The sequence below is a fragment of the Salmo salar genome, chromosome ssa07, assembly GCF_905237065.1.
Source record: "Salmo salar chromosome ssa07, Ssal_v3.1, whole genome shotgun sequence".
Taxonomy (NCBI): domain Eukaryota; kingdom Metazoa; phylum Chordata; class Actinopteri; order Salmoniformes; family Salmonidae; genus Salmo; species Salmo salar.
Window position 1 is genome coordinate 3817725 of NC_059448.1, and position 71916 is coordinate 3889640.

A 71916-nucleotide genomic window follows, 5' to 3' on the forward strand; every position below is an offset into this window, starting at 1 on the left:
TACCAAAACCATCCTAACCTTAACCCTTACCTAAACCATCCTAACCTTAACCCTTACCTAAACCATCCTAACCTTAACCCTTACCTAAACCATCCTAACCTTAACCCTAACCTAAACCATCCTTACCTTACCCATCCTAACCTTAACCCTTACCTTAACCATCCTTACCTTAACCATCCTAACCTTAACCCTTACCTTAACCATCCTAACCTTAACCATCCTTACATAAACCATCCTAACCTTAACCCTAACCTTAACCATCCTAACCTTAACCCTAACCTAAACCATCCTAACCTTAACCCTTACCTTAACCATCCTAACCTTAACCCTTACCTTAACCATCCTAAACCATCCTAACCTTAACCCTTACCTAAACCATCCTAACCTTAACCCTTACCTTAACCATCCTAACCCATCCTAACCTTAACCCTTACCTAAACCATCCTAACCTTAACCCTTACCTAAACCATCCAAACCTTAACCCTTACCTTAACCATCCTAACCCATCCTAACCTTAACCCTTACCTAAACCATCCTAACCTTAACCCTTACCTAAACCATCCAAACCTTAACCCTTACCTTAACCATCCTAACCTTAACCTTTACCTAAACCATCATAACCTTAACCCTTACCTTAACCATCCTAACCCATCCTAACCTTAACCCTTACCTAAACCATCCTAACCTTAACCCTTACCTAAACCATCCTAACCTTAACCCTTACCTAAACCATCCTAACCTTAACCCTTACCTAAACCATCCTAACCTTAACCCTAACCTAAACCATCCTTACCTTACCCATCCTAACCTTAACCCTTACCTTAACCATCCTTACCTTAACCATCCTAACCTTAACCCTTACCTTAACCATCCTAACCTTAACCATCCTTACCTAAACCATCCTAACCTTAACCCTAACCTTAACCATCCTAACCTTAACCCTAACCTAAACCATCCTAACCTTAACCATCCTAACCTTAACTCTTACCTTAACCATACTAACCTTAACCATCCTTACCTTAACCCTTACCTTAACCATACTAACCTTAACCATCCTTACCTTAACCCTTACCTAAACCATCCTTACCTTAACCATCCTAACCTTAACCCTTACCTTAACCATCCTTACCTTAACCATCTTAACCTTAACCCTTACCTTAACCATCCTTACCTTAACCCTTACCTTAACCATCCTAACCTTAACCCTAACCTTAACCATCCTAAACTTAACCCTTACCTAAACCATCCTAACCTTAACCCTCACATTAACCATCCTAACCTTAACCCTTACCTTAACCATCCTAACCTTAACCCTTACCTAAACCATCCTAACCTTAACCCTTACCTAAACCATCCTAACCTTAACCCTAACCTTAACCCTTACCTAAACCATCCTAACCTTAACCCTCACATTAACCATCCTAACCTTAACCCTTACCTAAACCATCCTAACCTTAACCCTTACCTAAACCATCCTAACCTTAACCCTTACCTAAACCATCCTAACCTTAACCCTAACCTAAACCATCCTAACCTTAACCCTCACATTAACCATCCTAACCTTAACCCTTACCTAAACCATCCTAACCTTAACCCTTACCTAAACCATCCTAACCTTAACCCTTACCTAAACCATCCTAACCTTAACCCTAACCTAAACCATCCTAACCTTAACCCTCACATTAACCATCCTAACCTTAACCCTTACCTAAACCATCCTAACCTTAACCCTTACCTAAACCATCCTAACCTTAACCGTAACCTAAACCATCCTAACCTTAACCCTTACCTTAACCATCCTAACCTTAACCCTCACATTAACCATCCTAACCTTAACCCTTACCTAAACCATCCTAACCTTAACCCTTACCTAAACCATCCTAACCTTAACCCTTACCTTAACCATCCTAACCTTAACCCTCACCTTAACCATCCTAACCTTAACCCTCACATTAACCATCCTAACCTTAACCCTTACCTAAACCATCCTAACCTTAACCCTTACCTAAACCATCCTAACCTTAACCCTTACCTAAACCATCCTAACCTTAACCCTTACCTAAACCATCCTAACCTTAACCCTTACCTTAACCATCCTAACCTTAACCCTCACCTAAACCATCCTAACCTTAACCCTCACATTAACCATCCTAACCTTAACCCTTACCTAAACCATCCTAACCTTAACCCTTACCTAAACCATCCTAACCTTAACCCTAACCTAAACCATCCTAACCTTAACCCTTACCTAAACCATCCTAACCTTAACCCTTACCTAAACCATCCTAACCTTAACCCTAACCTAAACCATCCTAACCTTAACCCTTACCTTACCCATCCTAACCTTAACCCTTACCTAAACCATCCTAACCTTAACCCTTACCTAAACCATCCTAACCTTAACCCTAACCTAAACCATCCTAACCTTAACCCTTACCTTACCCATCCTAACCTTAACCCTTACCTTAACCATCCTTACCTTAACCATCTTAACCTTAACCCTTACCTTAACCATCCTAACCTTAACCATCCTTACCTAAACCATCCTAACCTTAACCCTTACCTAAACCATCCTAACCTTAACCCTTACCTTAACCATCCTAACCTTAACCCTCACATTAACCATCCTAACCTTAACCCTTACCTTAACCATCCTAACCTTAACCCTTACCTAAACCATCCTAACCTTAACCCTTACCTTAACCATCCTAACCTTAACCCTTACCTTAACCATCCTAACCTTAACCCTTACCTAAACCATCCTAACCTTAACCCTAACCTAAACCATCCTAACCGTAACCCTTACCTTAACCATCCTAACCTTAACCCTTACCTAAACCATCCTAACCTTAACCCTTACCTAAACCATCCTAACCTTAACCCTTACCTAAACCATCCTAACCTTAACCCTAACCTAAACCATCCTAACCTTAACCCTTACCTAAACCATCCTAACCTTAACCCTTACCTAAACCATCCTAACCTTAACCCTAACCTAAACCATCCTTACCTTACCCATCCTAACCTTAACCATCCTTACCTTAACCATCCTAACCAATCTGTTGGGGCTAGGGGGCAGTATTTGCACGGCTGGATAAAAAAATGTACCCGATTTAATCTGGTTACTAATCCTACCCAGTAACTAGAATATGCATATACTTATTATATATGGATAGAAAACACCCTAAAGTTTCTAAAACTGTTTGAATGGTGTCTGCGAGTATAACAGAACTCATTTGGCAGGCAAAACCCTGAGACATTTTCTGACAGGAAGTGGATACCTGATGTGTTGTATTACCTTTAAACCTATGCCATTGAAAAACACAGGGGCTGAGGAATATTTTGGCACTTCCTATTGCTTCCACTAGATGTCACCAGCCTTTACAAAGTGTTTTGAGTCTTCTGGAGGGAGATCTGACCGAACAAGAGCCATGGAACGATGATGGCCCATTAGACACCTGGCGCGCGAGTTCATGTTGGGTACCCTCGTTCCAATACGTTATAAAAGAGAATGCATTCGTCCACCTTGAATATTATTCATGTTCTGGTTAAAAAGGCCCTAATGATTTATGCTATACAACGTTTGACATGTTTGAACGAACGTAAATATATTTTTTCCCCTCGTTCATGAAGTGAAGTCCGGCGGGCTTAGATCATGTGCTAACAAGACGGAGATTTTTGGACATAAATGATGAGCTTTTTTGAACAAAACTACATTCGTTATGGACCTGTGATACCTGGAAGTGACATCTGATGAAGAGAATCAAAGGTAATGGATTATTTACATAGTATTTTCGATTTTAGATCTCCCCAACATGGCGGCTAGTCTGTATCGCAACGCGTATTTTTCTGGGCGCAGTGCTCAGATTATTGCAAAGTGTGATTTCCCAGTAAGGTTATTTTTAAATCTGGCAAGTTGATTGCGTTCAAGAGATGTAAATCTATAATTCTTTAAATGACAATATAATATTTTACCAATGTTTTCTAATTTTAATTATTTAATTTGTGGTGCTGACTTGAATGCCGGTTATTGGAGGGAAACGATTTCCTGAACATCAACGCCATAGTAAAACGCTGTTTTTGGATATAAATATGAACTTGATAGAACTAAAAATGCATGCATTGTCTAACATAATGTCCTAGGAGTGTCATCTGATGGAGATTGTAAAAGATTAGTGCATCATTTTAGCTGATTTATGGTTTTGGTGACGCCTGTCTTTGAATTGGCACAACATTACACACAACTCTTGTAAATGTACTGTCCTAACATACTCTAAATTTATGCTTTCGCCGTAAAACCTTTTTGAAATCGTAAAACGTGGTTAGATTAAGGAGATGTTTATCTTTCAAAGGGTGTAAAATAGTTGTATGTTTGAAAAATTTGAATTTTGACATTTATTTGGATTCAAATTTGCCGCTCTTGAAATGCACCTGCTGTTGATGGAGTGCACCACGGGTGGGACCTAGCCCATAGAGGTTAACCCTTACCTTAACCATCCTTACCTAAACCATCCTAACCTTAACCCTTACCTTAACCATCCTAACCTTAACCCTCACATTAACCATCCTAACCTTAACCCTTACCTAAACCATCCTAACCTTAACCCTAACCTTAACCATCCTAACCTTAACCCTAACCTAAACCATCCTAACCTCAACCCTTACCTTAACCATCCTAACCTTAACCCTCACATTAACCATCCTAACCTTAACCCTTACCTAACCCATCCTAACCTTAACCCTAACCTTAACCATCCTAACCTTAACCCTTACCTTAACCATCCTAACCTTAACCCTTACCTAAACCATCCTAACCTTAACCCTTACCTTAACCATCCTAACCTTAACCCTTACCTAAACCATCCTAACCTTAACCCTAACCTAAACCATCCTAACCTTAACCCTTACCTAAACCATCCTAACCTTAACCCTAACCTAAACCATCCTAACCTTAACCCTTACCTAAACCATCCTAACCTTAACCCTAACCTAAACCATCCTTACCTTACCCATCCTAACCTTAACCCTTACCTTAACCATCCTTACCTTAACCATCCTAACCTTAACCCTTACCTTAACCATCCTAACCTTAACCATCCTTACCTAAACCATCCTAACCTTAACCCTTACCTAACCCATCCTAACCTTAACCCTAACCTTAACCATCCTAACCTTAACCCTTACCTTAACCATCCTAACCTTAACCCTTACCTAAACCATCCTAACCTTAACCCTTACCTTAACCATCCTAACCTTAACCCTTACCTAAACCATCCTAACCTTAACCCTAACCTAAACCATCCTAACCTTAACCCTTACCTAAACCATCCTAACCTTAACCCTAACCTAAACCATCCTAACCTTAACCCTAACCTAAACCATCCTAACCTTAACCCTTACCTAAACCATCCTAACCTTAACCCTTACCTAAACCATCCTAACCTTAACCCTAACCTAAACCATCCTTACCTTACCCATCCTAACCTTAACCCTTACCTTAACCATCCTTACCTTAACCATCCTAACCTTAACCCTTACCTTAACCATCCTAACCTTAACCATCCTTACCTAAACCATCCTAACCTTAACCCTTACCTTAACCATCCTAACCTTAACCCTCACATTAACCATCCTAAACTTAACCCTTACCTAAACCATCCTAACCTTAACCCTAACCTTAACCCTTACCTAAACCATCCTAACTTTAACCCTTACCTAAACCATCCTAACCTTAACCCTAACCTAAACCATCCTAACCTTAACCCTTACGTAAACCATCCTAACCTTAACCCTTACCTAAACCATCCTAACCTTAACCCTAACCTAAACCATCCTTACCTTAACCATCCTAACCTTAACCCTTACCTTAACCATCCTAACCATAACCATCCTTACCTAAACCATCCTAACCTTAACCCTAACCTTAACCATCCTAACCTTAACCCTAACCTAAACCATCCTAACCTTAACCCTTACCTAATCCATCCTAACCTTAAGCATCCTAACCTTAACCCTTACCTTAACCATACTAATCTTAACCATCCTTACCTTAAGCCTTACCTAAACCATCCTTACCTTAACCATCCTAACCTTAACCCTTACCTTAACCATCCTCACATTAACCATCCTAACCTTAACCCTCACATTAACCATCCTAACCTTAACCCTTACCTAAACCATCCTAACCTTAACCCTTACCTAAACCATCCTAACCTTAACCCTAACCTTAACCATCCTAACCTTAACCCTTACCTTAACCATCCTAACCTCAACCCTCACCTTAACCATCCTAACCTCAACCCTCACATTAACCATCCTAACCTTAACCCTTACCTAAACCATCCTAACCTTAACCTTAACCATCCTAACCTTAACCCTTACCTTAACCATCCTAACCTTAACCCTTACCTAAACCATCCTAACCTTAACCCTTACCTAAACCATCCTAACCTTAACCCTTACCTTAACCATCCTAACCTTAACCCTTACCTAAACCATCCTAACCTTAACCCTTACCTAAACCATCCTAACCTTAACCCTTACCTAAACCATCCTAACCTTAACCCTTACCTTAACCATCCTAACCTTAACCCTTACCTAAACCATCCTAACCTTAACCCTTACCTAAACCATCCTAACCTTAACCCTAACCTAAACCATCCTAACCTTAACCCTTACCTTAACCATCCTAACCTTAACCCTTACCTAAACCATCCTAACCTTAAGATTTCAGAGTTAATGACTAAACTTAACCTTAAACACTTTGAAATTTGACGCTGAGAACAACTTCAAAATGTGACGTTTCAGAAAGATGGATGAACGTCTAATTCTGCCATGAGACTGAGACCTAGTTGAAGCAGGTGGGAAGGCAGTGTTCCTAATCAGAGAGTAATCTCATCTCTCTCTCGCTCTCGCTCTCTCCATCTCTCTCTCTCATCTCTCTCTCTCATCTCTCTCTCTCTCATCTCTCATCTCTCTCTCTTCTCATCTCTCTCTCTCTTCTCTCGCTAGTCTCTCTTCTCCCTCTCTTCTCTCTCGTCCCTCTCATCTCTCTGTCTCTCACTCTTCTCTCACTCTCTTCTCTCTCGTCCCTCTCCTCTCTCATCTCTCTGTCTCTCGCTCTTCAATCACTCGCTCCCTTCTCTCTCATCTCACTCTCATCTCTCCTCTCTCTTCTCTCGCTAGTCTCTCTCTCTCTCTCTCGTCCCTCTCTCCTCTCCCTCTTCTCTCTCTCGTCCCTCTCTTCTCTCTCTTGTCCCTCTCATCTCTCCCTCTTCTCTCTCTCTCTCCCTGCCTCCCTCTCCTCTCTCTCTCTCTCTCTCTCTCTCTCTCCTCTCCTCTCTCTCTCTCTCTCTCTCGTCCCTCTCTCTTCTCTCTCTCTGAACTGAGAGTTAATCTAAGTGTGTTCACCCCCACTGCAGTCCTGATCATACAGTCAGTGGCACAAGTTATAAAATAAATTACACACACACACTATTCCAAGGCTGGAGCCTGCGGCAATAAGAGAGATATTACAGAGAAATTCATGCATTGTGCCATAACCACCTAGTGTGTGTCCATCTTTGTCTCGGATAATTCCTATTAGTCAAAGTTCCATTTATCTGTTGAGAGAGAGAGAGAGAGAGAGAGAGAGAGAGAGAGAGAGAAAGGGAGAGAGAGTGAGAGAGGAGAGGGAGAGATGAGAACGAGATGAGAGAGAGAAGAGGGACGAGAGAGAGAAGAGAGAGAGAGAAGAGAGGGAGAGAAGAGAGAGGGACGAGAGAGAGGAGAGAGAGAAAGAGAGAGAGAGAGAGAGAGAGGCTATGTGCACACTACCCACAAAATTAGGTGGAAACTGTATGACCATATTAGTGACACATATTTCCCTCAGAATTCTACTGGGTGAAATACCACAGTGTGACATCACAGCAGCAAGATGTGTGACCTGTTGCCACAAGAAATGGTCAACCAGTGAAGAACAAACACCATTGTAAATACAACCCATATTTATGTTCATTTATTTTCCCTTTTGTACTTAAACTATTTGCACATCATATGACATTTGCAAGGTCTTTATTCTTTTGGAACTTTTGTGACTGTAGTGTTTAAATGTTAATTTGTTATTGTTTATTTAACTTTGTTTATTATTTACTTCACTTGCTTTGGCAATGTAAACATATGTTTCCCATGTCGATAAAGCCCCTTGAATTGAATTGAATTGAATTGAGAGGGGGGAGAGAGAGAGAGAGAGATGGTGGGAGGAGAGGAGTGAGGGGTGCTGGAAGGGAGAAAAATAGAAATGCCTCCATTGATTTTGTCGTTTGTTGAATCACACACACACACACACACACACACACACCTCTCCATGTGGCGAGGCGACAACATTTAGGGGTGAGTCATCAGTTTATCGACAGTACATGTCTTCAGTCTGAAGATGCTGACCCCTCGCTCTCTCCGTCGGTGGTTCTTTCATCTCACTGATTGAACGGTGTGTGTGTGTGTGTGTGTGTGTGTGTGTGTGTGCCACAGGAGACAGTTGAAGGGAAGAACAGCTCATTATAACGTCTGGAAGGAAGTTGAATAGAAACCATGTATTTGATATCATTCCCCATATTGCCCTCCAGCCATTACCATGAACCCGTCCTCCCTAATTAAGGTGTCACCAACCTCCTGTTGTGTGTGTGTGTGTGTGTGTGTGTGTGTGTGTGTGTGTGTGTGTGTGTGTGTGTGTGTGTGTCTGTGCATCCATGTGTGTATAGCAGCTTGCCTTCAGTCATTTTCTGTTACAAACACAGATCACCTGTAAAATAGAGGTTCTCATCAAATATCCCCAAATGTACAAGTGCAAATCAGTAAATCAGTGAATAAATCAATAACAGCCTTGTTTATATTCAAATGTCTTTGCTTTCCATTCACCCTGTCTAACTGGGCCATACACCCTGTCTAACTGGGCCATACACCCTGTCTAACTGGGCCATACACCCTGTCTAACTGGGCCATACACCCTGTCTAACTGGGCCATACACCCTGTCTAACTGGGCCATACACCCTGTCTAACTGGGACATATTTTCGTAGCAGGGCGTCTATCAAAGGAGTTTATTTCTGGGGTGGCGCAAGAAATGGAGGCAGAGGACGATATAACCGAAGACATCGATGGAGAGGTTGGTGCTCGTCGGCTGACCTGTATGGTGGACGGAGAAAATATGTTCACTTCATCCATACTACTGTTCTTTGAGGAATCTTCTTAATCCTAACTTCTTATATGAAATGCCCTGTTAGGGGCGAAGGAGAATGAAGTGGCAAAGGGTAAGGAGTGTCCAGCGTTTCTTCTAACTGGAGGCGATGAGAAAATTGGAAGGAACGAGTGGCGGGTGAAGAAGCAACGGTAGTAGAGCCACTTCGACCAGTGAAGGGTTCTCATCAGCCGAACGGATAGTGAAAGGTGGATTTTGTATTATTTATTGGTCTTCAACTGTACAACACAAGCGGAAAAGAAGTCTAAGAAAAATTGAAATGATTGTGAACGCCGCTGAATGTTTTTTTTGGGGGGGGTCTTTGTGACTTCACAGCCGAGGCCGTGCAAGAAATCCTGTCGGTGAATTTAGCCCCATCACTGGTTTCTGAGGCTGTGTAGGGATGTAAATTAGTAGTGGACTGTGATTTTTTTTATTTTATTTTAATTTAACCTTAATTTAACTAGGCAAGTCAGTTAAGAACAAATTCTTATTTATAATGACGGCCTACTCTGTCCAAACTCTAACAACACTGGGACAATTGTGCGCTCCCAATCACGGTTGGTTGGGGCCAGTTGTACTGTTAGAGGGGGCCAGTTACATTAGTCTATTGTTTTCTTCACTGCATTAGCAGGCAAAAGACCATGTTCATAATCATCATCGTTGCCGCTGTCTAATAACGGATGTAAAAAAAGAACGATAGCAAAAAATGTGTTATGTAAAAATTATTTTATACTCCACATTTAGGAGGGGGGGCCACAAGGGGTCCAAAATTGTTGTCAAAGGGGCACTGCCCCCCCCCGCTGCGCCACTCGGGAGCCCAGTTCTTATTCAATACCGCCTCCAGCTGGTGGCGGTAACGCACATAATAACATTGGACGGTAACCGCAGTTCACCCCATCGGAGAGAACATGGCGTTTTGCTTCTCCCCCCCCTGACGTCACCTCCCTCCTGACGTCACCGCCCTCCTGACGTCACCGCCCCCTGACGTCACCCGGAAGAGGGGGACGGACGGGGAACCAAGATGGCGTTTCTACGCTGTAGGCGAGACCCGTGTGGATTTATATGTCTCATACTCACTTATTTCAGCGTTTTTTACGCCGACTATGTGGTAATTCAGTATGTCCTCATCCCTGCCTACTCGGGAAGGTAAGTATTGCGTGCGTTTCTTCCTCTTAACTGCTTAAAAACGGCTTAGCGTCTGTACAGCTAACGTTAGCATACCTTGGCTGTTTGTATAGGTATTCTGTATCATTATCCAATCTTGACAACGGCTTCATTATATTACTTTTAGTTACCTGTAGCGGGGATGTACATTCACTATAACCAGGTAGTTAACTTGTTTTCTCAAATCAGTCTTTGAGCACAGTACACATGAACAAAGTGAATGGCTAGTTTGGTAGCATCAAAACAATGTTGTTGACAGTCGGAGCTCCACTACTGAGAGTTCGTTTTGCATGGCCCGCTGCCCCGGGTGGGTAGGGATGGCATTTTAGGACTAATGGAATGGTATAAAATGCGCAAATCCAGTGCACCGGGACATGTATAATGAACTCGCCCAATGTGTGGGTTTACGGTGAACCTACAAATTGTAATCTATCCTTGTCAAACCAGCCAAACCGGATAAACATTTCATCCCTTCACTACTTCAGTTAGCGAAAAGGGTAAAATAGTTTTGTTTGTTGCTACAAGCCAGTGTAGTTGGCTAGCTAGTTCACTGTCATTCATTCAATCGGTGCTGGCAGTCTCCACCCTTGACTCTCTCTTCTCTCTCTCTCTCTCTCTCTCTCTCTCTCTCTCTCTCTCTTTCTTCAGTGTGTGGTGTACACTACATGGGTCAGTATTTAACTTGATTCTACTACTGCTGCTGGCCTGTCACTCCAAAGCTGTCTTCTCAGACCCAGGTTTGTTCAGCCCGTGTGTGTGAGAGATAGAGACAATACTACCAACTAACGAGACTAACCCTGTTTGTAGCTGTCTGTCTGTCTGTAGCTGTGTGTGTTGTGTGTATCTGGTGCAGTGGTGTAAAGTACTTAAGTAAAACTACTTTAAAGTACTACTAGAGTTGTTTTTTTGGGAATCTGTATTTTACTTCACTACACTCCTTAAGAAAATATTGTACTTTTTACTCCGTACATTTTCCCTGACACCCAAAAGTACTCGTTACATGTTGAATGCTTAGCAGGACAGAAAACGGTCAAATTCACACACTAAACAAGAGAACATCCCTGGTCATCCCTACTGCCTCTGATCTGGAGGACTCACTAAACAGAGAACATCCCTGGTCATCCCTACTGCCTCTGATCTGGAGGACTCACTAAACAGAGAACATCCCTGGTCATCCCTACTGCCTCTGATCTGGTGGACTCACTAAACAGAGAACATCCCTGGTCATCCCTACTGCCTCTGATCTGGAGGACTCACTAAACAGAGAACATCCCTGGTCATCCCTACTGCCTCTGATCTGGAGGACTCACTAAACAGAGAACATCCCTGGTCATCCCTACTGCCTCTGATCTGGAGGACTCACTAAACACACATGCTTCGTTTGTAAATTATCTCTGAATGTTGGAGTGTGCTCTCGTCCCTCTTTCCCCTCTCTCGTCCCTCTCTCTCCTCTCTCTCTGAACTGAAAGTTAATCTAAGTGTGTTCACCCCCACTGCAGTCCTGATCATACAGTTAGTGGCACAAGTTATAAAATAAATTACACACACACACTATTCCAAGGCTGGAGCCTGCGGCTATAAGGGAGATATTACAGAGAAATCCGTCAATTAAAAAAAAACAAGGAAATGGTGCTGTCTGCTTTGTTTAATATAAAGAATTTGAAATGATTTATACTTTTACTTTTGGTACTTAAGTATATTTTTAAACTTTAGACTTTTACTCAAGTATGACAGTTGTGTATTTTTCCCACCGCTGGTTTGGTGTGGGTTTATAATATGTGTTGTGATTCAGGTTGTACCTGACTACCTGTGTGTCTTCCAGGTATGGTTCCTCTACCAGAGACGGCTATAGACTTCTCTGACCTGAGATCCCAGAATTCACACATGAATGAGAGGGTGAGTAAACACACTCACAGCACTAGTGTGATGGATGTCACTGTGCTCGATTAGACCCGCTGCTTCCTTCCCTATCTGGGTACACCGTCCTTACAAAGGCTTGATCCTCTGCTTCCTTCCCTATCTGGGTACACCGTCCTTACAAAGGCTTGATCCTCTGCTTCCTTCCCCTATCTGGGTACACCGTCCTTACAAAGGCTTGATCCTCTGCTTCCTTCCCTATCTGGGTACACCGTCCTTACAAAGGCTTGATCCTCTGCTTCCTTCCCTATCTGGGTACACCGTCCCTTACAAAGGCTTGATCCTCTGCTTCCTTCCCTATCTGGGTACACCGTCCTTACAAAGGCTTGATCCTGGGACCCTCTGCTTCGCAAACACACGTGACAACCGTCTTTTAGCCACCGAAAATCGAGCAATCCGGGAAACGAGGGGAGCGATTTATATTTTTTCAAGCTGTGGAGTGAACTTAACGGTGTAGTCTAATTGACTATGATGTGTGGGGGTCTAGTATGATATTGTGTGTCCCTACGTTTTTAGTTGTGAAATGTTTAGTTGCTGTCCAGAGGCTGATACAGACAGACACACAGTAGTGTAATATATTGTCGCTATGATATTGTGTGTTACAGGGTTGTGAAGGCTGGACTGTTTGTAGTCGTTGTGAGACATACCGCCCCCCCAGAGCTCACCACTGTAGAGTATGTCAACGATGCATACGACGCATGGACCACCACTGTCCCTGGTTAGTAACACTACTCTCCTCCTACTACCTCTCCATCTCTGTCCCTGGTTAGTAACACTACTCTCCTCCTACTACCTCTCTCTGTCCCTGGTTAGTAACACTACTCTCCTCCTACTACCACTCTGTCCCTGGTTAGTAACACTACTCTCCTCCTACTACCTCTCCATCTCTGTCCCTGGTTAGTAACACTACTCTCCTCCTACTACCTCTCTCTGTCCCTGGTTAGTAACGCTACTCTCCTCCTACTACCTCTCCATCTCTGTCCCTGGTTAGTAACACTACTCTCCTCCTACTACCTCTCCATCTCTGTTCCTGGTTAGTAACACTACTCTCCTCCTACTACCTCTCTCTGTCCCTGGTTAGTAACACTACTCTCCTCCTACTACCTCTCTGTCCCTGGTTAGTAACGCTACTCTCCTCCTACTACCTCTCCATCTCTGTCCCTGGTTAGTAACGCTACTCTCCTCCTACTACCTCTCCATCTCTGTCCCTGGTTAGTAACACTACTCTCCTCCTACTACCTCTCCATCTCTGTCCCTGGTTAGTAACACTACTCTCCTCCTACTACCTCTCTCTGTCCCTGGTTAGTAACACTACTCTCCTCCTACTACCTCTCCATCTCTGTCCCTGGTTAGTAACACTACTCTCCTCCTACTACCTCAACATCTCTTTCCCTGGTTAGTAACACTACTCTCCTCCTACTACCTCTCCATCTCTGTTCCTGGTTAGTAACGCTACTCTCCTCCTACTACCTCTCTCTGTCCCTGGTTAGTAACGCTACTCTCCTCCTACTACCTCTCTCTGTCCCTGGTTAGTAACATTCCTCCTCCTACTACTCAACATCTCTGTCCCTGTTGTAACACTACTCTCCTCCTACTACCTCTCCATCTCTGTCCCTGGTTAGTACTACTCTCCTCCTACTACCTCTCTCTGTCCCTGGTTAGTAACACTACTCTCCTCCTACTACCTCTCCATCTCTGTCCCTGGTTAGTAACACTACTCCTCCTACTACCTCTCTCTCTGTCCCTGGTTAGTAACACTACTCTCCTCCTACTACCTCTCTCTGTCCCTGGTTAGTAACACTACTCTCCTCCTACTACCTCTCTCTCTGTCCCTGGTTAGTAACACTACTCTCCTCCTACTACCTCTCCATCTCTGTCCCTGGTTAGTACACACTCTCCTCCTACTACCTCTCCATTCTGTCCCTGGTTAGTAACGCTACTCTCCTCCTACTACCTCTCTCTGTCCCTGGTTAGTAACACTACTCTCCTCCTACTACCTCTCCATCTCTGTCCCTGGTTAGTAACACTACTCTCCTCCTACTACCTCTCATCTGTCCTGGTTAGCAACACTACTCTCCTCCTACTACCTCTCTCTGTCCCTGGTTAGTAACGCTTACTCTCCTCCTACTACCTCTCTCTGTCCCTGGTTAGTAACACTACTCTCCTCCTACTACCTCTCTCTGTCCCTGGTTAGTAACACTACTCTCCTCCTACTACCTCTCCATCTCTGTCCCTGGTTAGTAACACTACTCTCCTCCTACTACCTCTCTCTCTGTCCCTGGTTAGTAACACTACTCTCCTCCTACTACCTCTCCATCTCTGTCCCTGGTTAGTAACACTACTCTCCTCCTACTACCTCTCCTCTGTCCCTGGTTAGTAACACTACTCTCCTCCTACTACCTCTCTCTCTGTCCCTGGTTAGTAACGCTACTCTCCTCCTACTACCTCTCTCTCTGTCCCTGGTTAGTAACACTACTCTCCTCCTACTACCTCTCCATCTCTGTCCCTGGTTAGTAACACTACTCTCCTCCTACTACCTCTCCATCTCTGTCCCTGGTTAGTAACGCTACTCTCCTCCTACTACCTCTCCTCTGTCCCTGGTTAGTAACACTACTCTCCTCCTACTACCTCTCCATCTCTGTCCCTGGTTAGTAACACTACTCTCCTCCTACTACCTCTCTCTGTCCCTGGTTAGTAACACTACTCTCCTCCTACTACCTCTCTCTGTCCCTGGTTAGTAACGCTACTCTCCTCCTACTACCTCTCCATCTCTGTCCCTGGTTAGTAACACTACTCTCCTCCTACTACCTCTCTCTGTCCCTGGTTAGTAACACTACTCTCCTCCTACTACCTCTCCATCTCTGTCCCTGGTTAGTAACACTACTCTCCTCCTACTACCTCTCTCTCTGTCCCTGGTTAGTAACGCTACTCTCCTCCTACTACCTCTCCTCTCTGTCCCTGGTTAGTAACGCTACTCTCCTCCTACTACCTCTCTCTGTCCCTGGTTAGTAACACTACTCTCCTCCTACTACCTCTCTCTGTCCCTGGTTAGTAACACTACTCTCCTCCTACTACCTCTCTCTGTCCCTGGTTAGTAACGCTACTCTCCTCCTACTACCTCTCTCTGTCCCTGGTTAGTAACACTACTCTCCTCCTACTACCTCTCCATCTCTGTCCCTGGTTAGTAACACTTACTCTCCTCCTACTACCTCTCCATCTCTGTCCCTGGTTAGTAACACTTACTCTCCTCCTACTACCTCTCTGTCCCTGGTTAGTAACGCTACTCTCCTCCTACTACCTCTCCATCTCTGTCCCTGGTTAGTAACACTTCTCTCCTCCTACTACCTCTCTCTGTCCCTGGTTAGTACGCACTACTCTCCTCCTACTACCTCTCCTCTGTCCCTGGTTAGTAACACTACTCTCCTCCTACTACCTCTCTCTGTCCCTGGTTAGTAACACTACTCTCCTCCTACTACCTCTCATCTCTGTCCCTGGTTAGTAACGCTACTCTCCTCCTACTACCTCTCCATCTCTGTCCCTGGTTAGTAACGCTACTCTCCTCCTACTACCTCCCCATCTCTGTCCCTGGTTAGTAACACTACTCTCCTCCTACTACCTCCCCATCTCTGTCCCTGGTTAGTAACACTACTCTCCTCCTACTACCTCTCTCTGTCCCTGGTTAGTAACGCTACTCTCCTCCTACTACCTCTCCATCTCTGTCCCTGGTTAGTAAAGCTACTCTCCTCCTACTACCTCTCCTCTCTGTCCCTGGTTAGTAACACTACTCTCCTCCTACTACCTCTCTCTGTCCCTGGTTAGTAACACTACTCTCCTCCTACTACCTCTCTCTGTCCCTGGTTAGTAACACTACTCTCCTCCTACTACCTCTCCATCTCTGTCCCTGGTTAGTACGCTACTCTCCTCCTACTACCTCTCTGTCCCTGGTTAGTAACACTACTCTCCTCCTACTACCTCTCATCTCTGTCCCTGGTTAGTAACACTACTCTCCTCCTACTACCTCTCTCTGTCCCTGGTTAGTAACACTACTCTCCTCCTACTACCTCTCTCTTCTGTCCCTGGTTAGTAACACTACTCTCCTCCTACTACCTCTCTCTGTCCTGGTTAGTACGCATTACTCTCCTCCTACTACCTCTCCTCTCTGTCCCTGGTTAGTAACACTACTCTCCTCCTACTACCTCTCATTCTGTCCCTGGTTAGTAACACTACTCTCCTCCTACTACCTCTCCATCTCTGTCCCTGGTTAGTAACACTACTCTCCTCCTACTACCTCTCCATCTCTGTCCCTGGTTAGTAACACTACTCTCCTCCTACTACCTCTCCATCTCTGTCCCTGGTTAGTAACGCTACTCTCCTCCTACTACCTCTCCATCTCTGTCCCTGGTTAGTAACACTCTTACTCCCTCCTACTACTCTCTCTCTGTCCCTGGTTAGTAACGCTTACTCTCCTCCTACTACCTCTCTCTCTGTCCCTGGTTAGTAACACTACTCTCCTCCTACTACCTCTCTCTGTCCTGGTTAGTAACACTACTCTCCTCCTACTACCTCTCATCTCTGTCCCTGGTTAGTAACGCTACTCTCCTCCTACTACCTCTCTCTGTCCCTGGTTAGTAACACTACTCTCCTCCTACTACCTCTCCATCTCTGTCCCTGGTTAGTAACACTACTCTCCTCCTACTACCTCTCCATCTCTGTCCCTGGTTAGTAACACTACTCTCCTCCTACTACCTCTCTCTGTCCCTGGTTAGTAACGCTACTCTCCTCCTACTACCTCTCTCTGTCCCTGGTTAGTAACGCTACTCTCCTCCTACTACCTCTCCATCTCTGTCCCTGGTTAGTAACACTACTCTCCTCCTACTACCTCTCTCTGTCCCTGGTTAGTAACGCTACTCTCCTCCTACTACCTCTCTTGTCCCTGGTTAGTAACACTACTCTCCTCCTACTACCTCTCCATCTCTGTCCCTGGTTAGTAACACTACTCTCCTCCTACTACCTCTCCATCTCTGTCCCTGGTTAGTAACACTACTCTCCTCCTACTACCTCTCCATCTCTGTCCCTGGTTAGTAACGCTACTCTCCTCCTACTACCTCTCCATCTCTGTCCCTGGTTAGTAACACTACTCTCCTCCTACTACCTCTCTCTGTCCCTGGTTAGTAACACTACTCTCCTCCTACTACCTCTCTCTGTCCCTGGTTAGTAACACTACTCTCCTCCTACTACCTCTCCATCTCTGTCCCTGGTTAGTAACACTTCTCTCCTCCTACTACCTCTCTCTGTCCCTGGTTAGTAAACACTACTCTCCTCCTACTACCTCTTCTGTCCTTGGTTAGTACACTGCTCCTCCTACTACCTCTCCATCTCTGTCCCTGGTTAGTAACACTACTCTCCTCCTACTACCTCTCCATCTCTGTCCCTGGTTAGTAACACTACTCTCCTCCTACTACCTCTCCTCTCTGTCCCTGGTTAGTAACACTACTCTCCTCCTACTACCTCTCCATCTCTGTCCCTGGTTAGTAACACTACTCTCCTCCTACTACCTCTCTCTGTCCCTGGTTAGTAACGCTACTCTCCTCCTACTACCTCTCTCTGTCCCTGGTTAGTAACACTACTCTCCTCCTACTACCTCCATCTCTGTCCCTGGTTAGTAACACTACTCTCCTCCTACTACCTCTCTCTGTCCCTGGTTAGTAACGCTACTCTCCTCCTACTACCTCTCTCTGTCCCTGGTTAGTAACACTACTCTCCTCCTACTACCTCTCCATCTCTGTCCCTGGTTAGTAACACTACTCTCCTCCTACTACCTCTCTCTGTCCCTGGTTAGTAACGCTACTCTCCTCCTACTACCTCTCTCTGTCCCTGGTTAGTAACACTACTCTCCTCCTACTACCTCTCTCTGTCCCTGGTTAGTAACACTACTCTCCTCCTACTACCTCTCTCGTCCCTGGTTAGTAACGCTACTCTCCTCCTACTACCTCTCTCTCTGTCCCTGGTTAGTAACACTACTCTCCTCCAACTACCTCTCCATCTCTGTCCCTGGTTAGTAACACTACTCTCCTCCTACTACCTCTCTCTGTCCCTGGTTAGTAACACTACTCTCCTCCTACTACCTCTCTCTCTGTCCCTGGTTAGTAACGCTACTCTCCTCCTACTACCTCTCCATCTCTGTCCCTGGTTAGTAACGCTACTCTCCTCCTACTACCTCTCTGTCCCTGGTTAGTAACACTACTCTCCTCCTACTACCTCTCATCTCTGTCCCTGGTTAGTAACACTACTCTCCTCCTACTACCTCTCTCTGTCCCTGGTTAGTAACACTACTCTCCTCCTACTACCTCTCCATCTCTGTTCCTGGTTAGTAGCACTACTCTCCTCCTACTACCTCTCTCTGTCCCTGGTTAGTAACACTACTCTCCTCCTACTACCTCTCTCTGTCCCTGGTTAGTAACGCTACTCTCCTCCTACTACCTCTCTCTGTCCCTGGTTAGTAACACTACTCTCCTCCTACTACCTCTCCATCTCTGTCCCTGGTTAGTAACGCTACTCTCCTCCTACTACCTCTCCCTCTCTGTCCCTGGTTAGTACGCACTACTCTCCTCCTACTACCTCTCTCTGTCCCTGGTTAGTAACACTACTCTCCTCCTACTACCTCTCCATCTCTGTCCCTGGTTAGTAACACTACTCTCCTCCTACTACCTCTCTCTGTCCCTGGTTAGTAACGCTACTCTCCTCCTACTACCTCTCCATCTCTGTCCCTGGTTAGTAACACTACTCTCCTCCTACTACCTCTCTCTGTCCCTGGTTAGTAACGCTACTCTCCTCCTACTACCTCTCTCTGTCCCTGGTTAGTAACACTACTCTCCTCCTACTACCTCTCCATCTCTGTCCCTGGTTAGTAACACTACTCTCCTCCTACTACCTCTCTCTGTCCCTGGTTAGTAACGCTACTCTCCTCCTACTACCTCTCCATCTCTGTCCCTGGTTAGTAGCACTTCTCTCCTCCTACTACCTCTCTCTGTCCCTGGTTAGTAACACTACTCTCCTCCTACTACCTCTCTCTGTCCCTGGTTAGTAACACTACTCTCCTCCTACTACCTCTCCATCTCTGTCCCTGGTTAGTAACGCACTCTCCTCCTACTACCTCTCCATCTCTGTCCCTGGTTAGTAACACTACTCTCCTCCTACTACCTCTCCATCTCTGTCCCTGGTTAGTAACACTACTCTCCTCCTACTACCTCTCCATCTCTGTCCCTGGTTAGTAACACACTCTCCTCCTACTACCTCTCCATCTCTGTCCCTGGTTAGTAACACTACTCTCCTCCTACTACCTCTCCGTCTCTGTCCCTGGTTAGTAACGCTACTCTCCTCCTACTACCTCTCTGTCCCTGGTTAGTAACGCTTCTCTCTCCTCCTACTACCTCTCCATCTCTGTCCCTGGTTAGTAACACTACTCTCCTCCTACTACCTCTCCATCTCTGTCCCTGGTTAGTAACACTACTCTCCTCCTACTACCTCTCTCTGTCCCTGGTTAGTAAACGCTCTCCTCCTACTACCTCTCCATCTCTGTCCCTGGTTAGTAACACTACTCTCCTCCTACTACCTCTCCATCTCTGTCCCTGGTTAGTAACGCTACTCTCCTCCTACTACCTCTCCATCTCTGTCCCTGGTTAGTAACGCTACTCTCCTCCTACTACCTCTCCATCTCTGTCCCTGGTTAGTAACACTACTCTCCTCCTACTACCTCTCTCTGTCCCTGGTTAGTAACACTACTCTCCTCCTACTACCTCTCCATCTCTGTCCCTGGTTAGTAACGCTACTCTCCTCCTACTACCTCTCTCTGTCCCTGGTTAGTAACACTACTCTCCTCCTACTACCTCTCCATCTCTTGTCCCTGGTTAGTAACGCTACTCTCCTCCTACTACCTCTCTCTGTCCCTGGTTAGTAACACTACTCTCCTCCTACTACCTCTCCCATCTCTGTCCCTGGTTAGTAACACTTTCTCTCCTCCTACTACCTCATCTCTGTCCCTGGTTAGTAACACTACTCTCCTCCTACTACCTCTCTCTGTCCCTGGTTAGTACTTCTCTCCTCCTACTACCTCTCTCTGTCCCTGGTTAGTAACACTACTCTCCTCCTACTACCTCTCTCTGTCCCTGGTTAGTAACCTACTCTCCTCCTACTACTCCTCTCTGTCCCTGGTTAGTAACTGCTACTCTCCTCCTACTACCTCTCCATTCTGTCCCTGGTTAGTAACACTACTCTCCTCCTACTACCTCTCTCTGTCCCTGGTTGGTAACACTACTCTCCTCCTACTACCTCTCCATCTCTGTCCCTGGTTAGTAACACTACTCTCCTCCTACTACCTCTCTCTGTCCCTGGTTAGTAACACTACTCTCCTCCTACTACCTCTCTCTGTCCCTGGTTAGTAACACTTCTCTCCTCCTACCTCTCTCTGTCCCTGGTTATAGCCTACTCTCCTCCTACTACCTCTCCCTCTCTGTCCCTGGTTGGTAACACTATTCTCTCCTCCTACTACCTCTCCATCTCTGTCCCTGGTTAGTAACGCTACTCTCCTCCTACTACCTCTCTCTCTGTCCCTGGTTAGTAACACTACTCTCCTCCTACTACCTCTCCATCTCTGTCCCTGGTTAGTAACACTACTCTCCTCCTACTACCTCTCTCTGTCCCTGGTTAGTAACACTACTCTCCTCCTACTACCTCTCTCTGTCCCTGGTTAGTAACGCTACTCTCCTCCTACTACCTCTCCATCTCTGTCCCTGGTTAGTAACACTACTCTCCTCCTACTACCTCTCCTCTGTCCCTGGTTAGTAACACTACTCTCCTCCTACTACCTCTCCATCTCTGTCCCTGGTTAGTAACACTACTCTCCTCCTACTACCTCTCTCTGTCCCTGGTTAGTAACACTACTCTCCTCCTACTACCTCTCCTCTCTGTCCCTGGTTAGCTACTCTCCTCCTACTACCTCTCCTCCCTGTCCCTGGTTAGTAACTGCTACTCTCCTACTACCTCTCCATCTCTGTCCCTGGTTAGTAACGTCTCTCCTCCTACTACCTCTCCATCTCTGTCCCTGGTTAGTAACACTACTCTCCTCCTACTACCTCTCTCTGTCCCTGGTTAGTAACGCTACTCTCCTCCTACTACCTCTCTCTGTCCCTGGTTAGTACGCTCTACTCTCCTCCTACTACCTCTCTCTGTCCCTGGTTAGTAGCTGCTCTCCTCCTACTACCTCTCTCTGTCCCTGGTTAGTAACGCTACTCTCCTCCTACTACCTCTCTCTGTCCCTGGTTAGTAACGCTACTCTCCTCCTACTACCTCCATCTCTGTCCCTGGTTAGTAACGCTACTCTCCTCCTACTACCTCTCCTCTGTCCCTGGTTAGTAACACTACTCTCCTCCTACTACCTCTCTCTGTCCCTGGTTAGTAACGCTACTCTCCTCCTACTACCTCTCCATCTCTGTCCCTGGTTAGTAACGCTACTCTCCTCCTACTACCTCTCCTCTCTGTCCCTGGTTAGTAACGCTTCTCTCCTCCTACTACCTCTCCATCTCTGTCCCTGGTTAGTAACACTACTCTCCTCCTACTACCTCTCTCTGTCCCTGGTTAGTAACACTACTCTCCTCCTACTACCTCTCCTGTCCCTGGTTAGTAACACTACTCTCCTCCTACTACCTCTCTCTGTCCCTGGTTAGTAACGCTACTCTCCTCCTACTACCTCTCCATCTCTGTCCCTGGTTAGTAACGCTTACTCTCCTCCTACTACCTCTCCATCTCTGTCCCTGGTTAGTAACACTACTCTCCTCCTACTACCTCTCTGTCCTGGTTAGTAGCAGCTACTCTCCTCCTACTACCTCTCTCTGTCCCTGGTTAGTAACGCTACTCTCCTCCTACTACCTCTCTCTGTCCCTGGTTAGTAACACTTTCTCTCCTCCTACTACCTCTCCATCTCTGTCCCTGGTTAGTAACGCTACTCTCCTCCTACTACCTCTCTCTGTCCCTGGTTAGTTACACTACTCTCCTCCTACTACCTGTCCCTGGTTAGTAACACTACTCTCCTCCTACTACCTCTCTCTGTCCCTGGTTAGTAACACACTCTCCTCCTACTACCTCTCCATCTCTGTCCTGGTTAGTAACACTCTCTCCTCCTACTACCTCTCTCTGTCCCTGGTTAGTAACACTCTCCTCCTCTCTCTGTCCTGGTTGTGGCACTTCTCTCCTCCTACTACCTCTCATCTGTCCCTGGTTAGTAACACTACTCTCCTCCTGCTGCCTCTCCATCTCTGTCCCTGGTTAGTAAACTTTTCCTCCTCCTGCTACCTCTCTCTCTGTCCCTGGTTAGTACGCTTACTCTCCTCCTACTACCTCTCTTCTGTCCCTGGTTAGTAACACTACTCTCCTCCTACTACCTCTCCATCTCTGTCCCTGGTTAGTAACACTACTCTCCTCCTACTACCTCTCTCTGTCCTGGTTAGTAGCACTACTCTCCTCCCTACTACCTCTCTCTGTCCTGGTTAGTAACACTACTCTCCTCCTACCTCTCTCTGTCCCTGGTTAGTAACTACTCTCCTCCTACTACCTCTCTCTGTCCTGGTTAGTACACTACTCTCCTCCTACTACCTCTCAATCTCTGTCCCTGGTTAGTAACTTTACTCTCCTCCTACTACCTCTCCATCTCTGTCCCTGGTTAGTAACACTACTCTCCTCCTACTACCTCTCTCTGTCCCTGGTTAGTAACACTACTCTCCTCCTACTACCTCTCCATCTCTGTCCCTGGTTAGTAACACTTCTCTCCTCCTACTACCTCTCCTCTCTGTCCCTGGTTAGTAACACTACTCTCCTCCTACTACCTCTCTTCTGTCCCTGGTTAGTAACGCTACTCTCCTCCTACTACCTCTCTCTGTCCCTGGTTAGTAACACTACTCTCCTCCTACTACCTCTCTCTGTCCCTGGTTAGTAACACTACTCTCCTCCTACTACCTCTCCATCTCTGTCCCTGGTTAGTAACACTACTCTCCTCCTACTACCTCTCCCCTCTCTGTCCCTGGTTAGTAACACTTATCTCCTCCTACTACCTCTCCATCTCTGTCCCTGGTTAGTAACACTACTCTCCTCCTACTACCTCTCTCTCTGTCCCTGGTTAGTAACGCTACTCTCCTCCTACTACCTCTCCATCTCTGTCCCTGGTTAGTAACACTACTCTCCTCCTACTACCTCTCCATCTCTGTCCCTGGTTAGTAACACTACTCTCCTCCTACTACCTCTCCATCTCTGTCCCTGGTTAGTAGCGCTTCTCTCCTCCTACACTCTCCATCTCTGTCCCTGGTTAGTAACGCTTCTCTCCTCCTACTACCTCTCCATCTCTGTCCCTGGTTAGTAACACTTCTCTCCTCCTACTACCTCTCCATCTCTGTCCCTGGTTAGTAACACTACTCTCCTCCTACCTACCTCTCTCTGTCCTGGTTAGTGCTACTCTCCTCCTACTACCTCTCTGTCCCTGGTTAGTAACGCTACTCTCCTCCTACTACCTCTCCCATCTCTGTCCCTGGTTAGTAACACTACTCTCCTCCTACTACCTCTCCATCTCTGTCCCTGGTTAGTAACAACTCTCCTCCTACTACCCTCTCTGTCCCTGGTTAGTAACACTACTCTCCTCCTACTACCTCTCCTCTGTCCCTGGTTAGTAACACTACTCTCCTCCTACTACCTCTCCTCTCTGTCCCTGGTTAGTAACACTACTCTCCTCCTACTACCTCTCCATCTCTGTCCCTGGTTAGTAACACTACTCTCCTCCTACTACCTCTCTCTGTCCCTGGTTAGTAACACTACTCTCCTCCTACTACCTCTCCATCTCTGTCCCTGGTTAGTAACACTACTCTCCTCCTACTACCTCTCCGTCTCTGTCCCTGGTTAGTAACGCTACTCTCCTCCTACTACCTCTCTCTGTCCCTGGTTAGTAACACTACTCTCCTCCTACTACCTCTCCATCTCTGTCCCTGGTTAGTAACTGCTACTCTCCTCCTACTACCTCTCTCTGTCCCTGGTTAGTAACGCTACTCTCCTCCTACTACCTCTCCATCTCTGTCCCTGGTTAGTAACACTACTCTCCTCCTACTACCTCTCCATCTCTGTCCTGGTTAGTAACACTACTCTCCTCCTACTACCTCTCTCTGTCCCTGGTTAGTAACACTTACTCTCCTCCTACTGCCTCTCCATCTCTGTCCCTGGTTAGTAGCGCTACTCTCCTCCTACTACCTCTCTCTGTCCCTGGTTAGTAACTCTTACTCTCCTCCTACTACCTCTCCTCTCTGTCCCTGGTTAGTAATGCTACTCTCCTCCTACTACCTCTCTCTGTCCCTGGTTAGTAACGCTACTCTCCTCCTACTACCTCTCCTCTCTGTCCCTGGTTAGTAACGCTACTCTCCTCCTACTACCTCTCTCGTCCTGGTTAGTAACACTACTCTCCTCCTACCTCTCTCTGTCCCTGGTTAGTAACACTACTCTCTTCCTACTACCTCTCTCTGTCCCTGGTTAGTAACACTACTCTCCTCCTACTACCTCTCCATCTCTGTCCCTGGTTAGTAACACTTCTCTCCTCCTACTACCTCTCTCTGTCCCTGGTTAGTAACACTACTCTCCTCCTACTACCTCTCCATCTCTGTCCCTGGTTGGTAACACTACTCTCCTCCTACTACCTCTCTCTGTCCCTGGTTAGTAACACTACTCTCCTCCTACTACCTCTCCATCTCTGTCCCTGGTTAGTAACGCTACTCTCCTCCTACTACCTCTCTCTGTCCCTGGTTAGTAACACTACTCTCCTCCTACACCCTCTCCATCTCTGTCCCTGGTTAGTAACACTACTCTCCTCCTACTACCTCTCCATCTCTGTCCCTGGTTAGTAACACTTCTCTCCTCCTACTACCTCTCCATCTCTGTCCCTGGTTAGCGACGCTACTCTCCTCCTACTACCTCTCCTCTCTGTCCCTGGTTAGTAACGCTACTCTCCTCCTACTACCTCTCCATCTCTGTCCCTGGTTAGTAACTACTCTCCTCCTACTACCTCCCATCTCTGTCCCTGGTTAGTAACGCTACTCTCCTCCTACTACCTCTCCTCTCTGTCCCTGGTTAGTAGCGCTACTCTCCTCCTACTACCTCTCCATCTCTGTCCCTGGTTAGTACGCTACTCTCCTCCTACTACCTCTCTCTCTGTCCCTGGTTAGTAGCACTTCTCCTCCTACTACCTCTCTCTGTCCTGGTTGGTAACTCTACTCTCCTCCTACTACCTCTCTCTGTCCCTGGTTAGTAGCACTTCTCTCCTCCTACTACCTCTCTCTGTCCCTGGTTGGTAACCTACTCTCCTCCTACTACCTCTCTGTCCCTGGTTAGTAACTTTCTCTCCTCCTACTACCTCTCTCTGTCCTGGTTTGCGCTACTCTCCTCCTACTACCTCTCCATCTCTGTCCCTGGTTAGTAACACTACTCTCCTCCTACTACCTCTCCATCTCTGTCCCTGGTTAGTAACGCTACTCTCCTCCTACTACCTCTCTCTGTCCCTGGTTAGTAACGCTACTCTCCTCCTACTACCTCTCTCTGTCCCTGGTTAGTAACACTACTCTCCTCCTACTACCTCTCCATCTCTGTCCCTGGTTAGTAACACTACTCTCCTCCTACTACCTCTCTCTGTCCCTGGTTAGTAACGCTTTCTCTCCTCCTACTACCTCTCTCTGTCCCTGGTTAGTAACGCTACTCTCCTCCTACTACCTCTCCATCTCTGTCCCTGGTTAGTAACACTACTCTCCTCCTACTACCTCTCCATCTCTGTCCCTGGTTAGTAGCGCTACTCTCCTCCTACTACCTCTCTCTGTCCCTGGTTAGTAACACTACTCTCCTCCTACTACCTCCTCTGTCCCTGGTTAGTCACTTCTCTCCTCCTACTCCCTCTCTCTGTCCTGGTTGGTAACACTTCTCTCCTCCTACTACCTCTCTCTGTCCCTGGTTAGTAACACTACTCTCCTCCTACTACCTCTCCATCTCTGTCCCTGGTTAGTAACACTTCTCTCCTCCTACTACCTCTCTTGTCCCTGGTTAGTAACACTACTCTCCTCCTACTACCTCTCCATCTCTGTCCCTGGTTAGTGACGCTACTCTCCTCCTACTACCTCTCCATCTCTGTCCCTGGTTAGTAACACTACTCTCCTCCTACTATCTCTCTCTGTCCCTGGTTAGTAACGCTACTCTCCTCCTACTACCTCTCCATCTCTGTCCCTGGTTAGTAACACTACTCTCCTCCTACTACCTCTCCGTCTCTGTCCCTGGTTAGTAACACTACTCTCCTCCTACTACCTCTCTCTGTCCCTGGTTAGTAACGCTACTCTCCTCCTACTACCTCTCATCTCTGTCCCTGGTTAGTAACACTACTCTCCTCCTACTACCTCTCCATCTCTGTCCCTGGTTAGTAACTACTCTCCTCCTACTACCTCTCTCTGTCCCTGGTTAGTAACACTACTCTCCTCCTACTACCTCTCCATCTCTGTCCCTGGTTGGTAACACTACTCTCCTCCTACTACCTCTCCATCTCTGTCCCTGGTTAGTAACACTCGCTCTCCTACTACCTCTCCATCTCTGTCCCTGGTTAGTAACGCTACTCTCCTCCTACTACCTCTCCATCTCTGTCCCTGGTTAGTAACACTACTCTCCTCCTACTACCTCTCCTCTCTGTCCCTGGTTAGTAACACTACTCTCCTCCTACTACCTCTCTCTGTCCCTGGTTAGTAACACTACTCTCCTCCTACTACCTCTCCATCTCTGTCCCTGGTTAGTAACACTACTCTCCTCCTACTACCTCTCCATCTCTGTCCCTGGTTGGTAACGCTACTCTCCTCCTACTACCTCTCCATCTCTGTCCCTGGTTAGTAACGCTTCTCTCCTCCTACTACCTCTCTCTGTCCCTGGTTAGTAACGCTACTCTCCTCCTACTACCTCTCTCTGTCCCTGGTTAGTAACACTACTCTCCTCCTACTACCTCTCCATCTCTGTCCCTGGTTAGTAACACTACTCTCCTCCTACTACCTCTCCATCTCTGTCCCTGGTTAGTAACGCTACTCTCCTCCTACTACCTCTCTCTCTGTCCCTGGTTAGTACGCTACTCTCCTCCTACTACCTCTCCATCTCTGTCCCTGGTTAGTAACCTACTCTCCTCCTACTACCTCTCTCTGTCCCTGGTTAGTAACGCGTACTCTCCTCCTACTACCTCTCCATCTCTGTCCCTGGTTAGTAACACTACTCTCCTCCTACTACCTCTCCATCTCTGTTCCTGGTTGGTAACGCTTCTCTCCTCCTACTACCTCTCTCTGTCCCTGGTTAGTAACACTACTCTCCTCCTACTACCTCTCTCTCTGTCCCTGGTTAGTAACACTACTCTCCTCCTACTACCTCTCTCTGTCCTGGTTAGTAACGCTTACTCTCCTCCTACTACCTCTCCATCTCTGTCCCTGGTTAGTAACACTACTCTCCTCCTACTACCTCTCTGTCCCTGGTTAGTAACACTACTCTCCTCCTACTACCTCTCCATCTCTGTCCCTGGTTAGTAACGCTACTCTCCTCCTACTACCTCTCCATCTCTGTCCCTGGTTAGTAACACTACTCTCCTCCTACTACCTCTCCATCTCTGTCCCTGGTTAGTAACACTACTCTCCTCCTACTACCTCTCCATCTCTGTCCCTGGTTAGTAACACTACTCTCCTCCAACTACCTCTCTCTGTCCCTGGTTAGTAGCGCTACTCTCCTCCTACTACCTCTCCATCTCTGTCCCTGGTTAGTAACGCTACTCTCCTCCTACTCCCTCTCTCTGTCCCTGGTTAGTAACGCTACTCTCCTCCTACTACCTCTCTCTGTCCCTGGTTAGTAACGCTACTCTCCTCCTACTACCTCTCCATCTCTGTCCCTGGTTAGTAACGCTACTCTCCTCCTACTCCCTCTCTCTGTCCCTGGTTAGTAACGCTACTCTCCTCCTACTACCTCTCTCTGTCCCTGGTTAGTAACGCTACTCTCCTCCTACTACCTCTCCATCTCTGTCCCTGGTTAGTAACGCTACTCTCCTCCTACTACCTCTCCATCTCTGTCCCTGGTTAGTAACACTACTCTCCTCCTACTACCTCTCCATCTCTGTTCCTGGTTAGTAACACTACTCTCCTCCTACTACCTCTCCATCTCTGTCCCTGGTTAGTAACACTACTCTCCTCCTACTACCTCTCTCTGTCCCTGGTTAGTAACACTACTCTCCTCCTACTACCTCTCCATCTCTGTCCCTGGTTAGTAACACTACTCTCCTCCTACTAACTCTCTCTGTCCCTGGTTAGTAACACTACTCTCCTCCTACTACCTCTCCATCTCTGTCCCTGGTTAGTAACGCTACTCTCCTCCTACTACCTCTCTCTGTCCCTGGTTAGTAACACTACTCTCCTCCTACTACCTCTCCATCTCTGTCCCTGGTTAGTAACGCTACTCTCCTCCTACTACCTCTCTCTGTCCCTGGTTAGTAACACTACTCTCCTCCTACTACCTCTCCATCTCTGTCCCTGGTTAGTAACACTACTCTCCTCCTACTACCTCTCCATCTCTGTCCCTGGTTAGTAACGCTACTCTCCTCCTACTACCTCTCCATCTCTGTCCCTGGTTAGTAACGCTACTCTCCTCCTACTACCTCTCCATCTCTGTCCCTGGTTAGTAACGCTACTCTCCTCCTACTACCTCTCCATCTCTGTCCCTGGTTAGTAACGCTACTCTCCTCCTACTACCTCCATCTCTGTCCCTGGTTAGTAGCGCTACTCTCCTCCTACTACCTCTCCATCTCTGTCCCTGGTTAGTAACGCTACTCTCCTCCTACTACCTCTCCATCTCTGTCCCTGGTTGGTAACACTTCTCTCCTCCTACTACCTCTCCATCTCTGTCCCTGGTTAGTAACACTACTCTCCTCCTACTACCTCTCTCTGTCCCTGGTTAGTAACACTTCTCTCCTCCTACTCCCCTCTCTCTGTCCCTGGTTAGTAACACTACTCTCCTCCTACTACCTCTCTCTGTCCCTGGTTAGTAACGCTACTCTCCTCCTACTACCTCTCCATCTCTGTCCCTGGTTAGTAACACTACTCTCCTCCTACTACCTCTCCATCTCTGTCCCTGGTTAGTAACGCTACTCTCCTCCTACTACCTCTCTCTGTCCCTGGTTAGTAACACTACTCTCCTCCTACTACCTCTCTCTGTCCCTGGTTAGTAACACTACTCTCCTCCTACTACCTCTCCATCTCTGTCCCTGGTTAGTAACACTACTCTCCTCCTACTACCTCTCTCTGTCCCTGGTTAGTAACGCTACTCTCCTCCTACTACCTCTCTCTGTCCCTGGTTAGTAACGCTACTCTCCTCCTACTACCTCTCCATCTCTGTCCCTGGTTAGTAACACTACTCTCCTCCTACTACCTCTCATCTCTGTCCCTGGTTAGTAACACTACTCTCCTCCTACTACCTCTCTCTGTCCCTGGTTAGTAACGCTACTCTCCTCCTACTACCACTCTCTGTCCCTGGTTAGTAACACTACTCTCCTCCTACTACCTCTCCATTCTGTCCCTGGTTAGTAACACTACTCTCCTCCTACTACCTCTCCATCTCTGTCCCTGGTTAGTAACACTACTCTCCTCCTACTACCTCTCTCTGTCCCTGGTTAGTAACACTACTCTCCTCCTACTACCTCTCCATCTCTGTCCCTGGTTAGTAACGCTACTCTCCTCCTACTACCTCTCCATCTCTGTCCCTGGTTAGTAACACTACTCTCCTCCTACTACTCTCTCTCTGTCCCTGGTTAGTAACACTACTCTCCTCCTACTACCTCTCCATCTCTGTCCCTGGTTAGTAACACTACTCTCCTCCTACTACCTCTCCATCTCTGTCCCTGGTTAGTAACGCTACTCTCCTCCTACTACCTCTCCATCTCTGTCCCTGGTTAGTAACACTACTCTCCTCCTACTACCTCTCTCTGTCCCTGGTTAGTAACGCTACTCTCCTCCTACTACCTCTCCATCTCTGTCCCTGGTTAGTAACACTACTCTCCTCCTACTACCTCTCCATCTCTGTCCCTGGTTAGTAACGCTACTCTCCTCCTACTACCTCTCTCTGTCCCTGGTTAGTAACACTACTCTCCTCCTACTACCTCTCCATCTCTGTCCCTGGTTAGTAACACTACTCTCCTCCTACTACCTCTCCATCTCTGTCCCTGGTTAGTAACACTACTCTCCTCCTACTACCTCTCCATCTCTGTCCCTGGTTAGTAACACTACTCTCCTCCTACTACCTCTCCATCTCTGTCCCTGGTTAGTAACACTACTCTCTCTCCTACTACCTCTCCATCTCTGTCCCTGGTTAGTAACACTACTCTCCTCCTACTACCTCTCCATCTCTGTCCCTGGTTAGTAACACTACTCTCCTCCTACTACCTCTCCATCTCTGTTCCTGGTTAGTAACACTACTCTCCTCCTACTACCTCTCCATCTCTGTCCCTGGTTAGTAACGCTACTCTCCTCCTACTACCTCTCCATCTCTGTCCCTGGTTAGTAACACTACTCTCCTCCTACTACCTCTCTCTGTCCCTGGTTAGTAACGCTACTCTCCTCCTACTACCTCTCTCTGTCCCTGGTTAGTAACGCTACTCTCCTCCTACTACCACTCTGTCCCTGGTTAGTAACACTACTCTCCTCCTACTACCTCTCTCTGTCCCTGGTTAGTAACACTACTCTCCTCCTACTACCTCTCTCTGTCCCTGGTTAGTAACACTACTCTCCTCCTACTACCTCTCCATCTCTGTCCCTGGTTAGTAACACTACTCTCCTCCTACTACCTCTCTCTGTCCCTGGTTAGTAACACTACTCTCCTCCTACTACCTCTCCATCTCTGTCCCTGGTTAGTAACACTACTCTCCTCCTACTACCTCTCCATCTCTGTCCCTGGTTAGTAACACTACTCTCCTCCTACTACCTCTCCATCTCTGTCCCTGGTTAGTAACACTACTCTCCTCCTACTACCTCTCTCTGTCCCTGGTTAGTAACACTACTCTCCTCCTACTACCTCTCCATCTCTGTCCCTGGTTAGTAACACTACTCTCCTCCTACTACCTCTCCATCTCTGTTCCTGGTTAGTAACACTACTCTCCTCCTACTACCTCTCCATCTCTGTCCCTGGTTAGTGCGGCTACTCTCCTCCTACTACCTCTCCATCTCTGTCCCTGGTTAGTAACACTACTCTCCTCCTACTACCTCTCTCTGTCCCTGGTTAGTAACGCTACTCTCCTCCTACTACCTCTCTCTGTCCCTGGTTAGTAACGCTACTCTCCTCCTACTACCTCTCCATCTCTGTCCCTGGTTAGTAACACTACTCTCCTCCTACTACCTCTCTCTGTCCCTGGTTAGTGCGCTTCTCTCCTCCTACTACCTCTCCATCTCTGTCCCTGGTTAGTAACACTACTCTCCTCCTACTACCTCTCCATCTCTGTTCCTGGTTAGTAACGCTACTCTCCTCCTACTACCTCTCTCTGTCCCTGGTTAGTAACACTACTCTCCTCCTACTACCTCTCTCTGTCCCTGGTTAGTAACACTACTCTCCTCCTACTACCTCTCTCTGTCCCTGGTTAGTAACGCTACTCTCCTCCTACTACCTCTCCATCTCTGTCCCTGGTTAGTAACACTACTCTCCTCCTACTACCTCTCTGTCCCTGGTTAGTAACACTACTCTCCTCCTACTACCTCTCCATCTCTGTACCTGGTTAGTAACGCTACTCTCCTCCTACTACCTCTCCATCTCTGTCCCTGGTTAGTAACACTACTCTCCTCCTACTACCTCTCCATCTCTGTCCCTGGTTAGTAACACTACTCTCCTCCTACTACCTCTCCATCTCTGTCCCTGGTTAGTAACACTACTCTCCTCCAACTACCTCTCTCTGTCCCTGGTTAGTAACGCTACTCTCCTCCTACTACCTCTCCATCTCTGTCCCTGGTTAGTAACGCTACTCTCCTCCTACTCCCTCTCTCTGTCCCTGGTTAGTAACGCTACTCTCCTCCTACTACCTCTCTCTGTCCCTGGTTAGTAACGCTACTCTCCTCCTACTACCTCTCCATCTCTGTCCCTGGTTAGTAACACTACTCTCCTCCTACTCCCTCTCTCTGTCCCTGGTTAGTAACGCTACTCTCCTCCTACTACCTCTCTCTGTCCCTGGTTAGTAACGCTACTCTCCTCCTACTACCTCTCCATCTCTGTCCCTGGTTAGTAACGCTGCTCTCCTCCTACTACCTCTCCATCTCTGTCCCTGGTTGGTAACACTACTCTCCTCCTACTACCTCTCCATCTCTGTCCCTGGTTAGTAACACTACTCTCCTCCTACTACCTCTCCATCTCTGTCCCTGGTTGGTAACACTACTCTCCTCCTACTACCTCTCCATCTCTGTCCCTGGTTAGTAACACTACTCTCCTCCTACTACCTCTCCATCTCTGTCCCTGGTTAGTAACACTACTCTCCTCCTACTACCTCTCTCTGTCCCTGGTTAGTAACACTACTCTCCTCCTACTACCTCTCCATCTCTGTCCCTGGTTAGTAACACTACTCTCCTCCTACTACCTCTCTCTGTCCCTGGTTAGTAACACTACTCTCCTCCTACTACCTCTCCATCTCTGTCCCTGGTTAGTAACGCTACTCTCCTCCTACTACCTCTCCATCTCTGTCCCTGGTTAGTAACACTACTCTCCTCCTACTACCTCTCTCTGTCCCTGGTTAGTAGCTACTCTCCTCCTACTACCTCTCTCTGTCCCTGGTTAGTAACACTACTCTCCTCCTACTACCTCTCCATCTCTGTCCCTGGTTAGTAACGCTACTCTCCTCCTACTACCTCTCTCTGTCCCTGGTTAGTAACACTACTCTCCTCCTACTACCTCTCCATCTCTGTCCCTGGTTAGTAACGCTACTCTCCTCCTACTACCTCTCCATCTCTGTCCCTGGTTAGTAACGCTACTCTCCTCCTACTACCTCTCCATCTCTGTCCCTGGTTAGTAACACTACTCTCCTCCTACTACCTCTCCATCTCTGTCCCTGGTTAGTAACGCTACTCTCCTCCTACTACCTCTCCATCTCTGTCCCTGGTTAGTAACGCTACTCTCCTCCTACTACCTCTCCATCTCTGTCCCTGGTTAGTAACACTACTCTCCTCCTACTACCTCTCTCTGTCCCTGGTTAGTAACGCTACTCTCCTCCTACTACCTCTCTCTGTCCCTGGTTAGTAACACTACTCTCCTCCTACTACCTCTCCATCTCTGTCCCTGGTTAGTAACGCTACTCTCCTCCTACTACCTCTCCATCTCTGTCCCTGGTTGGTAACACTACTCTCCTCCTACTACCTCTCTCTGTCCCTGGTTAGTAACACTACTCTCCTCCTACTACCTCTCCATCTCTGTCCCTGGTTAGTAACACTACTCTCCTCCTACTACCTCTCCATCTCTGTCCCTGGTTAGTAACACTACTCTCCTCCTACTACCTCTCTCTGTCCCTGGTTAGTAACGCTACTCTCCTCCTACTACCTCTCCATCTCTGTCCCTGGTTAGTAACACTACTCTCCTCCTACTACCTCTCTCTGTCCCTGGTTAGTAACGCTACTCTCCTCCTACTACCTCTCCATCTCTGTCCCTGGTTAGTAACGCTACTCTCCTCCTACTACCTCTCCATCTCTGTCCCTGGTTAGTAACGCTACTCTCCTCCTACTACCTCTCTCTGTCCCTGGTTAGTAACACTACTCTCCTCCTACTACCTCTCTCTGTCCCTGGTTAGTAACGCTACTCTCCTCCTACTACCTCTCTGTCCCTGGTTAGTAACACTACTCTCCTCTTACTACCTCTCTCTGTCCCTGGTTAGTAACACTACTCTCCTCCTACTACCTCTCCATCTCTGTCCCTGGTTAGTAACGCTACTCTCCTCCTACTACCTCTCCATCTCTGTCCCTGGTTAGTAACACTACTCTCCTCCTACTACCTCTCCATCTCTGTCCCTGGTTAGTAACACTACTCTCCTCCTACTACCTCTCTCTGTCCCTGGTTAGTAACACTACTCTCCTCCTACTACCTCTCCATCTCTGTCCCTGGTTAGTAACGCTACTCTCCTCCTACTACCTCTCTCTGTCCCTGGTTAGTAACACTACTCTCCTCCTACTACCTCTCTCTGTCCCTGGTTAGTAACACTACTCTCCTCCTACTACCTCTCTCTGTCCCTGGTTAGTAACACTACTCTCCTCCTACTACCTCTCCATCTCTGTCCCTGGTTAGTAACACTACTCTCCTCCTACTACCTCTCCATCTCTGTCCCTGGTTAGTAACACTACTCTCCTCCTACTACCTCTCCATCTCTGTCCCTGGTTAGTAACACTACTCTCCTCCTACTACCTCTCCATCTCTGTCCCTGGTTAGTAACACTACTCTCCTCCTACTACCTCTCCATCTCTGTCCCTGGTTAGTAACACTACTCTCCTCCTACTACCTCTCTCTGTCCCTGGTTAGTAACACTACTCTCCTCCTACTACCTCTCCATCTCTGTCCCTGGTTAGTAACACTACTCTCCTCCTACTACCTCTCTCTGTCCCTGGTTAGTAACACTACTCTCCTCCTACTACCTCTCCATCTCTGTCCCTGGTTAGTAACACTACTCTCCTCCTACTACCTCTCTCTGTCCCTGGTTAGTAACACTACTCTCCTCCTACTACCTCTCTCTGTCCCTGGTTAGTAACACTACTCTCCTCCTACTAACTCTCTCTGTCCCTGGTTAGTAACACTACTCTCCTCCTACTACCTCTCCATCTCTGTCCCTGGTTAGTAACGCTACTCTCCTCCTACTACCTCTCCATCTCTGTCCCTGGTTAGTAACACTACTCTCCTCCTACTACCTCTCCATCTCTGTCCCTGGTTAGTAACACTACTCTCCTCCTACTACCTCTCCATCTCTGTCCCTGGTTAGTAACACTACTCTCCTCCTACTACCTCTCTCTGTCCCTGGTTAGTAACACTACTCTCCTCCTACTAACTCTCTCTGTCCCTGGTTAGTAACACTACTCTCCTCCTACTACCTCTCCATCTCTGTCCCTGGTTAGTAACACTACTCTCCTCCTACTACCTCTCCATCTCTGTCCCTGGTTAGTAACACTACTCTCCTCCTACTACCTCTCCATCTCTGTCCCTGGTTAGTAACACTACTCTCCTCCTACTACCTCTCTCTGTCCCTGGTTAGTAACACTACTCTCCTCCTACTACCTCTCCATCTCTGTTCCTGGTTAGTAACACTACTCTCCTCCTACTAACTCTCTCTGTCCCTGGTTAGTAACACTACTCTCCTCCTACTACCTCTCCATCTCTGTCCCTGGTTAGTAACGCTACTCTCCTCCTACTACCTCTCCATCTCTGTCCCTGGTTAGTAACGCTACTCTCCTCCTACTACCTCTCCATCTCTGTCCCTGGTTAGTAACACTACTCTCCTCCTACTACCTCTCTCTGTCCCTGGTTAGTAACGCTACTCTCCTCCTACTACCTCTCCATCTCTGTCCCTGGTTAGTAACGCTACTCTCCTCCTACTACCTCTCTCTGTCCCTGGTTAGTAACGCTACTCTCCTCCTACTACCTCTCCATCTCTGTCCCTGGTTAGTAACACTACTCTCCTCCTACTACCTCTCTCTGTCCCTGGTTAGTAACACTACTCTCCTCCTACTACCTCTCTCTGTCCCTGGTTAGTAACGCTACTCTCCTCCTACTACCTCTCTCTGTCCCTGGTTAGTAACGCTACTCTCCTCCTACTACCTCTCCATCTCTGTCCCTGGTTAGTAACACTACTCTCCTCCTACTACCTCTCCATCTCTGTCCCTGGTTAGTAACACTACTCTCCTCCTACTACCTCTCTCTGTCCCTGGTTAGTAACGCTACTCTCCTCCTACTACCTCTCCATCTCTGTCCCTGGTTAGTAACACTACTCTCCTCCTACTACCTCTCCATCTCTTTCCCTGGTTAGTAACACTACTCTCCTCCTACTACCTCTCCATCTCTGTCCCTGGTTAGTAACACTACTCTCCTCCTACTACCTCTCTCTGTCCCTGGTTAGTAACGCTACTCTCCTCCTACTACCTCTCTCTGTCCCTGGTTAGTAACGCTACTCTCCTCCTACTACCTCTCCATCTCTGTCCCTGGTTAGTAACACTACTCTCCTCCTACTACCTCTCTCTGTCCCTGGTTAGTAACACTACTCTCCTCCTACTACCTCTCTCTGTCCCTGGTTAGTAACGCTACTCTCCTCCTACTACCTCTCCATCTCTGTCCCTGGTTAGTAACGCTACTCTCCTCCTACTACCTCTCCATCTCTGTCCCTTGTTAGTAACGCTACTCTCCTCCTACTACCTCTCCATCTCTGTCCCTGGTTAGTAACGCTACTCTCCTCCTACTACCTCTCCATCTCTGTCCCTGGTTAGTAACGCTACTCTCCTCCTACTACCTCTCTCTGTCCCTGGTTAGTAACACTACTCTCCTCCTACTACCTCTCCATCTCTGTCCCTGGTTAGTAACACTACTCTCCTCCTACTACCTCTCCATCTCTGTCCCTGGTTAGTAACGCTACTCTCCTCCTACTACCTCTCTCTGTCCCTGGTTAGTAACACTACTCTCCTCCTACTACCTCTCCATCTCTGTCCCTGGTTAGTAACACTACTCTCCTCCTACTACCTCTCTCTGTCCCTGGTTAGTAACACTACTCTCCTCCTACTACCTCTCCATCTCTGTCCCTGGTTAGTAACACTACTCTCCTCCTACTACCTCTCTCTGTCCCTGGTTAGTAACACTACTCTCCTCCTACTACCTCTCCATCTCTGTCCCTGGTTAGTAACGCTACTCTCCTCCTACTACCTCTCCATCTCTGTCCCTGGTTAGTAACGCTACTCTCCTCCTACTACCTCTCTCTCGTCCCTGGTTAGTAACACTACTCTCCTCCTACTACCTCTCCATCTCTGTCCCTGGTTAGTAACACTACTCTCCTCCTACTACCTCTCCATCTCTGTCCCTGGTTAGTAACACTACTCTCCTCCTACTACCTCTCTCTGTCCCTGGTTAGTAACACTACTCTGCTCCTACTACCTCTCTCTGTCCCTGGTTAGTAACACTACTCTCCTCCTACTACCTCTCCATCTCTGTCCCTGGTTAGTAACGCTACTCTCCTCCTACTACCTCTCTCTGTCCCTGGTTAGTAACACTACTCTCCTCCTACTACCTCTCCATCTCTGTCCCTGGTTAGTAACGCTACTCTCCTCCTACTACCTCTCCATCTCTGTCCCTGGTTAGTAACGCTACTCTCCTCCTACTACCTCTCTCTGTCCCTGGTTAGTAACACTACTCTCCTCCTACTACCTCTCCATCTCTGTCCCTGGTTAGTAACACTACTCTCCTCCTACTACCTCTCCATCTCTGTCCCTGGTTAGTAACACTACTCTCCTCCTACCTCTCTCTGTCCCTGGTTAGTAACGCTACTCTCCTCCTACTACCTCTCCATCTCTGTCCCTGGTTAGTAACACTACTCTCCTCCTACTACCTCTCTCTGTCCCTGGTTAGTAACACTACTCTCCTCCTACTACCTCTCCATCTCTGTCCCTGGTTAGTAACGCTACTCTCCTCCTACTACCTCTCCATCTCTGTCCCTGGTTAGTAACACTACTCTCCTCCTACTACCTCTCCATCTCTGTTCCTGGTTAGTAACACTACTCTCCTCCTACTACCTCTCTCTGTCCCTGGTTAGTAACGCTACTCTCCTCCTACTACCTCTCTCTGTCCCTGGTTAGTAACACTACTCTCCTCCTACTACCTCTCTCTGTCCCTGGTTAGTAACACTACTCTCCTCCTACTATCTCTCTCTGTCCCTGGTTAGTAACGCTACTCTCCTCCTACTACCTCTCCATCTCTGTCCCTGGTTAGTAACACTACTCTCCTCCTACTACCTCTCTCTGTCCCTGGTTAGTAACACTACTCTCCTCCTACTACCTCTCTGTCCCTGGTTAGTAACACTACTCTCCTCCTACTACCTCTCTCTGTCCCTGGTTAGTAACACTACTCTCCTCCTACTACCTCTCCATCTCTGTCCCTGGTTAGTAACACTACTCTCCTCCTACTACCTCTCCATCTCTGTCCCTGGTTAGTAACACTACTCTCCTCCTACTACCTCTCCATCTCTGTCCCTGGTTAGTAACACTACTCTCCTCCTACTACCTCTCTCTGTCCCTGGTTAGTAACACTACTCTCCTCCTACTACCTCTCCATCTCTGTCCCTGGTTAGTAACACTACTCTCCTCCTACTACCTCTCCATCTCTGTCCCTGGTTAGTAACACTACTCTCCTCCTACTACCTCTCCATCTCTGTCCCTGGTTAGTAACACTACTCTCCTCCTACTACCTCTCCATCTCTGTCCCTGGTTAGTAACGCTACTCTCCTCCTACTACCACTCTGTCCCTGGTTAGTAACGCTACTCTCCTCCTACTACCTCTCTCTGTCCCTGGTTAGTAACACTACTCTCCTCCTACTACCTCTCCATCTCTGTCCCTGGTTAGTAACGCTACTCTCCTCCTACTACCTCTCTCTGTCCCTGGTTAGTAACACTACTCTCCTCCTACTACCTCTCCATCTCTGTCCCTGGTTAGTAACACTACTCTCCTCCTACTACCTCTCCATCTCTGTCCCTGGTTAGAAACACTACTCTCCTCCTACCTCTCTCTGTCCCTGTTAAACTTCCTCATCCCTCCTTCTGTCCTCATCCCTCCTTCTGTCCTCATCCCTCCCTTCTCCTATCCTTCTATCTCTCAGTCTGTCATTATAATATAGTGTGTGGTTGTGTTGTAGGATCAATAACTGTGTTGGAGAGTTGAACCAGAAGTACTTCATCCAGTTTCTCTTCTATACAGGTGAGTCCTTTATTACTTACCCAGGAGGTTGGTGGCACCTTCATTTAGGAGGACGGGCTTGTGGTAATGGCTGGAGTGGAATTCTATCTAATACCTCTAACACGTGATTCCATTAGCTCCAATCCAGTCATTCCTTTTCCTGTTTTTACTTTGTTTTTTTCTTCATGTTGTCGATCAGCTTTAATTTTGCAGATTGTAGCTTCCGTTAATGTAATTGTCTGCATCATTTCTAATCTCCCAAATATATTTTTTTGGGGTCAAATATATACAGTACCAGTCAAAAGTTTGGATACGGCTCCTCATTCCAGGGGATTTTCTTTATTTTGACTTTTTTTCTACATTGTGGAAAAATAGTGAAGACATCAAAACTATGTGAAATAACACACATGGAATCATACGCTCTAACCGCTAGGCTACCTGCCGCCCCTACACTCTAACCGCTAGGCTACCTGCCGCCCCTACACTCTAACCGCTAGGCTACCTGCCGCCCCTACACTCTAACCACTAGGCTACCTGCCGCCCCTACACTCTAACCACTAGGCTACCTGCCGGTCCCTACACTCTAACCACTAGGCTACCTGCCGCCCCTACGCTCTAACCACTAGGCTACCTGCCGCCCCTACACTCTAACCACTAGGCTGCCTGCCGCCCCTACACTCTAACCACTGAGGCTACCTGCCCCCTACACTCTAACCACTAGGCTACCTGCCGCCCCTACACTCTAACCACTAGGCTACCTGCCGCCCCTACACTCTAACCACTAGGCTACCTGCCGCCCTACACTCTAACCACTAGGCTACCTGCCGCCCCTACACTCTAACCACTAGGCTACCTGCCGCCCCTACACTCTAACCACTGGGCTACCTGCCGCCCCTACGCTCTAACCACTAGGCTACCTGCCACCCCTACGCTCTAACCACTAGACTACCTGCCGCCCCTACACTCTAACCACTAGGATACCTGCCGCCCTACACTCTAACCACTAGGCTACCTGCCGCCCCTACACTCTAACCACTGGCTACCTGCCGCCCCTACACTCTAACCACTAGGCTACCTGCGCCCCTACACTCTAACCACTATGCTACCTGCCGCCCCTACACTCTAACCACTAGAATACCTGCCGCCCCTACACTCTAACCACTAGGCTACCTGCCGCCCCTACACTCTAACCACTAGGCTACCTGCCCCCCCTACCCTCTAACCACTAGGCTACCTGCCGCCCCTACACTCTAACCACTAGGCTACCTGCCGCCCCTACACTCTAACCACTAGGCTACCTGCCGCCCCTACACTCTAACCACTAGGATACCTGCCGCCCCTACACTCTAACCACTAGGCTACCTGCCCCCCCTACCCTCTAACCACTAGGCTACCTGCCGCCCTACACTCTAACCACTAGGGCTACCTGCCGCCCCTACACTCTAACCACTAGGCTACCTGCCGCCCCTACACTCTAACCACTAGGGCTACCTGCCGCCCCTACACTCTAACCACTAGGCTACCTGCCGCCCTACGCTCTAACCACTAGGCTACCTGCCGCCCCTACACTCTAACCACTAGGCTACCTGCCTCCCCTACGCTCTAACCACTAGTCTACCTGCCGTCCCTACACTCTAACCACTAGGCTACCTGCCGCCCCTACACTCTAAGCACTAGGCTACCTGCCGCCCCTACACTCTAACCACTAGTCTACCTGCCGCCCCTACGCTCTAACCACTAGTCTACCTGCCGTCCCTACACTCTAACCACTAGGCTACCTAACGTTCTATTAAAATGTATATGAGTGAGGTCATTTCTGTCTTTGGGGTGTATACAGAGTATGTCCACATCAGACCATTTTATTGATAAACAACACTAAACGTTGTATTTTATTTAGTGATGTAATACTGATCATAATTTGGTTTCGATCCATAGAGGTTATAAAAATTATCTAGATCCTCTATGAGGCCGTGGAAGGATTCAGATTGTGGTTTTAAAAGAAAACATGAATCATCAGAGTATAATATTAATATTATCATATATATATATATATATAGTGGCAAACCTCTTCAAAGTTAGGAGCGTTTGTCACAAATTAAGTGCTAAACTGTCACCAAAGTCAGCCCAGAATGAAAGTTCTTTCGAACATGACAGTACCTGTGTGTTTGTTTCGCTGTCCTGGTCCACCCAGGCCGCAGGTAAGGTCAAGGATAGCAGGGTTCGGTACACAAATCTGGTTCTCGGTAGGTCCAGGTCTAAACGCCAACAGGTAAGTCCAAAACAGTCCAGCTCGTACACGGTAAATCCAGCCAATGTAGATTGTCTCTTTCTCTATGGTTCATAGATCCTTCCCGCCCTCTCTCTCTCTTCCTGGTTTTTCTTGACCTTTTATCTGTGGGTCGGCTCCACCTTCTGAGGGTTCCCCTTGCTTCTGGGAATTGTAGTTTTGGCAGTCGGCCATTTTGTGATCTGTAGTTCTGATCGGGGTGGCCATTTTAGTGATCGGGCAGAGCCCGTTTATTAGTTCTCTTGACGGTTTAATACTTTCTGAGAAGTAGCCATTATTTACTATTTTACACCTCGGGTTGCTATACATGATTTTAACTCATTTTATAAGAGATTCTCCTAAATTGAAATGTTCCAGGCATTTATATATATATATATATATATAAGTCCAGTTGTACTTTATCAAAAGCCTTTTCAAAGCCAGCTATGACTAGCAGGCCTGGTTTCACAGATTTTTCATAGTGTTCTGTGAGGCGACTCCGGGATGCCGGCCTTCTAGGCAGAGTTCCTCTGTCCAGTCTCAACGTCAACAGTGAAGAGGCGACTCCGGGATGCCGGCCTTCTAGGCAGAGTTCCTCTGTCCAGTCTCAACGTCAACAGTGAAGAGGCGACTCCGGGATGCCGGCCTTCTAGGCAGAGTTCCTCTGTCCAGTCTCAACGTCAACAGTGAAGAGGCGACTCCGGGATGCTGGCCTTCTAGGCAGAGTTCCTCTGTCCAGTCTCAACGTCAACAGTGAAGAGGCGACTCCTGGATGCTGCCCTTCTAGGCAGAGTTCCTCTGTCCAGTCTCAACGTCAACAGTGAAGAGGCGACTCTGGGATGCTGGCCTTCTAGGCAGAGTTCCTCTGTCCAGTGTCTGTGTTCTTTTGCCCATCTTAATCTTTTCTTTTTATTGGCCAGTCTGAGATATGGCTTTTTCTTCGCAACTCTGCCTAGAAGGCCAGGATCCCGGAGTCGCCTCTTCACTGTTGACGTTGAGACTGGTGTATTGTGGGTAATATTTAATGAAGCTGCCAGTTGAGGACTTGTGAGGCGTTTGTTTCTCCAACTAGACACTCTAATGTACTTGTCCTCTTGCTCAGTTGTGCACCGGGGCCTCCCACTCCTCTTTCTATTCTGGTTAGAGCCAGTTTGCGCTGTTCTGTGAAGGGAGTAGTACACAGCGTTGTATGAGATCTTCAGTTTCTTGGCTATTTCTCTCATGGAATAGTCTTCATTTCTCAGAACAAGAATAGACTGATGAGTTTCAGAAGAAAGTTCATTGTTTCTGGCCATTTTGAGCCTGTAATCGAACCCATAAATGCTGATGCTCCAGATACTCAACTAGTCTAAAGAAGGTCAGTTTTATTGCTTCTTTAATCAGAACAACAGTTTTCAGCTGTGCTAACATAATTGCAAAAGGGTTTTCTAATGTTCAATTAGCCTTTTAAAATGATAAACTTGGATTAGCTAACACAACGTGCCATTGGAACACAGGAGTGATGGTTGCTGATAATGGGCCTCTGTACGCCTATGTAGATATTCCATTAAAAATCAGCCGTTTCCAGCTACAATAGTCATTTACAACATTAACAATGTCTACACTGTATTTCTGATCAATTTGATGTTATTTTAATGGACAGAAAATGTGCTTTTCTTTCAAAAACAAGGACATTTCTAAGTGGCCCCAAACTTTTGAACGGTAGTGTGTATATACATATATTCAAACAAATCTTGCATATCTTAATTAGTTTAATTCTTAATTTCCATGATAATATTAATATTATATAATAAATATTATATTAATATGAATTAATATGCGTAATAATGTTGACAGTTTGTGTTGTGTATAACCAGGACGACCGTTTGTGTTACGTTTTTGTCAAGCAATTATTATTTTAGCAAACAATTATTGTGATTCATCCTGTATTGTCCCTAACATCTTTACCCCCTAGCAACAGCTGTGGCACACACACACACACACACACACACACTCAACTCTTTTCCTCCACAATGAACCATCGGCTCAGATGCTCAACAGTTGTTACTGAGCCAAACTCAAGAAAGGACTTGATTTACATGTACAGTCACAGAAGGCAAGATTGAGTAAAATTGGCAAAAATGGGGAGATTTGATAAACCATTGTCGAGTCCTATGTGATGGAGGTCAGATACACACCGTTCCTCTGAAACACACACTGGTCCCCTGTCATGAGCGTCTCTGTGCAGTCAGACATTTCCATCCATTATTATGAGCCGTCCTCCCTTCAACAGCCTCCTCTGATTTATTTATTATTTCATATCCCTCTCTCTCATCCCCCTCTCTCTCATCCCCCTCTCTCTCATCCCCCCCCTCTCTCTCACCCCCCTCTTTCTCATCCCCCCTCTTTCTCATCCCCCTCTTTCTCATCCCCCCTCTTTCTCATCCCCCTCTTTCTCATCCCCCCTCTCTCATCTCTCCCCCTCTCTCATCTCTCATCTCTCTCTCTTTCTCATCCCTCTCTTTCTCATCCCCCTCTCTTTCTCATCCCTCTCTTTCTCATCCCCCTCTCTCTGTCTCTCTCATCCCTCCCTCCGTCTCTCTCATCCCTCTCTGTCTCTCTCATCCCTCTCTCTCTGTCTCTCTCATCCCTCTCTTGTCTCTCATCCCTCTCTCTCATCTCTCTCTGTCTCTCTCATCCCTCTCTGTCTCTCTCATCCCTCTCTGTCTCTCTCATCCCTCTCTCTCTGTCTCTCATCCGTCTCTCTCATCCCTCTCTCTCATCCCTCTCTGTCTCTCTCATCCCTCTCTCTCATCTCTCTCTGTCTCTCTCATCCCTCTCTGTCTCTCTCATCCGTCTCTCTCATCCCTCTCTGTCTCTCTCATCCCTCTCTGTCTCTCTCATCCCTCTCTCTCTCTCCAGGTATGGCCAGTCTCTACTCCATGGCTCTGGTGGTGGCAGCCTGGGTGTGGAGAATACGGAGCGAGAGAGACGGGGAAGGAGAGAAAGAAGGAGAGGAGTCTCCCAGCAAACACCTTGTTGTGTGAGTAGAGAGAGAGAGAGAGAGAGAGAGAGAGAGAGAGAGAGAGAGAGAGAGAGAGAGAGAGAGAGAGAGAGAGAGAGAGAGAGAGAGAGAGAGAGAGAGAGAGAGAGAGAGAGAGAGAGAGAGAGAGAGAGAGAGAGAGAGAGAGAGAGAGAGAGAGAGAGAGAGAGAGAGAGAGAGAGAGAGATGTATAATTTATATTGTGTGTTTCGTTGTTGCCCCTTCCTCAGAGCTCACTACATCATCCTCCTGGTTGAGTCGGTGTTGTTTGGTGTGTTCGTCATGGTTATCTTCTACGACCAGGTACGGTGAAGTCTCGGTCAAATGTGTTGACCTCAGAAGACCTCGTTTTTAACCTGAAACTTTGGGGACATGTTTATGTTTTAACCTGATAAATTCTCCACCTCTCTCTCTCTCCATCCACCTCTCTCTCTCTCCATCCACCTCTCTCTCTCTCTATCCACCCCTCTCTCTCTCTATCCACCTCTCTCTCTCTCTCTCTCTATCTACCTCTCTCTCTATCCACCTCTCTCTCTCATCCCTCTCTCTCTATCCACCTCTCTCTCTGTCTCTCAGTTGGTGTCCATTATAACAGATGAAACTCCTATAGAACATATGAGGAACAGACTGCTGAAAGACAGAACATCGATCACCAGCAGCACCTCTCAGCCACCGACACACATCCCACACACACGCAAGCCCAAACTGGCCCTGCTCAGAGAGGTCTTCGGGAGAGGTGTGTGTGTGTGTGTGTGTGTGTGTGTGTGTGTGTTGTTCAACCATCTGTACATGGTTCCGCTCACAGCCTTAAAGAACTCTTAACATATAGTACCACGTTTATGATCTCTCTGTCTCTCTCTCTCTCTCTCTCTGTCTCTGTCTCTCTCTCTGTCTCTCTCTCTCTCTCTCTCTCTCTCTCTCTCTCTCTCTCTCTCTCTCTCTCTCTCTCTCTCTCTCTCTCTCTCTCTCTCTCTCTCTCTCTCTCTCTCTCTCTGTCTCTGTCTCTCTGTCTCTCTGTCTCTGTCTCTGTCTCTCTCTCTCTCGTTCTCTTCTCTCAGGGTCGGTGTTCTGTTGGCTGTTCCCTCTACATTCCAGTCCCCCCACCGTCGGTGGAATCAGCTACTCGGCTGTTCCGGATTATGATGTCTAACGTTCCCACAACATTCAAACAACATTCTGGTGATAGCGTTAACGTTGTGGTTATGTTATGGTCATGATATAATTAGGGCTGTCAAATAATTCATTTAATTTCGTGACGTTAGTTAATCGCAATTCATCACTATGTTTCACACACACACACACACACACACACACACACACACACACACACACACACACACACACACACACACACAACTGTTAAAGCTTCAGACATTCTGAATGAGTGTGACTTTAGGATAAAATAACTGGCTCTATGGATACAAAGAACAATGTTCTGAAAACACTGTAACCATCTGTACTGAACACACACGCAGACCTACACACTCACTTCTCACCACTCTCTCGCTCTCGCTCTCGCTCTCTCTCTCTCTCTCTCTCTCTCTCTCTCTCTCTCTCTCTCTCTCTCTCTCTCTCTCTCTCTCTCTCTCTCTCTCTCTCTCTCTCTCTCTCTCTCTCTCTCTCTCTCTCTCTCTCTCTCTCTCTCTCTCGCTCTCTCTCTCTCTCGCGCTCTCTCTCGCTCGCGCTCTCTCGCGTCTCTCTCTCTCGCGCTCTCTCTCGCTCTCTCTCTCTCGCTCTCTCTCTCTCTCTCTCTCTCTCTCTCTCTCTCTCTCTCTCTCTCTCTCTCTCTCTCTCTCTCACCCCATAGCCTTCTTTTCCAGTTCTGCCTTTGCCATCCAAATTGTGCATAGCCTAGTCAGTGGTCAAGTTATCAGGTTTCTAGCTAAACAATGTTGTTTGTTAATCAAACCAACAACAATAAAAAAAAAGTGTTTAAAACGTCCGCGACATGCACACGAATCCGCAAAAGAAAGAAAATGCATATAGCTCTGACATGACTTTGGCTCGCGGTCTAAAGTGATGTAGCTGTGTTGCGTTTTAAAAGGTTCCGTTGGGAAACACGTGCGCTTTAAAGGTTCCTGTTAGAAATTGAGATAAGATTAACAAACAAAAAAAAGTACAGCGATTTAAAAAAAAATCCACATTAACTTTGACAGCCCTAAATATAGTATATATTAATATCATAGGTTACTGAAATGTTTGCAGTGAAAATGTGTTTGGTTAACTAACGTTCCCACAATGTTAGGGGATCATGGGAACCTTTTCAAAAAAAAAAATAATGTTCCTTCAACGTTGTGTATGCGTTAGGGTCAGGTCACTGAAAGGTTACATTTGAAGTTTTGGTTACTGCAGTTTTGCGTGAAGGTTAGGGTTAGATGTTGAGGGAAGGTTAGGGTTAGATGTTGAGGGAAGGTTAGGGTTAGATGTTGAGGGAAGGTTAGGGTTAGATGTTGAGGGAAGGTTAGGGTTAGATGTTGAGGGAAGGTTAGGGTTAGATGTTGAGGGAAGGTTAGGGTTAGATGTTGAGGGAAGGTTAGGGTTAGATGTTGAGGGAAGGTTAGGGTTAGATGTTGAGGGAAGGTTAGGGTTAGATGTTGAGGGAAGGTTAGGGTTAGATGTTGAGGAAGGTTAGGGTTAGATGTTGAGGGAAAGTTAGGGTTAGATGTTGAGGGAAGGTTAGGGTTAGATGTTGAGGGAAGGTTAGGGTTAGATGTTGAGGGAAGGTTAGGGTTAGATGTTGAGGGAAGGTTAGGGTTAGATGTTGAGGGAAGGTTAGGGTTAGATGTTGAGGGAAGGTTAGGGTTAGATGTTGAGGGAAGGTTAGGGTTAGATGTTGAGGGAAGGTCAGGGTTAGATGTTGAGGGAAGGTTAGGGTTAGATGTTGAGGTTAGGGTTAGATGTTGAGGGAAGGTTAGGGTTAGATGTTGAGGGAAGGTTAGGGTTAGATGTTGAGGGAAGGTTAGGGTTACAGTATAATGTTACAGGAGTGGGTATTGATACGATATTACTGATTATACTACTGATGTATTCTGACTTGTTACACACACACTACCACACACACACTACCACACACACACACTACACCACACACACACACTACACCACACACACACTACCACACACACACACTACAACACACACACTACACCACACACACTACCACACACACTACCACACACACACACTACCACACACACACACTACCACAAACACACACTAACACACACACACTACCACACACACACACTACCACACACACACACTACCACACACACACACACACTACCACACACACACACTACCACACACACACACTACCACACACACCCTACCACTACCACACCCTACCACTACCACACACACACACACTACCACACACACTACACCACACTACACCACACTACACCACACACACACTACACCACCACACCCTACCACTACCACACCACACCCTACCACTACCACACCCTACCACTACCACACACACACACACTACCACACACACTACACCACACTACACCACACACACACACCACTACCACACCCTACCACTACCACACCCTACCACTGATTAATTTATATAGACTACTCAGCTTTCTATCTCTACCTGTGTGTGTTTTGTGGTTAAACGTTTTACCTACCTACCGATCAGACCTGGGGTTCAAATACTTTTTTTTTTTAAATAATTTGAAATGATTTGAGAGTTTGCTTCAGTCTGCCTCGAATGCCAGATGGCCAGGGTTTGTACTTTTGGGACTTTTCTATTTATTAATTTTTTTTTTTAACGTGGAGAAGCTCAATCAAGCCCAGATACTTTTTCAGAAAAAGTATGTCGAATAGTATTTGAACCCAGGTCTACTACCTGTACTTACACTGAGTGGACAAAACATTAAGAACACCTGCTCTTTCCATGACACAGACTGACCAGGTGAATCCAGGTGGAAGCTATGATCCCTTATTGATGTCACCTGTTAAATCCACTTCAATCAGTGTAGATGAAGGGGAGGAGACGGGTTAAAGAAGGATTGTTAAGCCTTGCGACAATTGAGACATGGATTGTGTGTGTGTGCCATTCAGAGGGTGAATGAGCAAGACAAAATATTTAAGTGCTTTTGAACGAGGGAATGGTAGTAGGTGCCAGGCGCACCGGTTTGTGTCAAGAACTGCAACGCTGCTGGGTTTTTCAGTTTCCCGTATTTATCAAGAATGATCCACCAGCCAACCTGACACAACTGTGGGGAAGCATTGTAGTCCACATGGGCCGGTATCCCTGTGGAACGCTTTCAACACCTTGTAGAGTCCATGTCCCGATCAATTGAGGGTGTTCTTAATATTTAGTATGCTTGGTACTCAACATTAGGAAGGTGTTCTTAATATTTAGTATGCTCAGTACTCAACATTAGGAAGGTGTTCTTAATATTTAGTATGCTAGGTACTCAACATTAGGAAGGTGTTCTTAATATTTGGTATACTCAGTGTACAGGTGTATTTTATGTGTTCTATTCATATGAAGGGGGGAGATATGGTATTCGTCCCAAACAGCACCCTATTCCCTATATAGTGCACTAACTACTAGAGTACCATTTGAGACGGCTACCATTTTAAGTTGATTCTAACAACATGATCAGGGTACTGGTTTGCCTCTTGGTTTTATGTTGAAACGATTAACAGTTTTTTTTTATTTATTCATAACGATATTGTTACTGGCTGCGTCCTTGTCCCGAAATGGCACCCTTTATTCCCTATTTAGTGCACTACTTTTGACCAGAGCCCCTACGGTGCATTCTGTAGGGAATAGGGCGCCGTTAGGGATACAGCCTCGTTTTTTGGGGAAAATCTTGATTTTTGTTTTGTTGACAGCGGAGTGGAATGTATATATGTGTACAGAGGAGAAATCATGTTTCATGATAACGTTTACATTTATTAATATATTGATATTTACTGTGGATCTGTCCCAAATGGCACTCTATTCCCAATTTTAGTGCACTACTTTTAAAGGGAATAGAGTGCCATTTTGGACGTATTGTGTGTGTATCTCTGACTGTGAACTACAATTTGTTTGTTTTCTATATGCTGCTGCGACTACTGCATTATGTGGAAGTAAAATAACATTTTAAAATCTGGTATTTATTTTGTGTGAGGAGTGAAATGACATGTTTTATATTTTCCAAAAACATTTTTTTTTTTTTTAGCATTTTTTTTATTTACATCGGATAGAAAAATCCTGGTCCCGGAGAACCGTAGCCCCATTTCGTGTTCTTAACGACCTGGAAGACCAGGTGTGTTGAATTTTAGGCAATCACCGAACTGATCAATTAGCTCGGTCCGTCAGGTGTGGCGCTGTTATGAGAATTATGTTCTCAATGTTAACTTCAATTAAAATACTCAAGTCTGCCACCCAGAATGTGTAAGATTCTGGTTGAATAACACAGGCGGAGGCGCGGATTACAAGAATCAGAAGTGTTTTTATTCACGAGGGCGCTCTGAAGTCCATTGTACGGAGACATCGATTTATGTACCACTTCTTATTTACGCACACACATTACACACAAACATTAAGGCCCCAGATCTCTTAACACTGTAGATCATTACCCAGCCGACAGATTCATTCCTCTGAGATTAGGGAAACCTTGAGGGGAACTCCCTCTCATATCTTAAACCCTCAAGAGTTCAAGCTAGGTCAGGTCAACCACAGTTTAACAGTTCTTGGTGTTTTCCTTAAACACACAGACACACATTCTTCTCTTACCCTAGTCCAACCTTGTTAGACTTAGGCTTAAACCCTTTTAGTTACTCATTCTACAAGCTATATAGACCATATCCCTAATAGTTAAGTCTCAGGGTAGAATTATTTAATCATTACATTCAAACCTATAAATCCCTTTTACAGGCGCCCAGTTGGAACGGACTACCTGCAGTACTACAGGAACAGAATTGCCTACCCCTGTCATACAGAGTAGTGAGGAAGAGCTGTATGGACCATTCTTGTCCGGAAGTCATTTAGCCATTCCATTGTAGCCAACGGCGCTCTGTAGAGTTGATATTTTCTCGAGTTTTCTTGTGTGAATTAACTCGTGACATTCCTGGATTACTCATTTATATTAATAAAGTTCTGATTTTAATAAACCAATACGATAGTTATTTGATTAAAAAATGTTTTTAAAAGAGGTTGGTGGGGATAGGTTGTCCGTTGTCACAGTTCCAAGACCAGTCAGAAACGTCCAGCTAAACCCTACGCCAATGACGCCGGTGGATCTCATAACTGACCTTGGATCTACGTTTAAGTAGCAATGATATATCCTTCGCCGCCCGTTGTCTTCCGACACAACAGGAAGCTCGAACCAGTCATAGCAATTCAAGGTTCTTTACAGATAATTTCTTAGTTACGTTGATTTGAGTAACACTTCATTTTAAGGCGTCATTTATTATAGATTAATTATACAAGTATTGTAAAAACGTTTTTATTTAATCTTTTAACTGTAATAACGTGTAACTGGTGGTGTAGTTGCAGTTTTTAATTAGAGGTAAAACAACAAATGCTTCTTACGATGCTTGTTGCAAATGGGCAAAAGTTTTCACTAAATTCACACATTTTTAAGGGTTAGTTTCTTCTCAGCTGCAACCGATTCAGTAATAACGGGCACAAGGTTGTAATCGCTTGTGGACAGATGCGCTGGGTGTCTGAGATTTAAAGTTTTGAGGCTATAATTTACCTACCTGTGAATGAACACTCTTCATAATCTCCACTCAATGTTGTTGCCAGCACTTGCCCCCCCCAAAAAAAATGTACCATCGAGGTCAACTTGGTTTACAAAATCAGATGTACAGAGCTGTGAAAAAGTATTTTCCCCCTTTCTGATTTTCTCTGTCAAATCTTCAACCAAAACCTAATATTGCCATTTCCCACCTGGATAAAAGGAACATCTATGTGAGAATGTTGTTCATTGACTACAGCTCAGCGTTCAACACCATAGTCCCTCAAAGCTCATCACTAAGCTAAGGACCCTGGGACTAAACACCTCCCCCTGCAACTGGATCCTGGACTTCCTGACGGGCCGCCCCCAGGTGGTGAGGGTAGGTAACAACACATCCGCCTCGCTGATCCTCAACACGGGGACCTCTCAGGGGTGCGTGCTCAGTCCCCTCCTGTTCTACCTGTTCACTCATGACTGCACAGTCAGGCACGACTCCAACACCATCATTAAGTTTGCCGATGACACAACAGCGGTAGGCCTGATCACCGACAACGACGACACAGCCTATAGGGAGGAGGTCAGAGACCTGGCCGTGTGGTGCCAGGACAACAACCTCTCCCTCAACATGATCAAGACAAAGGAGATGATTGTGGACTACAGGAAAAGGAGGACCAAGCACACCCCCATTCTCATCAACGGGGCTGTAGTGGAGCAGGTTGAGAGCTTCAACTTCCTTGGTGTCCACATCACCAACAAATTATCATGGTCCAAACACACCAAGACAGTCGTGAAGAGGGCATGACAAAGCCCATTTCCCCTCAGGAGACTGAAAATATTTGGCGTGGGTCCTGAGATCCTCAAAAGGTTCTACAGCTGCACCATCGAGAGCATCCTGACTGGTTGCATCACTGCCTGGTACGGCAACTGCTTGGCCTCCAACCGCAAGGCACTTCAGAGGGTAGTGCGAACGGCCCAGTACATCACTGGGGCCAAGCTTCCAGCCATCCAGGACCTCTATACCAGGTGGTGTCAGAGGAAGGCCCTAAATATTGTTAAAGACCCCAGCCACCCTAGTCATACACTGTTCTCTCTGCTACCGCACGGCAAGCGGTACCGGAGCGCCAAGTCTAGGTCCAAGAGGCTTCTAAACAGCTTCTAGCCCCAAGCCATAAGACTCCTGAACATCTAGTCAAATGGCTACCCAGACTATTTGCAGTGGCCCCCCTCTTTACACCACTGCCACTCTCTGTTGTCATCTATGCATAGTCACTTTAGTATCTCTACCTACATGTACATACTACCTCAAATAACCGGTGCCTCTGCACATTGACTCTGTACCAGTACACCCCTGTATATAGTCTCACTATTGTTATTTCACTGCTGCTCTTTATTTACTTGTTAGTTTTATCTCTTATTCTTATTTCTATTTTTGTAAACTGTAATGTTGGTTAGGGGCTCGTAAGTAAGCATTCCACTGTAAGGTCTACACCTGTTGTATTCAGCGCATGTGACTAATAAAATTTGAATTGACTTCTAATTATATACCTGATGTTACCAGTGAATGCAGTTTTTGTGAACTAGAAACTGAATCTATTGAACACTTATTCTGTCATTGTTTATATAGTGAAGTGTTCTGGACTGATGTAAAACTATATCTTGGCAACAAAATGCATAAAACCATTGAAATATCTAAGTTTGACATATTCTTTTACTACACTGATTCCACAATTGAAATGTATGTCATAAATCTCTATTTTTTTAGGGACATTTTTCATACACAAATCAAAATGTATGAAGAAAAAGCCCCTTTTCTTATTTAAAATAAATCTGATTTGGACTTTTTAGAGTAATTAAAACGTTTAACAAAACAAAATGTCAACAAAATGTATTTGCTACATGCCTGTATTTCAATTGATTTGAATTATTATATTAAAACATTTTGCTTCCTGGTTTCCCGTGATCATGTGACAAGAGTGTTTTTTTGGTTGTTGTTTTTTTTGCTTTCTTCTTCCTGGTTTCCCGTGATCATGTGACAAGAGTGTTTTTTGTTGTTGTTTTTTTGCTTCCTTCTTCCTGGTTTCCGTGATCATGTGAATACTTCAGCTAACAAGGTTCACTCAGCCGTCCCGGCCATACACACTACCCCAGTTTGAGTACTCGACACCCCGCTACAACCTGCGCTGGTTCCCACTAGCTACGCTAATGGCGGATGGAGAGCGTAGCCCGTTGCTTTCGGACCAGCACGACGGGACGAATGGTCCCGTCTCGTATGACTTTCCCCCGAGGCCACAGAGTGAGTAGTTATAACAACAGCTGGCATTGGCTATGTTACTTAGCTGGCTAGCTAACAACAATAGCTAACTACCTAGCTAGCAACAGTAGCTAACTACCTAGCTAGCAACAGTAGCTAACTACCTAGCTAGCAACAGTAGCTAACAACAACAGTTAACTACCTAGCTAGCAACAGTAGCTAACTACCTAGCTAACAACATTAGTTAACTACCTAGCTAGCAACAGTAGCTAACTACCTAGCTAGCAACAGTAGCTAACTAGCTCGCTAAGGTCAACTAGCTAGCTTAGCGTGATGCACTATAAGCTGTCTAGTTAGCTAGTTTATTAACAACTCGGCTATTTACAGTTTTGTTCCCCGTAGCTACTAGCTGGCTGAATAGTAACTAACGTTACCTAGTGGAAGAGGGTATCTGTCCATCAATAACAACTGATTTCACTTCCTTATTCTATTTCTAGACAGTCATGTGTACTCAGAAGTGAAAGCTTTTGTGTGAACGAATCATTCCCCCTTTTTTTTTTTTTTTATTTCCTGTCATTCTATCTCTCAACCCCCATATCCTTTCTCTGCCTTTCTTCCCGTAAAATATATTACCCACCTCTCTCCTCCTGTCCTCTACCCCAGGTTTTCCTCCATTCCTCAGCCCCAGTGCCCCCCCTCCGGTCCTGTTCGGTGAAGCCCCCCCTCCCTACTCTCCCCTGGGCAGCCCAGACATTGGCAGCTCTCCCATCATCAGTTGTAGGTAGGTAGCCCAGCAACACACACACACTCTTTCACTCTATACATCCTACCTCAGCAGCTAAGCAGATGAACCTGTAGCTGAGATGTTGTCCTTTTTGAATCCCTGGCCGGGGACTGGATAAACGGGGTTAAACATTTTAGCTGAAGGCAAAATCTGTTGTTTTGCTGTAACATTTGGACAATAAAGTTGTATTGTACTGTATTTATAGGGTATGTCAGAGTGCCATCAACGTGGAGGGAAAGACACACCAACACGTAGTCAAGTGTGTCATCTGCAATGAGGCTACGGTGAGCAGAATGCACACACAGTTCAAATCAAATACAAATTAATTTATATAGCCCTTCTTACATCAGCTGATGTCACAAAGTGCTGTACAGAAACCCAGCCTAAAACCCCCCAAACAGCAGGCAATGCAGGTGTAGAAGCACGGTGGCTAGGAAAAAACTCCCTAGAAAGGCCAAAACCTAGGAAGAAACCTAGAGAGGAACCAGGCTATGAGGGGTGGCCAGTCCTCTTCTGGCTGTTCTATCTACTTACAACACACACTGATGGAAGGATACTATTAACAGGTTATCAGAACTAACTCTTATATCAACGTCTGTCTCCCTCTCTCTCTCTCTCTGTCTCTCTCTCTCTCTCTCTCTCTCTCTCTCTCTCTCTCTCTCTCTCTCTCTCTCTCTCTCTCTCTCTCTGTCTCTCTCTGCTCTCTCTCTCTCTCTCTCTCTCTGTCTCTCTCTGTCTCTCTCTGTCTCTCTCTCTCTCTCTCTCTCTGTCTCTCTCTGTGTCTCTCTCTCTCTCTCTCTCTCTCTCTCTCTCTCTCTCTCTAGCCTATAAAGAATGCTCCGGCAGGGAAGAAGTATGTGCGCTGTCCCTGTAACTGTCTCCTCATCTGTAAAGTCACCTCACAGAGGATCGCCTGTCCCCGACTTTACTGGTGAGAGAGAGATGGACATAGGGGACATAAAGACAAGGTAGAGAGAGAGAGCACCGAGGTAGAGAGAAAGGAAGTGGAATGTGACGGGCTAGAGAGAGAAAGGACAAGATTTGGTTGGGAGAGGGAGAAGAGTCTAGGCTAGAGTCCATTCTGTTACTGGTCTAGAGTCCATTCTGTTACTGGTCTAGGCTAGAGTCCATTGTGTTACTGGTCTAGAGTCCATTCTGTTACTGGTCTAGAGTCCATTCTGTTACTGGTCTAGAGTCCATTGTGTTACTGGTCTAGAGTCCATTGTGTTACTGGTCTAGAGTCCATTGTGTTACTGGTCTAGAGTCCATTCTGTTACTGGTCTAGAGTCCATTCTGTTACTGGTCTAGAGTCCATTCTGTTACTGGTCTAGAGTCCATTCTGTTACTGGTCTAGAGTCCATTCTGTTACTGGTCTAGAGTCCATTCTGTTACTGGTCTAGAGTCCATTCTGTTACTGATCTAGAGTCCATTCTGTTACTGATCTAGAGTCCATTCTGTTACTGGTCTAGAGTCCATTCTGTTACTGGTCTAGAGTCCATTCTGTTACTGGTCTAGAGTCCATTCTGTTACTGGTCTAGAGTCCATTCTGTTACTGGTCTAGAGTCCATTCTGTTACTGGTCTAGAGTCCATTCTGTTACTGGTCTAGAGTCCATTCTGTTACTGGTCTAGAGTCCATTCTGTTACTGGTCTAGAGTCCATTCTGTTACTGGTCTAGAGTCCATTCTGTTACTGGTCTAGAGTCCATTCTGTTACTGGTCTAGAGTCCATTCTGTTACTGGTCTAGAGTCCATTCTGTTACTGGTCTAGAGTCCATTCTGTTACTGGTCTAGAGTCCATTCTGTTACTGGTCTAGAGTCCATTCTGTTACTGGTCTAGAGTCCATTCTGTTACTGGTCTAGAGTCCATTCTGTTACTGGTCTAGAGTCCATTCTGTTACTGGTCTAGAGTCCATTCTGTTACTGGTCTAGAGTCCATTCTGTTACTGGTCTAGAGTCCATTCTGTTACTGGTCTAGAGTCCATTCTGTTACTGGTCTAGGCTAGAGTCCATTCTGTTACTGGTCTAGAGTCCATTCTGTTACTGGTCTAGAGTCCATTCTGTTACTGGTCTAGAGTCCATTCTGTTACTGGTCTAGAGTCCATTCTGTTACTGGTCTAGAGTCCATTCTGTTACTGATCTAGAGTCCATTCTGTTACTGGTCTAGAGTCCATTCTGTTACTGGTCTAGAGTCCATTCTGTTACTGGTCTAGAGTCCATTCTGTTACTGGTCTAGAGTCCATTCTGTTACTGGTCTAGGCTAGAGTCCATTCTGTTACTGGGCTAGAGTCCATTCTGTTACTGATCTAGAGTCCATTCTGTTACTGATCTAGAGTCCATTCTGTTACTGATCTAGAGTCCATTCTGTTACTGGTCTAGAGTCCATTCTGTTACTGGTCTAGGCTAGAGTCCATTCTGTTACTGGTCTAGAGTCCATTCTGTTACTGGTCTAGAGTCCATTCTGTTACTGGTCTAGAGTCCATTCTGTTACTGGTCTAGAGTCCATTCTGTTACTGGTCTAGAGTCCATTCTGTTACTGGTCTAGAGTCCATTCTGTTACTGGTCTAGAGTCCATTCTGTTACTGGTCTAGAGTCCATTCTGTTACTGGTCTAGAGTCCATTCTGTTACTGGTCTAGAGTCCATTCTGTTACTGGTCTAGAGTCCATTCTGTTACTGGTCTAGAGTCCATTCTGTTACTGGTCTAGAGTCCATTCTGTTACTGGTCTAGAGTCCATTCTGTTACTGGTCTAGAGTCCATTCTGTTACTGGTCTAGAGTCCATTCTGTTACTGGTCTAGAGTCCATTCTGTTACTGGTCTAGAGTCCATTCTGTTACTGGTCTAGAGTCCATTCTGTTACTGGTCTAGAGTCCATTCTGTTACTGGTCTAGAGTCCATTCTGTTACTGGTCTAGAGTCCATTCTGTTACTGGTCTAGAGTCCATTCTGTTACTGGTCTAGAGTCCATTCTGTTACTGGTCTAGAGTCCATTCTGTTACTGGTCTAGAGTCCATTCTCTTACTGGTCTAGAGTCCATTCTGTTACTGGTCTAGAGTCCATTCTGTTACTGGTCTAGAGTCCATTCTGTTACTGATCTAGAGTCCATTCTGTTACTGGTCTAGAGTCCATTCTGTTACTGGTCTAGAGTCCATTCTGTTACTGGTCTAGAGTCCATTCTGTTACTGGTCTAGAGTCCATTCTGTTACTGGTCTAGAGTCCATTCTGTTACTGGTCTAGAGTCCATTCTGTTACTGGTCTAGAGTCCATTCTGTTACTGGTCTAGAGTCCATTCTGTTACTGGTCTAGAGTCCATTCTGTTACTGGTCTAGAGTCCATTCTGTTACTGATCTAGAGTCCATTCTGTTACTGGTCTAGAGTCCATTCTGTTACTGGTCTAGAGTCCATTCTGTTACTGGTCTAGAGTCCATTCTGTTACTGGTCTAGAGTCCATTCTGTTACTGGTCTAGAGTCCATTCTGTTACTGGTCTAGAGTCCATTCTGTTACTGGTCTAGAGTCCATTCTGTTACTGATCTAGAGTCCATTCTGTTACTGGTCTAGAGTCCATTCTGTTACTGATCTAGAGTCCATTCTGTTACTGGTCTAGAGTCCATTCTGTTACTGGTCTAGAGTCCATTCTGTTACTGGTCTAGAGTCCATTCTGTTACTGGTCTAGAGTCCATTCTGTTACTGGTCTAGAGTCCATTCTGTTACTGGTCTAGAGTCCATTCTGTTACTGATCTAGAGTCCATTCTGTTACTGGTCTAGAGTCCATTCTGTTACTGGTCTAGAGTCCATTCTGTTACTGGTCTAGAGTCCATTCTGTTACTGATCTAGAGTCCATTCTGTTACTGGTCTAGAGTCCATTCTGTTACTGGTCTAGAGTCCATTCTGTTACTGGTCTAGAGTCCATTCTGTTACTGGTCTAGAGTCCATTCTGTTACTGGTCTAGAGTCCATTCTGTTACTGGTCTAGAGTCCATTCTGTTACTGGTCTAGAGTCCATTCTGTTACTGGTCTAGAGTCCATTCTGTTACTGGTCTAGAGTCCATTCTGTTACTGGTCTAGAGTCCATTCTGTTACTGGTCTAGAGTCCATTCTGTTACTGGTCTAGAGTCCATTCTGTTACTGATCTAGAGTCCATTCTGTTACTGGTCTAGAGTCCATTCTGTTACTGGTCTAGAGTCCATTCTGTTACTGGTCTAGAGTCCATTCTGTTACTGGTCTAGAGTCCATTCTGTTACTGGTCTAGAGTCCATTCTGTTACTGGTCTAGAGTCCATTCTGTTACTGGTCTAGAGTCCATTCTGTTACTGATCTAGAGTCCATTCTGTTACTGGTCTAGAGTCCATTCTGTTACTGGTCTAGAGTCCATTCTGTTACTGGTCTAGAGTCCATTCTGTTACTGGTCTAGAGTCCATTCTGTTACTGGTCTAGAGTCCATTCTGTTACTGGTCTAGAGTCCATTCTGTTACTGGTCTAGAGTCCATTCTGTTACTGGTCTAGAGTCCATTCTGTTACTGGTCTAGAGTCCATTCTGTTACTGGTCTAGAGTCCATTCTGTTACTGGTCTAGAGTCCATTCTGTTACTGGTCTAGAGTCCATTCTGTTACTGGTCTAGAGTCCATTCTGTTACTGGTCTAGAGTCCATTCTGTTACTGGTCTAGAGTCCATTCTGTTACTGGTCTAGAGTCCATTCTGTTACTGGTCTAGAGTCCATTCTGTTACTGGTCTAGAGTCCATTCTGTTACTGGTCTAGAGTCCATTCTGTTACTGGTCTAGAGTCCATTCTGTTACTGGTCTAGAGTCCATTCTGTTACTGGTCTAGAGTCCATTCTGTTTGGTGTGTCGGTGGTTAAGGATTGTAACTGATCGTGTGTGTGTGTGTGTGTGTGTGTGTGTGTGTGTGTGTGTGTTCGTTCGTTCGTTCCAGTAAGCGTGTCATGAACTTGGGTCTGGTACATGCTGCAGGGTCGGGTTCAGACAGTCCAGAACCTCAACAACTCGCTGGGGTCAGAGTGGTCTGTGGACACTGCAGAAACACATTCCTGGTAGGACCATCTGTCTGTCTGTCTCTCTCTGTCTGTCTGAGGGAAGGGGGGGGGGGGGTAGTAGTAGTGGTGTAAACTAACTGTGTGTGTTTTCAGTGGACTGAGTTCTCAGACAGAACGTTAGCCAGATGTCCCCACTGCAGAAAAGTGTGAGTCTATATTACCATCTCACGTCAGCTTATTCCTTTTACCGATCTTCAACTCTGTTCCTGTACTGACTTCCTGTTTATCTCTATTGCAGCTCTTCTGTTGGCCGGCGGTACCCCAGGAGGCGGGGCTTGTGGTGTTTCCTGTTGTTTTTGGTTTTCTCCGGCGGCACGGCAGGACTAGTGGTGAGTTTAGTTTATGAACATACGATTTCAGTCACAAACGTGTGTGTGTGTGTGTGTATAAGCATCTGTAGGTGGGAACATGGAAGCCAGAGGGAACTATGCCTAGTACTCTAACCTCTCTCTTTTTCACATCTCTGTTTCTCCTCTGTTACGTTCTCTCTCTGTTTCCCCCCCCTCTCTCTCTCTATATATATTATCTGTCTAGGTGGGAACATGTAAACCAGCCTCTCTCTCTCTCTCTCTCTCTCTCTCTCTCTCTGTGTTTCTCTGTCTAGGTGGGAACGTGTAAACCAGCCTCTCTCTCTCTCTGTGTTTCTCTGTCTAGGTGGGAACATGTAAACCAGCCTCTCTCTCTCTCTCTCTCTCTCTCTCTCTCTTGTGTTTCTCTGTCTAGGTGGTAACATGTAAACCAGCCTCTCTCTCTCTCTCTCTCTGTGTGTTTCTCTGTCTAGGTGGGAACATGTAAACCAGCCTCTCTCTCTCTCTCTGTGTTTCTCTGTCTAGGTGGGAACATGTAAACCAGCCTCTCTCTCTCTCTCTGTGTTTCTCTGTCTAGGTGGGAACATGTAAACCAGCCTCTCTCTCTCTCTCTGTGTTTCTCTGTCTAGGTGGGAACATGTAAACCAGCCTCTCTCTCTCTCTCTCTCTCTCTCTGTGTTTCTCTGTCTAGGTGGTAACATGTAAACCAGCCTCTCTCTCTCTGTGTTTCTCTGTCTAGGTGGTAACATGTAAACCAGCCTCTCTCTCTCTCTCTGTGTTTCTCTGTCTAGGTGGGAACATGTAAACCAGCCTCTCTCTCTCTCTCTCTGTGTTTCTCTGTCTAGGTGGGAACATGTAAACCAGCCTCTCTCTCTTGTGTTTCTCTGTCTAGGTGGGAACATGTAAACCAGCCTCTCTCTCTCTCTGTGTTTCTCTGTCTAGGTGGGAACGTGTAAACCAGCCTCTCTCTCTCTGTGTTTCTCTGTCTAGGTGGGAACATGTAAACCAGCCTCTCTCTCTCTCTCTCTCTCTCTCTCTCTCTCTCTCTCTCTCTCTCTGTGTTTCTCTGTCTAGGTGGGAACATGTAAAGCAGCCTCTCTCTCTCTCTCTCTGTGTGTTTCTCTGTCTAGGTGGGAACATGTAAACCAGCCTCTATCTCTGTGTTTCTCTGTCTAGGTGGGAACATGTAAACCAGCCTCTCTCTCTCTGTGTTTCTCTGTCTAGGTGGGAACATGTAAACCAGCCTCTCTCTCTCTGTGTTTCTCTGTCTAGGTGGGAACATGTAAACCAGCCTCTCTCTCTCTGTGTTTCTCTGTCTAGGTGGGAACATGTAAACCAGCCTCTCTCTCTCTCTCTGTGTTGCTCTGTCTAGGTGGGAACATGTAAACCAGCCTCTCTCTCTCTGTGTTTCTCTGTCTAGGTGGGAACATGTAAACCAGCCTCTCTCTCTCTCTCTCTCTCTCTCTCTCTCTCTCTCTCTCTCTCTGTCTCTCTCTCTCTCTCTCTCTCTCTCTCTCTCTCTCTCTCTCTCTCTCTCTCTCTCTCTCTCTCTGTGTTTCTCTGTCTAGGTGGTAACATGTAAACCAGCCTCTCTCTCTCTGTGTTTCTCTGTCTAGGTGGGAACATGTAAACCAGCCTCTCTCTCTCTCTCTCTCTCTCTCTCTCTCTGTGTGTTTCTCTGTCTAGGTGGGAACATGTAAACCAGCCTCTCTCTCTCTGTGTTTCTCTGTCTAGGTGGGAACATGTAAACCAGCCTCTCTCTCTCTCTCTCTGTGTTTCTCTGTCTAGGTGGGAACATGTAAACCAGCCTCTCTCTCTCTCTCTCTCTGTGTTTCTCTGTCTAGGTGGGAACATGTAAACCAGCCTCTCTCTCTCTCTCTCTCTCTCTCTCTCTGTGTGTTTCTCTGTCTAGGTGGGAACATGTAAACCAGCCTCTCTCTCTCTCTCTCTCTCTCTGTGTTTCTCTGTCTAGGTGGGAACGTGTAAACCAGCCTCTCTCTCTCTCTGTGTTTCTCTGTCTAGGTGGGAACATGTAAACCAGCCTCTCTCTCTCTCTCTCTCTCTCTCTCTCTCTGTGTTTCTCTGTCTAGGTGGGAACATGTAAACCAGCCTCTCTCTCTCTCTCTCTCTCTGTTTCTCTGTCTAGGTGGGAACATGTAAACCAGCCTCTCTCTCTCTCTCTCTGTTTCTCTGTCTAGGTGGTAACAAGTAAACCAGCCTCTCTCTCTCTCTCTCTCTCTCTCTCTCTCTGTGTTTCTCTGTCTAGGTGGTAACATGTAAACCAGCCTCTCTCTCTCTCTCTCTCTATATATATATTATCTGTCTAGGTGGTAACATGTAAACCAGCCTCTCTCTCTCTCTCTGTGTTTCTCTGTCTAGGTGGTAACATGTAAACCAGCCTCTCTCTCTCTCTGTCTGTGTGTTTCTCTGTCTAGGTGGGAACATGAAAACCAGCCTCTCTCTCTCTCTCTCTGTGTTTCTCTGTCTAGGTGGTAACATGTAAACCAGCCTCTCTCTCTCTCTCTCTCTGTGTTTCTCTGTCTAGGTGGTAACATGTAAACCAGCCTCTCTCTCTGTGTGTTTCTCTGTCTAGGTGGGAACATGTAAACCAGCCTCTCTCTCTCTGTGTTTCTCTGTCTAGGTGGGAACATGTAAACCAGCCTCTCTCTCTCTGTGTTTCTCTGTCTAGGTGGGAACATGTAAACCAGCCTCTCTCTCTCTCTCTCTCTCTGTGTTTCTCTGTCTAGGTGGGAACATGTAAACCAGCCTCTCTCTCTCTCTCTCTCTCTCTCTCTGTGTTTCTCTGTCTAGGTGGGAACATGTAAACCAGCCTCTCTCTCTCTCTGTGTTTCTCTGTCTAGGTGGTAACATGTAAACCAGCCTCTCTCTCTCTGTGTTTCTCTGTCTAGGTGGTAACATGTAAACCAGCCTCTCTCTCTCTGTGTTTCTCTGTCTAGGTGGTAACATGTAAACCAGCCTCTCTCTCTCTGTGTTTCTCTGTCTAGGTGGTAACATGTAAACCAGCCTCTCTCTCTCTGTGTTTCTCTGTCTAGGTGGGAACGTGTAAACCAGCCCCTCTCTCTCTCTCTCTCTCTGTGTTTCTCTGTCTAGGTGGGAACATGTAAACCAGCCTCTCTCTCTCTCTCTCTCTCTCTCTGTGTTTCTCTGTCTAGGTGGGAACATGTAAACCAGCCTCTCTCTCTCTGTGTTTCTCTGTCTAGGTAGGAACGTGTAAACCAGCCCCTCTTTCTCTCTCTGTGTTTCTCTGTCTAGGTGGGAACATGTAAACCAGCCTCTCTCTCTCTCTGTGTTTCTCTGTCTAGGTGGGAACGTGTAAACCAGCCTCTATCTCTCTCTCTCTCTCTCTCTCTGTGTTTCTCTGTCTAGGTGGGAACATGTAAACCAGCCTCTCTCTCTCTCTGTGTTTCTCTGTCTAGGTGGGAACGTGTAAACCAGCCTCTCTCTCTCTCTGTGTGTTTCTCTGTCTAGGTGGGAACGTGTAAACCAGCCTCTCTCTCTCTCTGTGTTTCTCTGTCTAGGTGGGAACGTGTAAACCAGCCTCTCTCTCTCTCTCTGTGTTTCTCTGTCTAGGTGGGAACGTGTAAACCAGCCTCTATCTCTCTCTCTCTCTCTCTGTGTTTCTCTGTCTAGGTGGGAACGTGTAAACCAGCCTCTCTCTCTCTCTGTGTTTCTCTGTCTAGGTGGGAACGTGTAAACCAGCCTCTCACTCTCTCTGTGTGTTTCTCTGTCTAGGTGGGAACGTGTAAACCAGCCTCTCTCTCTCTCTCTGTGTTTCTCTGTCTAGGTGGGAACGTGTAAACCAGCCTCTATCTCTCTCTCTCTCTCTCTCTGTGTTTCTCTGTCTAGGTGGGAACGTGTAAACCAGCCTCTCTCTCTCTCTGTGTTTCTCTGTCTAGGTGGGAACGTGTAAACCAGCCTCTCTCTCTCTCTGTGTGTTTCTCTGTCTAGGTGGGAACGTGTAAACCAGCCTCTCTCTCTCTCTCTCTGTGTTTCTCTGTCTAGGTGGGAACGTGTAAACCAGCCTCTCTCTCTCTCTGTGTTTCTCTGTCTAGGTGGGAACGTGTAAACCAGCCTCTCTCTCTCTCTCTCTCTCTCTCTGTGTTTCTCTGTCTAGGTGGGAACATGTAAACCAGCCTCTCTCTCTCTCTGTGTTTCTCTGTCTAGGTGGGAACGTGTAAACCAGCCTCTCTCTCTGTGTTTCTCTGTCTAGGTGGGAACATGTAAACCAGCCTCTCTCTCTCTCTCTCTCTCTCTCTCTCTCTCTCTGTGTTTCTCTTGTCTAGGTGGGAACATGTAAACCAGCCTCTCTCTCTCTCTGTGTTTCTCTGTCTAGGTGGGAACGTGTAAACCAGCCTCTCTCTCTCTCTCTGTGTTTCTCTGTCTAGGTGGGAACGTGTAAACCAGCCTCTATCTCTCTCTCTCTCTCTCTCTGTGTTTCTCTGTCTAGGTGGGAACGTGTAAACCAGCCTCTCTCTCTCTCTGTGTTTCTCTGTCTAGGTGGGAACGTGTAAACCAGCCTCTCTCTCTCTCTGTGTTTCTCTGTCTAGGTGGGAACGTGTAAACCAGCCTCTCTCTCTCTCTGTGTGTTTCTCTGTCTAGGTGGGAACGTGTAAACCAGCCTCTCTCTCTCTCTCTCTCTCTCTCTGTGTTTCTCTGTCTAGGTGGGAACGTGTAAACCAGCCTCTCTCTCTCTCTGTGTTTCTCTGTCTAGGTGGGAACGTGTAAACCAGCCTCTCTCTCTCTCTGTGTTTCTCTGTCTAGGTGGGAACGTGTAAACCAGCCTCTCTCTCTCTCTCTCTCTCTCTCTGTGTTTCTCTGTCTAGGTGGGAACGTGTAAACCAGCCTCTCTCTCTCTCTGTGTTTCTCTGTCTAGGTGGGAACGTGTAAACCAGCCTTGCTCCACAGAGGGATCTATGCCTCTTGGGTCTTCCTGATTCTCCTGGCTGTACTGAGCATGTGCAGAATGATCTATTGGGGCTGTCTGAAGATCAGCGAACCCGTCCAGAACATCACATAGAGCAGTGGTTCTCAAACTGACAGGGGCGGCACAGCTTTAAACTTACTCTTGAAAATTGTAATAGTAGAATGAGCAAGGTACAGTTTGTAAATTGGGTAGTACATTATCAGTACCTCTTGTCATTATAGACCTTAGAGAGAGATTAGTGTAACTTGTCAGAAATGTCCAGATCATCTAGTCCATGTCAGATAACATTTCCTTAAGGTTTTGTTTAGGCCATTGATATTGTTGTACATTTTTATTTTTTTTGTCACTCAAATATCACATGAATATAGACATTAGAAATGGCAAAAATGTATAGAATTGCAACAACAACAAAATGCTTTAAATCTGCAACATTTTCTTTGCAAACACATGACAAAATGTGTAGAATTGCAGGAACTATACTTTAAACCTGCAACATTCTCTCCACCAACAAGAGGGGAGGTGAATAGTTTGTGTTGTGAACAGTGCTTGTACCCATATTCTCTAGACGGGTTAAAACATTAGGGAAGCCCTGACATAGAGGGAGGGGAACAGAGAGAGGTACGGTATAGGAAGGAGCGTGAGAACAAACGTTAACATGACCATGTCAAACTAGATCAAACTAGATCCAAACTGTCTAAACTGACTCCGTCTGGAATTTACTAACCGGTCTTAGGGGTTGTGTCCCAAATAGTACACTATTCACGATGCAGTGCACTCAACGTTTGCCCAGGGCCCTTATTCACTGTGTAGTACACTACTTTAGACCAGATACCTATAGGCTCTGTAATGCGCTATATAAATCTGTGGTCAAAAGCAGTGCACTATATAGGAAATATAGGGCTGAACCTTGGACTGGCTGTCTGGACCAGTAGTCCCCTACTGGACTGGACTGGCTGTCTGGACTAATAGTCCCCTACTGGACTGGACTGGCTGTCTGGACTAATAATCCCCTACTGGACTGGCTGTCTGGACCAATAGTCCCCTACTGGACTGGCTGTCTGGACTAATAGTCCCCTACTGGACTGGCTGTCTGGACTAATAGTCCCCTACTGGACTGGCTGTCTGGACCAATAGTCCCCTACTGGACTGGACTGGCTGTCTGGACTAATAGTCCCCTACTGGACTGGACTGGCTGTCTGGACTAATAGTCCCCTACTGGACTGGCTGTCTGGACCAATAGTCCCCTACTGGACTGGCTGTCTGGACCAATAGTCCCCTACTGGACTGGCTGTCTGGACTAATAGTCCCCTACTGGACTGGCTGTCTGGACCAATAGTCCCCTACTGGACTGGCTGTCAGGACTAATAGTCCCCTACTGGACTGGCTGTTAGGACTAATAGTCCCCTACTGGACTGGCTGTCAGGACTAATAGTCCCCTACTGGACTGGCTGTCAGGACTAATAGTCCCCTACTGGACTGGCTGTTAGGACTAATAGTCCCCTACTGGACTGGCTGTCTGGACTAATAGTCCCCTACTGGACTGGCTGTCTGGACTAATAGTCCCCTACTGGACTGGACTGGCTGTCTGGACTAATAGTCCCCTACTGGACTGGCTGTCAGGACTAATAGTCCCCTACTGGACTGGCTGTCTGGACTAATAGTCCCCTACTGGACTGGCTGTCTGGACTAATAGTCCCCTACTGGACTGGACTGGCTGTCAGGACTAATAGTCCCCTACTGGACTGGCTGTCTGGACTAATAGTCCCCTACTGGACTGGACTGGCTGTCAGGACTAATAGTCCCCCTACTGGACTGGCTGTCTGGACTAATAGTCCCCTACTGGACTGGCTGTTAGGACTAATAGTCCCCTACTGGACTGGCTGTCTGGACTAATAGTCCCCTACTGGACTGGCTGTCAGGACTAATAGTCCCCTACTGGACTGGCTGTCTGGACCAATAGTCCCCTACTGGACTGGCTGTCTGGACTAATAGTCCCCTACTGGACTGGCTGTCAGGACTAATAGTCCCCTACTGGACTGGCTGTCTGGACTAATAGTCCCCTACTGGACTGGCTGTCTGGACTAATAGTCCCCTACTGGACTGGCTGTCTGGACTAATAGTCCCCTACTGGACTGGCTGTCTGGACTAATAGTCCCCTACTGGACTGGCTGTCAGGACTAATAGTCCCCTACTGGACTGGCTGTCTGGACTAATAGTCCCCTACTGGACTGGCTGTCTGGACTAATAGTCCCCTACTGGACTGGCTGTCTGGACTAATAGTCCCCTACTGGACTGGCTGTCTGGACTAATAGTCCCCTACTGGACTGGCTGTCTGGACTAATAGTCCCCTACTGGACTGGCTGTCTGGACTAATAGTCCCCTACTGGACTGGCTGTTAGGACTAATAGTCCCCTACTGGACTGGCTGTCTGGACTAATAGTCCCCTACTGGACTGGCTGTCTGGACTAATAGTCCCCTACTGGACTTTTTACTGTAGAAACTATATATATATCATGTTTGAGTGTCAGTTTCTACAGTAAAAATCACTGAGTGCTACAGACCTGGAGATATTTATTGGTTTTTGATCGATCGGTGATAGATTGGTGTGATTTATGTGTATATATATTCACTCACTCTCTGCAGTCATTGTCATGTGATTTATTTTTAAGTAGCTGGTTTATTTTCTATTATAGAGTTTTCTCCTCTTGTTTGTCTGTCACCCTCTCTGGTTAATTGTTGTAATATCTAACTAAGCAGAGTCCCAAATGCTACCCTATTCCCTACTACTATTGACCTGAGCCGTCTATGGGCCATTGTGCCCTTCTTTTGACCAGGGCTCTATGGGCCATTGTGCCCTTCTTTTAAGTAGTGCCCTATAAAAGGAATAGAGTGCCATTTGGGATGCAATGTAACTGTAATATGTTGTTGCACTACATCCTAATGATTAGATCTGGTCCAAGGCGTTACGTGCGACTTGCTGGTGCTAAACCTGCTAGATGCATGTAACAACTTGGTCCAGAGCTACCTAACAATTATACAGCTGAATATTAATAATAATAATAATAAGTCCTGTGGTCTGATATTCTGAGTAATGTTGTGAAACTAAAATACTTTTAACAAACCTCTATCTCTCTCTGTGTGTGTGTGTGTGTGTGTGTGTGTGTGTGTGTGAAATATATGCCTAGGCAGAGAGGGAGAATAGTACATTGTTAAAAGTCTAAGCCATTGGGGAGGGGTTTAAGTTAACATGGTATTGCTTTAAGCTGGTTATACTATGGCTCATTTAGATATTTTATTTTGAATTTTAGGACCCCTTTAGGTATCAAAATGATGTATAATTTTTTTTTTTGGGGGGGGGGGGAATCAAATATTGAATTTGGCCTTTACTACTATAGCCCAGAGAAATGCATTGAATAACACATTCATAAATGGCAAAAACAGACAGTCAACAAATAAGAAACCATGTTTTGAAGTGTTTGTCCTGTATCTAGGAGACATAAAGTTCAGGAAATGTGTTATTTTGACAACATCTCGCCCGTTTCTTGGGTAGGCACAAAACTATCTTCATACTGCAATAGCTAAAAATGCTTCGGACTCCACAAACAGAAGTTAGCACGTCGACGGTGCCGACTTCAGATGAGTACCCTGACAATGGCGGGGGACTTAGAGGAAAAATGGAGACCACCAACAAATGCACATTTTGTATTTGTATTATTGTTGGACAAAAGACTAATCACAAGGAATTCAGGTAAAATGATTTTAATCAAGGAAGTCTTAAAATATTCCCACGAATATATACAGAAACATATTGATTGCATCTAAAGAAGAGGAGAGCCGTCTCTGTTGAGTTGACCCGTCTTGAAGACTGACTGGTTAGGGTCCAGAAGATGGTTCTGAGAGAGAGATAGCGAGAGAGTTCGTCAGAGACAGAACGCTCAAGTGTTTTAGAAAGAATGGATGCAGGTCTGTTGTTTTTGACGTCGGAGGAGTCGAGTTTTGGTTTCTTGAGAAGTGGAGCGACTCGGGCCATTTTGAAGTCATGGGACGGCGCCAGTAGTCAGGGATGAGTTGATGAGGGAAGTGAGGAAGTGAATCTCCACTTAGGAGAAATGAGCAGCCCTGTGCCACCACCGCGATGACCAGATGCTCTCGGACTACGAGAGAAAAACGTAGTCGGATGAAGACGGAGCAGCTTGGAGTAGCAGTGGTCTCTGGGGTTGATCCATGTCTCCGTCAGGGTCAAAAGGTCAAGGGACTGAAGAGCAGCCTAGGCTCTGCGTTCTTGACTGCAGATCAGCAGTTCCAAACACTACCAGAGAACAGGAATTCCACATGGGTCGTGCGCGCAGGGTACACTAAATTAGAAGAGAGGGGAAAAATAGGGGGGGGGGGGGGGAAGCACAAAGAACGATAGAAGTCCAAACATTCCAACGGTCTACAAAATCTCTGCTGTTCAAAGTCTGTTCACTGTCTGTTCACACACACAGAGTGAAGTGAAGTGTCAAACAATGTTCAATGATTAGCAAGGAGTGTATTCAGCTAGAAAGTCATCCTGCCGAAATTAAAATATCTTAGAACCCACACCATGTGGTAAGAGCGCCATCTAGTGTCGTTTTTCAGTTCATAAAAACTCACTGCTGTTTTTTTTTATTTTTACATTCTGTATAGTCATTGTATACATTTAAATATTGCATTTCTTTTATATATATATATATATATATTGATTAATAAGTAATAAATGTGGATGATGAGATTTTTTTTCTTTCTGTAGATGTAAATAGTAACAAATATAAATAGCAACCGTATGTATATAAGAGATTTATTTACCAGGAGAAATGCTGAGATTGGTACATACATGAGAACACGTCTTCATAACGGAATACACACTTTATTGACAGATTAATTCAGATCAAAACCTTTATTAATAGAAACAGGATACAGTTATTTCTGTAACGCTGTACAAAACAGGTACATGTCTGTAAACAAGGTTCAATTCAACACCATTTTACGGTTCAAACGACCATTAATGTTGAATACACCCATGCTTTGTCAATCAAATCTGCTACACACACAACACACACACACACAACACACACACACATACACACAATACACACACACACCATACACACAATACACATACACAACCCTCGCTGATCTACACACACACAGAAGAAAAGGTCAGGTGGATGGGAATGTGAATATATATGAAGTTATCCCAAAACCAGCTAACCCTAGTTGGAAACAAACAGCTGGAAGATGTCATATAAGTCACATGGACTGATTTTCCAGCCTATAGCACACGATGGAACGCGCTCAGGCGAATCACTTTAGGCACGTCGCTTTCCAAAGTGTGTTGCATTATGGGGATGAAAATGGTATGATTTGCGCCTACATGACGGCTGCATTGACTATTACTCAGGAAGCCCAAATTCCCATATTTTTTCCCCACTTTTGACCAATCAGATCGCCTCTGTCAATAATTCAGTAAAGGATCAGAATTGGGCTGCAAAGAGTTTACCCTGCTCTGTGTTGGTGGTATGGTGACAACCCTAATCAATAACATCAGATATGGTGACAACCCTAATCAATAACATCAGACATGGTGACAACCCTAATCAATAACATCAGATATGGTGACAACCCTAATCATTAATGATATGGTGACAACCCTAATCAATAACATCAGATATGGTGACAACCCTAATCAATAATGATATGGTGACAACCCTAATCAATAATGATATGGTGACAACCCTAATCAATAACATCAGATATGGTGACAACCCTAATCATTAATGATATGGTGACAACCCTAATCAATAACATCAGATATGGTGACAACCCTAATCAATAATGATATGGTGACAACCCTAATCAATAATGATATGGTGACAACCCTAATCAATAACATCAGATATGGTGACAACCCTAATCAATAACATCAGATATGGTGACAACCCTAATCAATAACATCAGATATGGTGACAACCCTAATCAATAATGATATGGTGACAACTCTAATCAATAACATCAGATATGGTGACAACCCTAATCAATAACATCAGATATGGTGACAACCCTAATCAATAATGATATGGTGACAACCCTAATCATTAATGATATGGTGACAACCCTAATCAATAACATCAGATATGGTGACAACCCTAATCAATAATGATATGGTGACAACCCTAATCAATAACATCAGATATGGTGACAACCCTAATCAATAACATCAGATATGGTGACAACCCTAATCATTAATGATATGGTGACAACCCTAATCAATAACATCAGATATGGTGACAACCCTAATCATTAATGATATGGTGACAACCCTAATCAATAATGATATGGTGACAACCCTAATCAATAATGATATGGTGACAACCCTAATCAATAACATCAGATATGGTGACAACCCTAATCAATAACATCAGATATGGTGACAACCCTAATCAATAACATCAGATATGGTGACAACCCTAATCAATAATGATATGGTAACAACCCTAATCAATAACATCAGATATGGTGACAACCCTAATCAATAACATCAGATATGGTGACAACCCTAATCAATAATGATATGGTGACAACCCTAATCAATAACATCAGATATGGTGACAACCCTAATCAATAATGATATGGTGACAACCCTAATCAATAACATCAGATATGGTGACAACCCTAATCAATAATGATATGGTGACAACCCTAATCAATAATGATATGGTGACAACCCTAATCATTAATGATATGGTGACAACCCTAATCAATAACATCAGATATGGTGACAACCCTAATCAATAATGATATGGTGACAACCCTAATCAATAACATCAGATATGGTGACAACCCTAATCAATAACATCAGATATGGTGACAACCCTAATCAATAACATCAGATATGGTGACAACCCTAATCAATAACATCAGATATGGTGACAACCCTAATCAATAATGATATGGTGACAACCCTAATCAATAACATCAGATATGGTGACAACCCTAATCAATAACATCAGATATGGTGACAACCCTAATCAATAATGATATGGTGACAACCCTAATCAATAACATCAGATATGGTGACAACCCTAATCAATAACATCAGATATGGTGACAACCCTAATCAATAACATCAGATATGGTGACAACCCTAATCAATAACATCAGATATGGTGACAACCCTAATCAATAATGATATGGTGACAACCCTAATCATTAATGATATGGTGACAACCCTAATCAATAACATCAGATATGGTGACAACCCTAATCAATAATGATATGGTGA

General features: G+C 46.0%; 2 protein-coding genes and 1 long non-coding RNA gene across 3 annotated transcripts; all 3 read left to right on the forward strand.

The window, feature by feature from the left end:
• Window positions 1-10231: 10231 nt before the first annotated feature.
• LOC106608439 (palmitoyltransferase ZDHHC3-like) lies at window positions 10232-46154 on the forward strand. The gene is made up of 9 exons (XM_045721435.1): window positions 10232-10362; window positions 11029-11117; window positions 12203-12276; window positions 12903-13015; window positions 39257-39318; window positions 44465-44585; window positions 44816-44888; window positions 45162-45321; window positions 45644-46154. The coding sequence occupies exons 1-9, from the start codon at window positions 10238-10240 to the stop codon at window positions 45733-45735; spliced, it is 909 nt and encodes a 302-aa protein (XP_045577391.1). The 5' UTR covers window positions 10232-10237; the 3' UTR covers window positions 45736-46154.
• A 3576-nt stretch (window positions 46155-49730) lies between these two features.
• Window positions 49731-50715, forward strand: LOC106608440 (uncharacterized). Its single transcript, XR_001329511.2, has 2 exons — window positions 49731-49864; window positions 50476-50715. It is a non-coding gene; the product is annotated as an uncharacterized lncRNA (long non-coding RNA).
• A 2621-nt stretch (window positions 50716-53336) lies between these two features.
• pip4p1b (phosphatidylinositol-4,5-bisphosphate 4-phosphatase 1b) lies at window positions 53337-65142 on the forward strand. Its single transcript, XM_045721436.1, has 8 exons — window positions 53337-53573; window positions 54195-54312; window positions 54521-54599; window positions 55140-55246; window positions 59240-59357; window positions 59454-59506; window positions 59599-59689; window positions 64563-65142. Exons 1-8 carry the CDS (start codon window positions 53483-53485, stop codon window positions 64704-64706), a joined length of 801 nt encoding a protein of 266 aa, XP_045577392.1. The 5' UTR covers window positions 53337-53482; the 3' UTR covers window positions 64707-65142.
• The last annotated feature ends 6774 nt before the right edge of the window (window positions 65143-71916 follow it).

Excerpts from the sequence above, each read along its gene's own strand:
- pip4p1b (XM_045721436.1), top strand. The coding sequence starts at position 53,483 with ATGGCGGATGGAGAGCGTAGCCCGTTGCTTTCGGACCAGCACGACGGG. Across the intron at positions 59,507-59,598 it reads TGTCCCCACTGCAGAAAAGT|CTCTTCTGTTGGCCGGCGGT; the intron begins GTGAGTCTATAT and ends TCTCTATTGCAG. Across the intron at positions 59,690-64,562 it reads GCGGCACGGCAGGACTAGTG|GTGGGAACGTGTAAACCAGC; the intron begins GTGAGTTTAGTT and ends TTCTCTGTCTAG.
- LOC106608439 (XM_045721435.1), top strand. The coding sequence starts at position 10,238 with ATGGCGTTTCTACGCTGTAGGCGAGACCCGTGTGGATTTATATGTCTC. Across the intron at positions 10,363-11,028 it reads ATCCCTGCCTACTCGGGAAG|TGTGTGGTGTACACTACATG; the intron begins GTAAGTATTGCG and ends CTCTTTCTTCAG. Across the intron at positions 45,322-45,643 it reads CAGAGAGGTCTTCGGGAGAG|GGTCGGTGTTCTGTTGGCTG; the intron begins GTGTGTGTGTGT and ends CTCTTCTCTCAG.